This window comes from Diadema antillarum, unplaced genomic scaffold, assembly GCF_040938485.1.
Source record: "Diadema antillarum isolate AM-2024a unplaced genomic scaffold, OU_Dant_1.0 seq00002378_RagTag, whole genome shotgun sequence".
NCBI lineage: Eukaryota > Metazoa > Echinodermata > Echinoidea > Diadematoida > Diadematidae > Diadema > Diadema antillarum.
The window spans coordinates 142,681-194,047 of record NW_027272992.1 but is presented as its reverse complement, the minus strand read 5'-3'; the positions used below and the strand labels follow the sequence as shown (position 1 = coordinate 194,047).

At 38.3% G+C, this 51,367-nt stretch overlaps 1 protein-coding gene, 1 long non-coding RNA gene and 2 other non-coding genes across 4 annotated transcripts; 1 reads left to right on the top strand and 3 right to left on the bottom strand.

The window, feature by feature from the left end:
- Positions 1 to 16,539: 16,539 nt before the first annotated feature.
- LOC139714671 (uncharacterized) lies at positions 16,540 to 18,304 on the bottom strand. The gene is made up of 4 exons (XR_011709732.1): positions 18,253 to 18,304; positions 17,598 to 17,659; positions 17,139 to 17,188; positions 16,540 to 16,572 (listed from the first exon to the last, which is right to left on the bottom strand). It is a non-coding gene; the product is annotated as an uncharacterized lncRNA (long non-coding RNA).
- A 4,408-nt stretch (positions 18,305 to 22,712) lies between these two features.
- Positions 22,713 to 22,785, bottom strand: Trnav-aac (transfer RNA valine (anticodon AAC)). The gene has a single exon. It is a non-coding gene; the product is annotated as a tRNA-Val (tRNA).
- Positions 22,786 to 26,090: 3,305 nt separating this feature from the next.
- Positions 26,091 to 26,163, bottom strand: Trnav-aac (transfer RNA valine (anticodon AAC)). Its single transcript has one exon. It is a non-coding gene; the product is annotated as a tRNA-Val (tRNA).
- Positions 26,164 to 28,572: 2,409 nt separating this feature from the next.
- On the top strand, positions 28,573 to 44,338 carry LOC139714678 (sorbitol dehydrogenase-like). The gene is made up of 9 exons (XM_071626354.1): positions 28,573 to 28,825; positions 31,121 to 31,154; positions 31,925 to 32,089; positions 33,410 to 33,569; positions 34,782 to 34,900; positions 37,510 to 37,575; positions 38,315 to 38,490; positions 40,213 to 40,334; positions 40,992 to 44,338. The coding sequence occupies exons 1-9, from the start codon at positions 28,760 to 28,762 to the stop codon at positions 41,146 to 41,148; spliced, it is 1,065 nt and encodes a 354-aa protein (XP_071482455.1). The 5' UTR covers positions 28,573 to 28,759; the 3' UTR covers positions 41,149 to 44,338.
- Positions 44,339 to 51,367: the final 7,029 nt, after the last annotated feature.

Below are 51,367 nucleotides of genomic sequence, written 5' to 3'. Positions count from 1 at the left end.
CTTACAAATGAATGTAGAAACTTTTTCATTATTTGACTTACAGTACTGGACAATAATTTTTCGATTTAGAAAATAGAATAAATGATCAGTCATCAGTCAATTTACCAATAATTTCAATTGAGAATGAAAAATAGAAAGTTCATCAAAATCCTTTTTGTTGATCTGTTGACACATGAGGTTATGCAATGGAAGCTCTTCTAAAGATTCTCATTTGCAAACAGATTTGGTTCAGTTTTCTATTTACCTATTTGTGGACACAATGTGGCATGGATAAATATGTAGATTTTAAGTTTTCCATTTCCAGTACCAAATCAAAAATAACACAAATTGTCTACTTGTACCTTGACCAGCAAGACAGTTAGAACAACAGAAGACTTATATTATTAATGTCTAGCTTGGGGCGGCCAATATAACATCCTTTTGCTACCATATTAGAATGACAAAAACACAATATTTGAAATGTTTGAATGGTTTAGTGCCCATCTAGACAGCAGATTTTCAGTCACAGCATCCACATACATAGTGCACCGGTGCCACCGTACATTTTCAACCAGTGCATTCATGGACGCGTCACACACGCAACAAATACTTTTGTTTTTATTAAGTGTTTATGGTTACATGAACCTCTGACCAAAAATACCAGGAAGAACGCCCAACCTAGATGCAGAGTATTTATTTTCTTACATGTAGGTTCTTGGCTTATATTGATTTCAATGCATGAATAAAAATGAGATTTCAAGTAATCCATTCCGTGGAATGCAGTCCAATATGAATATTCAAGTTTGAAGTGTTTTTCATTTGGCCTTTTGTGTATTGTCGGCCCATTCAACAGATCAAATAAATTAATGTGAAAGTAGTGAACATCCAATAAAATAGCATATAATCAAAATAAGTTATCTTAATGTAAGTGCATTATTTGCTCACTTTCATTTTCAGCTCTATCCAAGAGGGCAAGCAGACTACTAGGTCTGGTACCCGAAGTTGCATTGCAGTACGACTGTGATATAGACAGCCTGATTGCAACATACAGTGATGATCTGCCGTCACCAGGATTGGTGCAGGAAGAGTATGAGCGCTGGAGAGCTGGATTCCGTAACCATCCTAATCCACCTGATTCCCCTGCTCGTGCCATCAAAGCCTGTGACCGGTTGAGATATCCGAACATATTTGTTTTGCTAAAGGTAGCATGCACCTTACCAGTCACAAGCGCAGAGTGTGAACGGTCAGCCAGTGTCCTTCGCCGACTCCATCACTACACCAGGGCAACAATGGGCATGGAGCGGCTGTCTGCATTAGCCTTAATACATATTCATTATGACTATCCTCATGATGTGGACAAGATCATAAGTCGGTTTGCAAAACTGCATCCAAGGAAAATGGCTTTGCCAAACCTTGTATATGGTGACGAGTAGGGAGTCAGAATACCAAAAAGAAAAAAAGACTCAAATTGACCACTTCATATTTTGAGATAATTTGTGATCATGCATCACAAAAATCACAAAACCAACAAAAAGTCGCAACCCTTGATTTTATGTGAGGACTCAACAAACATGAAATGGGTCAACCGTGTCAATTTTGAATTTTTCATATTTTCTGGAAGAGCTATCCTTCTTTATTATCATTCTCTAGTTTGAGATGATAACATGAATGGGAAAGTGTGTTTTCAGCAGTTTTTCTACTACCCACTTTTTTGAGAAAAGAAGAATGATCAGGTATGTCTTAGGGGGCCCCCTTTCATTCTTTGAAATCCTTTGCACACTCTTAACTTTCAAGTCTAATAACTTTTTGAAAGGATAAAGCTACCACTTTGAAAGTTAGCATTAATCATGGACAAATGTGTTGATAAAACATGCTCAATTTCAGCTTAATCTAATAATCCCTTCAATGTTGTTGCTCCAGTTGCTTATATACAGTCATCCTGTGTTTTGTCCCTTTCAATCGCACGGCTTGGTAAAGATTAAAGTAGAAATATAAAACGAAAGCTCAATTTTTGCAGTTAGACATCAATGAGAAGCTTGAATAGACCCTGTGCTTTAAAGCCTCTTTTCTCAGTTCGCACTTTTCCGGAGTGTGTGCTTTCTTTCCAGTATTTAGGTAGGTTAGGGGAGTTTATTTGAATGAGTTGTACATGGTTTTAAAGCTTAGAGTCTGCTCTTTTGGAATCTGTCCTCAAAGAACAAGTTCACCATCACAGACATGTGTGTTGAGTGAATGCAGAAATATTAGTAGAACACATCAATCAGAGTTTGAGGAAATTTGACAATCAGTCCAAAAGTTATGAACTTTTGAAGTTTTTGCACAGTCATGGCTACATGAAAAGACTACTGTAGCTTGTGATGCCACATTTGTCCAATGATATAAGTAAGAATAAAGAAAATTCAATATATTTCCATTTTTTCTCGCATAACAAAAGAACACTCGACTTCTATCTTTCAGAAGGCAGGTGGAATGATTATTGCCCTTAATATACATCAGTAACAAGTCGAAATGTGCACTTTGTTAAAAAAGTACCGTTTCGTGAAATTCTCTTTTTATTTTCCTTATATTGTTGTACACATGTGATATCATACAGTGTACACTGTAGTAGTCTTCTCATCCAGCAGTGACTGCACAGATACATAAAAAAGTTCATAACTTCTAAACAGATTGTCTGATTTTCCTCAAACTTTCACTGATGTGCTCTACTTAAATTGCTGCATTCAATCAATCCTTATATGTATATATATATATATATATATATATATATATATATATATGAAGGTGGACTTGTCCTTTAACTAAAAATCCATGTCTGGTGACTTTTTGTTGGTTTTGTGATGCAGGGTCACATTAAATCAGTTTTAAGTATGGCATGTCATATTAGTGGATGTTTGTTAGCATTTTAAGAGAAGGTGTAATTCCACATGTGACATCAGTTTGAATGAAAAGTGTGCGCTATATTTTTATGCAAATATCCGCGAAAAAAATTGCATAATGCCCTAGTGATATCTGTTCTCAAAATAGAAAGTGGCAAATAATCAAGGCTTGTTCCATTTGTTTTATATTTTCATTTTTGGGACCACTTGCATGACAATAAGCAATCCCTGCAGTTGTATTTTGATCAATCTGATCACTTGAGGTGTCAACTTGATGTGTCAAATGCTTAAAATTTTACTGTTATGTTTCTACATTGCTTTCTTTTCACCCATGCATACTGTTGTTTGTGGAAACTTCCCCTTTAAGTTTTGAATATGGGATTGAATCATGGTTAACCTATAATAATATATTACTATCAAAGCTCAGATTTGATGAATCCTATTTACAAACTTTTACTACAACCTAACCATAGCTAGGGCACAATGATTGGACCAGGTAGATCTCCAAATAGCTTTTAGTTTATAGGCTTATTGCCTTTTGCCCAACATTTTGACACCTTATTTGAGTAGTTGGACCAAAATGTAGATGCAGTGTCTCACTTGTTATGTAAATGGCTCCAAAATATTGAACAAATGCAGGAAGCCCTATGCCAATCTCCATTTTGAGAGCAAGTATCACTGGGGCCTTGTGCAATGTACACCCCTACCCACACATAGTGTGTATTGTGGGGGTAGGAATCACTCTAAAGTGGGGTGGCTTGTGGATCGAACTCCTCTCTCATTTTTTGAGCAATTGACCCAAAATTTGGTATGTGTGACTGCTATCAAAGGTACATGTGCAAGACACCTTTTTCGTTACTATCGCATAATGTGTTGCCATGGCAACAGCATATTTTCATGAAATGTGGATCAAACTACTCTCATTTTTTGAGCAATTGACCCAAAATGTGGCATGTGTGACCGCTGTCAAAGGCAGGTGTGCAAGACACCTTTTTTGTTAGTATTGCATAATGCGTTGCCATGGTAATGACAAATTTCTGAAAAAAAAATCTTATAAAATGCTGTGGATCTATATACTGTGTCAGTTTTAAAGCAGTTCAATTCAAATTTAGGATATAAGATCAATGTAATGTAGTTGTACAGGATTTTTTTGTGCATATGTGAAATCTGTTGCCATGGAAACAGCAGGTTTTTATACTACAGATCATACTAAAATATGTGGATTGATCAAACTCAATGAGTTTTTGAGTATTTGACTCAAATTTTGGCACATGTGACCACTACAGTATGTACATGTGCAGAACACATCTTCTGTCGATGTTGAACTATGCATTTCCATGCATGGCAACAGCATCTTTTCAATAAAAGGAATACAAAAATATTGTTGATTCAGCTAACCCCCTAAGTCTTTGAGCATTTAGCTTGAAATTTAGCACATGTGACCGCTATGGTACATAGATGTGTCAACTTAATCTTTTGTCATTGTTGAACAATGTGTTGCCATGGTAACAGTATATTTTGATTAAAAATGATACAAAAACGTTGAATTCAGCTAACTGCCTAAGTCTTTGAGCATTTGGCATGAAATTTAGCACATGTGATATGTGATACATGATATATAGATATATATATATGCATATATATATGTGCACATGATATATAGTTGTGCAAATAGTTGTACAAACTTCATTTTTCATTAATGGCAAACATTGTGTTGCCATGGTAACAGCATTTCTGAATGAAATTCATAGAAATTGCTGATTTACTTATCCTACTTCCTCAGGTTTTTAGCACTTGACTTTGGATATGGCACATGTGACTATCAGTGAGCAAAATATACATCTTTTCCATGTTGAGGCAATTATTCATACATGTCTGGTTTCGTCATATGAAGTTGTTCATGCTTGGGCAGAGCAGGCATGTGCTAAAAATATGTAAAAATGAAAGGTTCATCATTGATTATTGTGAGAATAAAAAAGAAAAACAACAATCAAAGAGGTATCGCCATTACTCCAAATCATGATACCTATAATTAGCAGCTACTTATATGTGTGACTGGGAATATGGCAACCAAAGTTCATTGAAATGAGATTTGCTTGAAATGACTCATTTCTCAATGACTTTTGCGCTTCTGATCGAATGCAATACTTAACGGGTAATCTCAGAGGACTACAAAGTTACATAATTTTTCTAAAGAAAATCATGTGATATCCTATTTAATTATTTCAAGATATGTATGATATATGTATATGGATTGCAATCTATTGATAACTAAAACAAATGCATATAAATCAATAAAGTACTTCAGAGGAAAAATGCAACAAAACAGAAAAAAATTGTTGGTATTATACACTGTTGTCCATTGAATTTGATTAAGAAATATACAATTTCTGAGGCAGTGATTATGTGACTTGTTTGGGATGAAAAGTAGTACAAGTTTTAATATGTGTGTGGGTGTATGTATTTGTGATTGTGGGGACACACTGATATATCATCAGTAATATATACATATATGTATATATTTATACATAATCAGGGGTGTATCCAGGATTTTTTCTGGGGGGGTCGTAACCCAAATTTTTGCCTGGACCTTTACCTTTGCGAGGGAGCGGAGCAACCGAGCGGGGGGAGGGTGTGGGAGGGGGGTGTCCCCCCTTCCACGGTAGGGAGTTTTTGAATTCTATATCTTAAAATGGGGCAATTTGGTGCATACAAAAGTGACTTTTTCGGCATGGCAGTGCAGCTTAGAAATAAGGTAAATTATGGCATACTAAAACTAAGTTACGAAATTTACGAGGTTTTTGACAATTTGCTGGAACACCACCTGGTCACTTTTTTTTTCCTGTTGTAGGCCTATATAGAGTAAAAAGCCCTCAAAAAAAAAATGTCTTTTACAAAAAGTGGACCTCTTGAAAATTTGGGGGGGTCGTATGACCCTCCCGACCCCCCCTTGCATACACCCATGATAATATATATATAAATATAATGGTATATATGTGTAATATATATATATATATATATATATATATATATATATATATGTATATATATACTAGTATAATATTCAGAGTATGAAATGTGATATAACAATAATTGCTTTTTTGAGTCAATCTATAAGGGCTGTACTGTATACTGTATATCTATATATGTATATATGTATATATATATATATATATATATATATATATATATACATACATATATATATATATATGTATGTATCTCTCTCTCTCTCTCTCTCTCTCTCTCTCTCTCTCTCTCTATCTATATATATATATATATATATATATATATATATATGCATGGCATAGGGTGCCCTCAACATTAATACTGTACTAGAGCATTCTATCTCATCCCCAGAACCTGGTAAAAATCATACTGCTGTGATTTGATTCTTCATTTTATATTGTATATGTTCGTTCATTACAAGGTAGTCCTTAGATGGAGATATAATCACAATCATGAATACACACCAGAGAGTGGGGTATAATGTGTGTGTGTGTGTATGTGTATGTGTGTGTGTGTATGTGTGTGTGTGTATTTGTGCGCCTCGCATGTGTATGTGTGTGTGCGCGCGCGCGCGTGTGTGTGTGTGTGTGTGTGTGTGTGTGTGTGTGTGCATACGTGTTAATGAAACCATGGCTACCCTTGCCGCTTATATGGGCTTGGTCGCTTCCTCGCAGGCCAGGTTACATTTAGAGTCAAATCGCACCCCCCCTTGAAAAAAGCTGGTGACGCCCCCTGCAGTGCCACATTTAAGAAGATTGTGGATGATTGTTAATGGTTGTAAATGGCTCCAACATAATTGTCAAGAATTAAAAGCTAATGTCTGATGAAAATGTCCTATAGCTGTACAAACTATGCATTTGGAGGGTATAGTTCTAAGGCACCAGAGTATGCTGGGCTAAGACGCATTGTGTCATTTCCTATAATAGACGTCGCTGGTAACTGTTCTTCAGTGATTCATCGAGATGTTGTGCAGGAAAACAAAAATAGCACTAGATTAAAGGTACCGGTACTGCTTGACAACGCTTTACTTCTGGTTTGAGATATATCTGAGCTGTGTGGCTCTACCATCTTCCAGTATCTTTGGTATTGTGTTCATAACAAAGTCATGGTAGATTATGGTTGACTACTGAGTGCTTTGAAAAAGTGAAAATCTGTGATTGATTGGACGTACCACGCTCATATTTCCAATTAACATCAGTATTGGGACATGTATCTTTACAGTAAATTTTCATTAGCACAGAGGTTGTGTTTATGAATAGATTAATGATGACAGCACAATTTTTCAACAATTTTGTATATGTTCAAGTTGTTTTTTTTTTTATCCATTTTAACAACCTGATACACTTCAGTCATTAAAGTTCAACATTTTTTTTTTTTCAATTCAGCCCCTAATATGATACATTGTCTTTAACAATGGCACTGGTTCTGAGCTGCTAACCAGTGGAATGGGATCAATTGCCTATTTTTTATTTTTTGTTCAACTTCAGTCTAAGTCTGATGAAACTTCTAAAAGCTTATTCTTGGAGTCTGATAACTCTCAAGGAAACAGGGAGGGGACGTTCACGAGCCAGGAGAGGAAATTATCAATTTCTTTGCTTTGATTACTTGGCATCGACAGGTTTGATGAAAATATGCGGGGAACGGCAACCACAAATGTGACCTACCATATGTGCAACATACACATTGAATGAAACCTAACATCAGGTTTGCTTTGTTTGTTTGTTCATTTGTTTGTTTGTTTGTTTTGGCTGTATGATATTTTTTTTCAAAGAACTGCAGAAACACTGATCAGTAGTGCAGTGAGATAATTACATTACACTATTTATCATTCTGCACTGAGAGGTTTGTAGCAATGTCAGCATCTATCCAATGAAGGAACCAATAATTAAAACACAAAGTTGGATGCTAATTCCAACAAAATTTAAACGTGGAGTGATGGCAGAAATGACATGAAGCAGATGAAGACAAATACTTGTGTGCACATTTTGATGATCATTCAAGTAATAGAAATTGCTTCAGCAAATCATTTCAAGAGATTGATAAAATGTTCTCACAGCTTCTCATGAGTTACCAGCTTCTTCTTGACTAACAGAAGCCAAAACTGGTACTGTATGTCAAAATGGCACAAGTGATGCGTGAGAATAATGGAAATAAAAGTGATGATGAAAAAGATGATAATAATCAAAGTAAAATAGCAATACTTCTAGTCATTATGATTATTATCATCACATTAAAAATAATGATTATGATTTAATAATCATCATTTCCTTAGCTCGCATATATTTTGCAACAGGAGGTGAAACTTAATATTTCATCGTTTTCTCATTTTACATGTAACTTTAATCATATTTTCATTAATCTCTATGTTAGATTTTCCTCTAAATAATAAAAGCAATGTAACCGTGGAGTTGCTTTGCACTTCAGGGTTTATCAGACCCGTGCCAAAATTAGGCAACCAGCACATGTCAGAGAGAATTAATGGCCGCTCATCACATCTGCATGACCACAATTGGACAGCTGTCCCTTCATCCCATTCAGATTCATCCTTTGAACGTCGGGAGCAGTGAACCCTTTCTCTCTCTCTCTCCCCCCCCCCACTACCTTCTCTCTTTTTCTCTACATCTGACTCATCCTATGCTGATGGATGCGTTGCCTCTTTTAAAGATGAGGAAGAGATACTGTGAGGTATGTTATCTGACCCCCCAACGCCAAGTCAGTGAAAGTGACGGATATTCATCCTCCGTCAAACACTGAGAGAGAGAGAGAGAGAGTGTGTTATCCGTATCATGTGATATCTTGACACATTACACTCGTCACCGTTCTCGCATTCTCAACTTACTTTTCACGAGGAAAGCTGAGAGAAAAGCATATAATTGTTGACAATGTGCTTTAAAAGATATTAGGATGCGTTATCTGCTTGTGTTATCTGAGAAGACATAGCTTAAGCACCATGCCTAAACTTTGAAAAGTTAACTGATAAAATAGTTGTGATAAAGATGGGTATGATTTCAAAAATATCTCAAATTGTTTGTCATGGATATTCACATTAAAGCTCTTAGACTACCAGTTGGTGCAGTCAAATGATTGGGGATGATTACAAGAACCCCAGACATATCATATAACAGTGTATGCACTTACAGGGGCTAGCCCTTATCTACTCCTACCCTTATCAGTTTGCATTTTAATTGAGTTTGCTAATTCAGAAGAAAAAAAAATGTTGTACATTGTGGGGAAACATTTCACCTACCTATAATGAATTTCATTGATTCTACATCATTGCGGAAATGTGCTTGGTGTTCAAATACCACTGAACAAATTGATGTTTGAACATGATTGTGGGAGAAGTTCACTGCCATAGAAATAGTATCTTTATATAGTAGTTGGTACTGATTATGTCTCAAGTATAGCAAACCTTGTAAAGGGTCTGCTATTAGTTCTTGATTTTCTTCAATCAGTCTTCTTCTTCTTCTTCTTCTTTATTTTTGGTCAAATTTGTTGATACTTCAGTTGATAGTTAGCTTTTACTCATCACAGAATTTATAAATATTCTTCTATCTTTAATCTGCAATAACTGCAACATTTCTAGTTTTTCTACATAGTTAGTAAACAAAATCACAATGAACAATTTATACATGTAAGTACTAGACAGTTTCCATGACAAATTGAAAAAGGTTATCAAACAATATCAGAGTCCTGTTTCATAAAGCTTGTTATCAGTAACAACTACCACGTTTCTATGCCAAATTTGCTCTCAGCCAATCAGATGCAAGGATTTCAGAAGCTTTGAACAACTATTGTAATTTGTTGTTGGTAACAGGTTTTATGAAACTGGACCAATGTCACAATTTTCTAATTCAAGAATTCAGTCAAATCATGAGCTCTTCAAAGAAAATGCATCATATCAAGTTTAAACTAAAAACAATATGATAGACTATCTCACAATCCAAGCATGATGGTTGGATACTGAGACATGTATATATACTTGGTAAACAAGGCTCAACTGCATTCATTGCAATCACTACTTGACATTCCCAGCCAAACTCTGGTCCTATTTAATATGTGTTAAAAATCACACTTTTTTTGCCCTGTTCAAATTTGCACTGAAAGCAATGGAATTTGTACAGTAGTAAACTCAAGGATTTATATTGGTCACAAGATGATCACTTGCCACCAGTGAGGCAACCATGTGTTTGCAGCTTCACAGACAAAGTTTTGGCAAAGTCTCACTTCAGTTGCACATTCCAGGAAGTTTGGGATTTTTTTGTTCATCCTCTTCCTCAGTGACTTCGTCATGTCTGTAAGTTGGTTCCATGACATTTGCTCTTGCGACAATTGCTCTGATGAAATACCTGCACGCTAAGCAGAGACTCCAACCCAAAGCACCTTCTGATCTGGAGATTCTCCCGCCTGAAACCCCTAGCAAACGGGAGATTCCAAGTTGATGTGTGAGAAGCGCGAAATTCCCAGGGTTCTAAATGCTCTCTGGTGCTATCTAAGGCTTATTTTTTCAACATACGATAGCAATAAGTAAGAAATCCTTTCTAACGGGAGACACAGAGCCAGGGCGGGAGAAATTAAATCATAAGCGGGAGAACGGGAGATTTTGCAAAAATGGGTTTTCGGCGGGAGATCTCCCGTCGAAAACGGGAGAGTTGGAGTCTCTGGCTAAGCCAAACACAGATTCTACCCCAAAACATAACCCTAACCCTAATCCTAATCCTTTCATCAAACTAAACCTAAAACCCTATCCTTTCATCAAACTATTAAAACCTAAAACCCTATCACAACCCTGACCCTAACCCTCCCCTCCCCCTCCCCCCACTCCTTGGAGAAAATAAGACTGGAACAATTGTCACAAGAGCAAATGTTGTGTCACCATCATATAAAGACTACTACAAGCAAATGTAAATGGCCCTAGAGTGGAGTATTTGCTTTCACCTGTTCTGATCCAGAAAAGACTCCCATCCCCATAATCCTCACCCCCACCCCTACTCCAACAAAATCCTGGTAATTCTAACACTGCACATGCTTTATTAATGACCTTCCCTGACACTGGCCATGTGTTGTTGTTGTTGTTTTTTTCTTTCCCCTTTGTTCGACGCATGTGTCTGTTGTGTCACACACATTTGTCTGTTGAGAGAGAAGAGAGTGTCATGTGTAAATGAGGTGTTGGTAATCTCCCACTGTGTCCTTACACCCTGGGATGACCATCTGTAACCCCACTCTCACGAGGTGCTTTGATAGTCTTCCTTCAAGACTGTGGCCTCCATCTGCAGGTCAAAACAATTTTCTGTGATATCTTTGAGTCATTTCAGACTGGTAAGTGGTAAAGATCTTGTTGGACGTGTCAGTGGATATATACAGTCAAACCTGTCTCAGCGACCACCTGTCTAGATAGCAGTCATCTGCCGTATACGACCATTAAAACCAATTCCCTCTAAGAGGAAAAAGTATGTTAAAGAGCCTGTCTATAGCGGCCACCTGTCTATAATGGTCACTTGTTCATCTCCCTTGGGTGGCTGCTATAGAAAAGTTTGACTGTATTTCTATGTCATTTTGTTTGTTTGCTTGTTCATTTTGTCTAATCCAGTAATTGCTTGTAAGTCTTAGAGCTAACCTGACTTGTGTTCCTCCTTAACACATTTCTCAAATCATGTTGGTCTGAAGAAGGTGTTTTCCCATTGAATTCAGATGAGCATTTGCAGTCTGAAGTTTGACCTCTTAAATACAATAAAGGAGGTAGAGTTTAACTTGACCTTGCATTCATGGTGCATGCATACATACATATCCTTGCATGTATGCATACAGAGCTTTGCCTGTTTGATTAAACAGGCTATTGAATTTGTGACACAGTTGTCATATGGAATGTTGTTTGCAGTAATAATGATAGGAGTCATTGGGACTCTGACTTAATGTCTGAATGTTAACTTTAATTACACATCTAGAAACATGATTATATACAGGTTCTTTTGCAAGTGTGAAACCCCTCTCTATTTTTCAATATATACTCTTTTGCATGCATAAGGCAGTTGCCTGGCAGTCCTGGCAGCCAGTTCTTGGCCACCTCATGAACTGTTCACACATCAACTTCAAAGCACCTTGAGTATTCACAGCCTATTCACACATGGGCTAAAGGGGTCAACTCAGAGGCTTCATGAAGTAAATGTCACTGTTCATCGTTGCTCTTGCTCAGCAAAGACAGATTCTCAGGACCAAATATCACTCTATCACCAATTAAGATTTCCCTTTAACCTGTTGAGGACGAGTCCCGAGTATACTTAGGCAGGCGTCTATGGGAAATGCGTGTTGTAGCAAAAAAATAGCTAAAGATATAACTGAGAACATGTCAGGGCAGGGCAATTACCCCCTGATGACAATTACCCCCCCCCCCACTAAATACTGTATACGCTATAATTTTCGCGTACATAAATTTTCGCGAATTGCCGCTGTCACACATTTTCGCGAGTGGTTAAATTCGCGATTGGGGGACCAGAGAAAATATGAAGTGGCAAAGAAAGTGTGAATTTTCAACTTACTAGCAAATAAGAATGATACTAGTTATACAATGCATGGAAAAAACTTACCAAACTCTGCGAACTAGTAAGTTAGAATTCAACATTTTTGAAGTGGTTAAAAGTCTATTGCGCTAGATTTCTGACGAGTGGTCCCCTTGCGATAATGGATTGGCTCTCTACACTGAGTATTCGTAAGTAGACGTGGACGTGCTAAATGTACGTAAACAAGCTTAGTCAGTATGGTTTGTTCGGTAAGCCATGACATGGTATACTAGTACTGAAATGTTCGTATCATCAAGGCAAGGGATTCATTTTGGAAGGTAAATATTTTCGCGTGTTGTTAATTTCGCGAATAGCTCCCAACTCGCGAAATTTGCGAAAATAAAACCCCCGCGAAATATATAGCGTATACAGTACTGGTTGGTGATAAGGTTAGAGTAAAGATTAGGGTAACGGTTGAGTTTAGGGTTAGAGTTTGGGTTACGGTTAGGATAAGGTTCAGGATTAGGATTAGGGTTTGGGTCAGGGGAAGTTGTAATTATCCAGAGGATAACTGCCCTAGAACCACTGAGAAAGATATTAAAAGTCATGTAGCAGACATATGAGTGGGAGCTACGCTCTATACTGACCTCTGTCGCTGAAGTCGTCCACAAGGATGATTTCGTGAATGAGGTGCTCCGGTGAGCGGTTGAACACGCTGTGGACAGTGCGCTTTAACGTGGACAGGGCCTCATTGTGGAACGGGATGACCACGCTGACGTTGGGTAGTTTTGCTAAATATTTGACCTCTTTGCACCTGCGTACACAGACAAAGATATATACAGAATGAGAGAGAGAGAGAGAGTGAGAGAGAGATAAGAATAGACAGACAGATAGATAGGTAGATAGACCAGAGAGACAGGAAAAACAGGGTAGAGAAGGCACAAACACATGGTCACCATCCACACATACTTCAAATGGGCAGGTCAATATCACATAAATACACACTATTGATGAATATATTCATAATATGTTTGTAGAAAGAGAGACGTCTTGCAGGTGAACTTTTAGTATTTGAGACATACAATAATTCTAAAAGGGAAGATACTGAACTGATCAGATTGGGGGAGCAGTTCAGTGAAATATTCCCTGTATCATGTGTTACATTTTCAATAGCTGTGAAGTACTACAATGTAGCTTTGCAGTCTGCCATGTGAACCACATATGTGGGATTTCTATTCCAACTAAATGTTGAATATGTTCTTTTGTAATATATGCAGCTCTTTCTCACTATAAAGTTGCTGATATACCAAAACTGGTGAAAGATTTTCTTACAGTGACAGGAAGTCATGAATGAAAGAAAGACATTTAACACTTGTACAAATCTGCAGTCATGTTATGAAACTCACTTTGAATAGGAAATTGGGGCCTTTGGCAATACTCCACAATGGTGGTTGAAAAGTCACTTACGATCTGAGTACGCTGGGAATAACTGACAATGGAGCTTCTGGTTGCTATAGCAATGACATTGCAGACAGCTGTTGACAGGATACAATGTATTATCCAGGGCTCTCTAGATAACATCACTAACTCAGTCACATCTAAGGTTTGGTGCACTATCAGCCATATGGCTACTCTGGCTCAATTTTGGCCTTGGATTAGAATAAATAAATAAATATTGCAAAATACATCCCCCAAAACAAAGAAACAAACTAAATTGTATCAAAGAGCAATTCTTGGTATTTTCAAAAAAAGTGCTACTTTTAGAAATGCTACAGAAATGTGAACTACATTTTCCCCGTATGTGAAACAAGAACCAGATTGTATCAAAATGCAGCAATGTGTGAGCGCTGTTGCTACTGTAACAATGCACATTTTGTATTTGCTAACACAAGGATCCCTTGCGAACACATTGATACTGGTCTATGTGAAAACACGCTACATCCAGTTGATGAAATTAAAAATTCCTGCATGTCAATGGACCTCTTCCTCTCTCAACCATCATTGATCAGTTTGGGTTAAAAATATGATCCTAATCTTCGGCTTGATGGGGGCAATTGCTCGGTGGGTGCTCTGCTGCCAATGATGGCTGCCCAGAGATTGCGCCCCGGGGAGCGCGGCGCTCCAGCCTAATCGCCACCGACGTCTATTTGATTAAATTCCATCCCAGCCTACTGCTGACATCACGTAAGAGACCCGCGGGTCTAGCGCTCACCTGAGTATCGCAAGTTCACCTTTCACGCAGTCACTAATCTAAATTATTCACACCTCTACCAAAATTTGACCAGGCATTCTGAAGTAGAAGATGAAAATGTACAATAAGGGCCCACATTTTTAAAGATTCCTTAATTTGGGGAATTGGGGGCCCCCTGGGGCCCTCTGGGTGGGGCATGGTGCCCATTTTGATAAATTGAGATCCTGACCCCCTAAGGATGCTACCTGCCAAGTTTGACGAAAATCTATCATGAGGTTTTCAGGAAGAAGATGACAATGTACGATTCAGGCCCCCATTTGGACCTTCCTAACCAACCCCCCCCCCCCCCCCCCCACCCCTGCCCCCAAGAGGGGCACCCCTGGATCTCCTATGAACAAACTCGAAACTACAGTCATTAATGTACTCACTCATAGTATTATCTTAGCTGTATAACTTCTGATTCTAGAGAAAATTTTTAACGATTCCTTCATTTGGGGGGTTTGGGCCCCCCTGGGGGCCCCCTGGGTGGGACATGGTGCCCATTTTAACAAATTGAGATCCTAACCCCTTAGGGATGCTACCTGCCAAGTTTGGTGAAAATGGGTCATGGGGTTCTAAAAAAGAAGATAAAAATGTACAATTTAGGCCCCATTAGGACCCCTCCTCACCTCCCTCCCCTGGGTCCCAAGGGGGGCACCCCTGATTCTGCCATGAACAAACTTGAAACTGCAGTCATCAATGTACTAACTCATAGTATTAACTTAGCTCCATCACTTCTGGTTCTAGAGAAGAAGATTTTTAAAGATTCCTTAATTTTGGGGGATTTGGGCCCCCTGGGGGTCCCCTGGGGGCCCCCTGGGTGGGGCATGGTGCCCATTTTAACAAATTGAGTTCCTAACCCCCTAGGGATGCTACCTGCCAAGTTTGGTGAAAATGGGTCATGGGGTTCTCAAGAAGAAGATGAAAATGTACAATTTAGGCCCCATTAGAACCCCTCCCCACCCCCCTCCCCTGGGTCCCAAGGGGGGCATCCCTGATTCTGCCATGAACAAACTTGAAACTACAGTCATCAATGAACTAACTCATAGTATTAACTTAGCTCTATCACTTCTGGTTCTAGAGAAGAAGATTTTTAAAGATTCCTTAATTTTGGGGGGTTTGGGCCCCCCTGGGGGCCCCCTGGGTGGGTCATGGTGCCCATTTTAACAAATTGAGTTCCTAACCCCCTAGGGATGCTACCTGCCAAGTTTGATGAAAATCGGTCTTGGGGTTTTCAAGAAGAAGATGAAAATGTAAAAAGTTTACGCACGACGCACGACGGACGACGGACGACGGACGACGCACGACGCACGACGCACGACGCACGACGCACGACGGACGCCGGACAAAGGGCGATCGCAATAGCTCACTTGAGCCTTTGGCTCAGGTGAGCTAAAAACTAGAAAAACACTCAGAGAGCACAGACCTCTGCCAAACAGCTTTATTTTCCCCCATACACACATGCTGAAAATTGCCGTTATTTCCCAATGATTAAAGAAGCCTGCTCGTTGTGTCTCAGAGTTTACCTCATCGCCTTGAGTTTGCGCCCTATGTGAGTATGCACACCTCAAACATGCACTATCTGAACTCCGGCATTTGATGACCCTATTTCCAATCAATAATCTTTCAAACAAAAGGAAAAAAAAATTAAGTATCCTCGATCCAGACAGTTATCCAGATCATAACCGAAATTTAACAATCTGATCCCCGTGCAATAATCTTTTTTTTTTTTTTTGGTTGGTTGGTTGGTTGGTTTTATCAAAATCCATTCACAAATTTTCGAGTTGTTTGGCAAACAGACAGACAGAAAAACAAACAAGTAAAACAAACAAACAAACAAACCTCAACAAAAACCTAACCTCCTTGGCGGAGGGTTAAGAAGGTACAATCTATGAATATCATTCTCCTCTCACCTTTCTTGGAACAAAGATTATAGAGTACCGTCGTTGCCTCTCATTCTGTTTGTCACTTCGAATCTGACCTGGAGACAAAAGTTATACAACACAAGATGCTTCTTAGAGCAAATAATGTTCGGGCACTCCGGATATTTTGTTACTCTCTGGTATGCACTCCACATAAAAGTTTAAAGTGTATGCTCTCTATTTCCACCTGAAAAGATATGTAGCAACAGAGTAGACCAAATCAGGCAGTTTCCCTCATTTATATTTACTCACTACTGTAATATTATTGCATACATGTATAGCACTAACAAGTCAAATGAAACAACTTCATGCACTTACAATACATTTGATGTAATCTTCGAAACTTTATTTTTTGTACACACTGAAGCAATAAAGGGCGACCCTTATGTGCATTTTTGATGCATTGTCTGATCTTGTTAAGGTAAGATAATACGACGTTGGAACATCACCAATTTAAGTACCTTTAACAGATTGTTTTACTATTACTTCTTAGGGTAAACCTAGAGTTTCATTCAAACTGGTGATACATTCAGACAATTGAGCCGTTGGTCTCTTCCAAATGGGGGGGGGGGGGGAAATCGGGTTGACAAATCCACAAATCCAGAGGGACGACACCAAAACTTACTTGCAATGCGCTGGATCACATGAGCTGATGGTCTGACCAGATACATGCGCCTAACAGGGAAAAGAGAAGAAGAGAGGAACATTACACACTGCTGTAGATAGATACTGGTATGCATACACACACTCAATTTTGATTTTGACTTGCAGCGAGATTTCTTGTGAAATATAGATCATGTCATCTAAATATGAAAGATAGCAATACAAAAGTTTTGTTGTTAAGTCATCTGGTGGGGAAAAAAAGAACCAACAAACAAATTCTTACTGCATTAAAAATTGAAAGTTTTCCTTCACAGCATTTCAAACTTTTATCAAATTGAAGGCGGTTAAACAAAAATTTGGAGTACACATACCTCTCCATAGAACATGATGCCATTATTGTCATGATAATAAGATGTCATAATTCATTTCTGTATCATGTTTTTATAGGATATGAATATAGTAGAAAAAAAAAATATGTTACCCGTAGCCACCTCCCGCCAAAGAATCTGTGTCAAGTTTGAAGATTTTGTCAACTCCATGACTCTGGGGAAGAAAAAATACACATGAAGATTCTAAGAATGGATAGCAGCTTCATGTAAGTGTAAAATATGACATATGTCCAAGTTCACCAGGGAATTTGACGGCTGTAGGAGTAATATGAAAAATCAGTCAGTACCGGCTCGGTTACCATGTATTCAGTTCATGGATCTCTACATAAATTCCAAACGAGGAGGACTTGTATCTGAAGTTGGTATTCTTTCAGAGGGTTCGTGAGGTTGATACAAGTAGTCATGTACAAATCATACTCCAGGATGTCAAACTTTGTAATTACATGAACTTAAGCAGTGCAGATGTATGGTGAATTGATCATATTTAGTTAAATTAATAAACTAAAATTAAATTCTGTCATTTAATTTGAGTCTCACTGGACTAAAATATGTCAGAGACTTGAAAATATTAATTGATGGGGACAAAATGTTTAAACTCTACACTGAAACTTACCCTTTAATTACACAAATACTACAGCTAAAATTGTAACCGTATAACCTTTCAACCTTACCACCATGAACATATTTTTTGCAAATCATTAAATATGTCATATGTCTATACAGAGAAATAATGAGAGAACACATTACCCTTAGCAGTTGCGCCCCTGCTACACGATCCAGAGGTCTCATTAAGTCTGGCTCTATTACTAAATCTTTGCTTCCCGGCATCTGGAATGAAAACAAATACACAAATTCATAAATACCATCAATACATACATTGAAGAAACAATCAAAAGGCAAATGAGCTCACTTTTCTACAAGAACCAACCAATTGCAATTCACTGCAGTTTTGTCAAGATGTCAAAACAAGGTTTACTTATGATATTGATTTTACACCATTTGTAATTACCTGAGCCTAACTTGAACTGTTTACTTCAGGAACAATGAAATATCAAATTAAACTTGTTGACATCTTGCTAGAAGAAGCAGGCTCGAGCACATAGGCAGTGAGTGTCAAACCACTTTTTAAAGTGGGTCTACATCCTGCTTAAAAACAGGTACTCCCACAAAGACTAGATAAGATAGTCTATACTTAATATCCTCAAGTCAGACTGCTTGTGGACCCCAAGTGCCACCGAGTCATTCAAGAAATATCAAGTGATATCTACAAGGCTAATCTGACTGAGTTGCCTCTTTGAATTGACATTTGGCATCTCACTGTGATAGTTGGAGGTTTTAGTTTCAGTATGAAGTGGAGCTACATACATAAGCATGTTAATGAACGTGACCAATTCCAATAGCGTTACAAGACAGCAAGTCATCAGCTTGAAATTTCTTTAATATTACTATCAGCGTTGTTAGATTTCTAAATGTACTCTCCCTCCAACTGACAACTGAGATGGGACTTTTTCATTTTATATTTTTGAATGTTAACTAAAAAACAAGAAAGCTAAATTATCATGTCTAGGATAAACATGGCCTACTGTATTTTACCTCTAGAACAGTTTGAGAAAATTTTAATGCTATTACACTTTTATCCCATATATCATGTTTGACTAATGGGATTACTCGCATTTGGAACACCCGACTGAGAGATGTTTTTTCTCTCAACATCCATGCCGTGGTACTAGCATATATATACACACATGTCTGTGATATACTTTTTAACATACTCGCGATTGCAATCGGTAAAGGTATCGCTTGCATCTATTGGCAATGGCCAAGGTCGGTAGATCCGCTGATGCACACTGCACAATTATCGGTACATCAGTAGGCCTATTGCTTGTTCGTCATAAATAGATATTAACATTTATTAATCTTGTTCATTCAACTGCTCTGAACTGCAGTTGTATCACCTGTGTTCTAATATTCAGCACAATTACATGGCCGTTGCCACATTTTCAAAAGTGGGGGCCCACTTCATACTTGTTGAGCCACTTCCGACTTTAATCAGCTAAAGAGTAAAAAAAAAAATGTAAAAAAATAAAAAAAGGGCCTCTAGCCCAACTTCTGGTGCCACTTCCTGGTTGATTCAGCTGACAAGCAAAAAACAAAAACAAAAACAAAAAAAAGGCCTTACCACCCTCATGGTTTCTAGTTTTGTTTTGTTTTTCTAGTACCACTTTCACACTTCTGGGGTGAAAAAAGTAGGGAGGGGGGGAGGCCCAAACTGATGACACCTTATGTATTCCTATGCTTGGTGCCAAAAAGTGGGGGCCCTCCCCCCCCCCCCCATTCCACCTGCTCTGAATTAAAAAAACAAAAATCTGCATGGTTCAAATACATTTTTATCAAATCTCGAGTTTGTTTAAGCGATGTGGGATATAATCATCTCCTAACAATACCTCAGGCAATGGATACAATATAACATTGCCTTGGTGATCCTTGAGGTGTCTATCAGCCCTCACTTTTGGCTCAGCCTGATAGACACCTTGCAGATCACCTCGCACCTCAACGATTGTACCATCGTCCTCGCAGTCAATAATTATTGCATATTCAATACTAGTCAAGTATGTAGTATATTAATACAGTTGACTGCAAAACACATACCCACATAGGCCACAAATACACACAAATCCCTTCTTTTTTTTTTTCAATGATTTTCTATAGACGTTTAGTCCAGGTCAATACTGTCTAGATCTAGACTCTACTTAAATATGATTCTAGTTTAGTGATTTGGTGCTAGCTGTTACTACTCGGCCTCAGATTAAGTGCCTGTCATCAATCCTGAAACTTGAGAGGCTAGATCAAATTATACACTACTAACTCCGGCGTGGGGCGCTGTGACCAGTTACGAATGTGTCGGGGTCACAGGGGGGGGGGGGGGGGGGGGGGGGTTCACAAAGAATTTAAGTCAAACTTAAAATTTAAGATTGACTAAAAATTATGGTATGCTGGGTGTATCTTCAATGTTGCTCAACTTTCTAATGAAAATGAAGATTTTGGAGACTTTTTTCCTGTAGCCATTGATAATACAAGATAAAATAAATAACAATGCCGGAATTATAGTTCTATTCTGTAAACATTAAAGGTATTATAATTTGAATTGAAGTGAATGAATAGGCTAATGAAATTGAACAGGGAAACCAGTGGTGGTGCTGGTGGCATACCGGTACCATAATTTTTAGTCAATCTTAAATTAAGTTCGACTTCGTGAAACAACCCATGGTGCGGTTAACGATACACCATCTCGCCACTGACTGCATTCTCCCTGTTTATTTTACCAGCCACTAACGCTCGTTACACGTACAATTTTACTAGGCCTACGCTTTTTAATACGCATTCATTGCATTCACCGTCAAAAGCTACAAAAATTACATTCTAACGGTCCCATTCGTTAAAATTCGTGTAATGCTAATTCTGTTTTCTTCGTAACTGGTTTGGATTTCCTGCTACATTTTCAATTAAATTTACTGCTTAATATCACATCATACTAACAGATTCCAGTAGATGGACCAGATGTTCCCTTGCGAGCTGCTTTAAAATTGAGAAATCAGGCATTCTGCTGGCAGAAGGCGTAGCCCCGTTACTTGCGCTCGATGATGCCATTTTCTTCGATTCCAAGAGTGCAATGCATCAGTGGGCGGCGGCGGCGCTGTGGCCTGGCGCTACATGATGCCCATACCACTCGACCTCCTTCCCCCTTGTTTTGGGGCTTAGGGGGATTCCCCCCCCCCCCCTATGTTTCTTTGTTTTTTGTTTTGTTTTGCTTTGTTTGTTTGTTTGGTTTTGGTTGGTTGGTTGTTTTTTTTTTTTTTTTTTTTTGCTTGTCAGAGGATCTGTGGAGAAAAATGTCTGCAAAAAATGTGAGGACTTTTTTTTCTTTTTTTTGGCCTGTCATTCGACCCATACATTACGAGGTAAATATTGAGTTACATGTTTGTAACTTTGAATTCGTTTCAAAATTTACTGTTCTAAACACAATTTAGAAGGTGCCTATTTCATGCGAAAATTGTGTTGAAATTCAACTTGTAACAGGGCCGGTGGAGCGTTTTCAAAAGTGGGGGGGGGGGGGCACTTCCGGGTTTCATGAGAAAAAAAAAAAAAGATGTCCTTAGCTCATCTCTCCCCTTCCACTTCCGGGTTTCTTCAGCTGACAAGCAAAAAAAAAAAAGGGTCTTCAGCTCATTTTTCTCCTTCCACTTTCGAGTTTCTTCACCTGACAAGCAAAAAAGAACAAAAAAGAACAAAATGAGGTTATCATTTTGTGATATCTCACACCCTGGGTTTTCAAATGTGTATGATATCATTATCTGATGTGACGATTATTCATGTAATCCCAGGCTATCTGAAACGGTGCTTGCTAGCAAAACCTCTGAGAGAAACAAAGTGTTCATTTACAGCCTTCATTCAGGTAGGCATATTTGGCAATTACAGAGACAAAGTTTGATACTTCATCCACATGCAAACCAATGAAATGGATGCTCCCAAGTGTTAATTGACGGTTCTTTCTGGCCCGCTGGCCTGAGCAAGTTATTTTCTTTTGGTATGAACATGAACATAAATTCAATTACTGTATAAGATTTGTGCTGGACAAGCTTAGGCCCTATATTCGTTATGTAGTTTTGAAAACGAGTGAAGCATTCAGCCAACTAAAAAAGGGGGCAATGGGAAGTATTCACATTATGAATTAATTACAGACTGACTTTTTGCACGCCAGCATCACCACATGCACTGACACGTCTTTTTCTTGAATAATAGCGACCCCGTCTGGGTGATACCTGCTTCATTTAGTGAAATGATAAACCACACCGACAAGGTGGTTGATGGACAAGGTGTAATTATTGTACAGCAGATTTAACAGCATGCAGGTGTGATGTAGGAATATAAGATACTTGACTTATCTCATACAAATGTAGTTTGATAGTCTCAAAAAATGTATTTGTTTTATTTCATGTATAATGACAATTCAATTCAGTTCTATTCAAATCAATTCAAATAAAATTTTCTTTCCAGTATCAAATTCTTAAAAATAAAATTACCAAAAAACAACAACCAAAGAAATAAAGAGTTGTAATCGTCTGAATGTGAATGGAGAGCAGTTATTACGTTTCTAGTCAATTCCACATGCTGGGATTCTGTTGGTTTGCACCATCAGTAAAAAGGCATGTTTCCGCCCGGGATCGAACCGGGGACCTTGAGTGTGTTAGACTCACGTGATAACCACTACACTACGGAAACGAAGATGCTACATTATGAGCTGTATAGGCTGTTAACAGGTGAACATTTAAATTGGTGCCCTCTACGAGTGCAAATGACTGGCACAGAGGCATCATAAAAAACATATAAAAACAAAAACAAAATCTTTTAGTTAAATAAAGAAAATTGAAAAAAATGAACATCACGCACCAGCCATACAAAATATAGGCCTAATACAGCTGCAATGAGTACGGGACGAACATAAATCAGTAGGCCCCGCCTACTTTTACATGTAAGCGAAAAAGAGGGAAGGGTTTTAAACACGCAAAAAAAAATAAAATAAAAAATAATGACATGTAGGCCCTTTGCGTATAATTTCACGAAATTTGCGTAAATTGAATATATTGAATATACACCATTTACACATTGATCACTGAAGACATGACATGTATACCAAAATTATGAAATGGCACTCGAACATTCATGAAACATTTCGATTCTATGGTCATTGGTGTGAGTCTACAATCTACCATCCGGAAAGACGCTTCATTTGCTGCTTTGTCAGTTTGATATTTTAGTAATCACCCCCTTTAATATTTGACTGCAGAGTACACATGAGTCTTCGAACTTTGAACACGGATTAATCAAGGGAATAATCACAAATGTAGATAATGCATACATTGGGCACTATAGTCTCTTTCCAGCCCTCTCCCGGGCGTAATTTTACTTCTCATGGAAGACGTTTGGATCATCAAATTCTGGACGTAAATCTGAAAGTTTCAGGTATATTTTACATGGGAAATAGAGGCTAAAACTATTACCTACCAATGAAATGATTTTAAACATGGCGATCAATATGAACTGTTACCAGCATGTCACCATTATTGATTTGATTTGATTTGATTTATTCTCTGTATGCTATTTTTTTGTCAAATACATCAATTTTCTGCAATTTCATTAACATTAGTACAAAATAACAGTAGTATGAATACTTTCAACAATTATCATCATTTTCATCAATTATACAATACATCTGTAATATAATTACATGAATTAGGCTACATCTTAATTTGCATACAGAACGATTGCCAAGAATAAGCACAGAGCTTGACCTTTTGGCAACCGATAACCAATAACGAATAACATTAGGCCTATACAATGAAGAAAAACAAAAGGGTCCAACATGATGCTCGTGAAATAAGGGTGAGAGAGAGAGAGAGAGAGAGAGAGAAGAGAAAGAAAACAAAAACAATCATCTACGAAGCATAACATTCTACGTGCCCTTTCAGGGCATGACGTTATATGATTTTGCCAGATTTAACATGAACAATGAACAACAGAGAATCATTATCATCATGACAAAAATACGAGGATCAGATTTCCACTCAAAAACATTTTGCTACGTTGAAGGATTTATTTCATGATTTCATTACTTTAAACCTTTTCTGGTAAAATGTACTTTGTATATTATTGATACACTTAACTTTTGTTTAAAACGTCCCATCTTTATATGAATTGTGACCACTGTGCTTCCTTTAGGCACCCTATGCATTTTGGGGATAAACTTTTTTTTTCGAATATTAAAAAAAAATTGTGGATCAGATGGTTTCACTTCAATTCTAAAAATGAAAAAGCTCCATGGTGAGGGAGGGGTATCCCCTCCCATCCCCACCCCTTCCACCCCAATAGACTAGCATTGGTTAGTATAGGCCTACACGGTATTGGCGTACGCGCATGTTATAGGTGAGAGATGCCGCGATTTAGCGATTCACATTTCCCTTAATTTTTTTCTTACTTTTTAGACAGAAACAAATCCTAATAACTCACCAAAAGTGTGCACCAGATTGCTGAATTTCAGTTCTGAAAATGTAGAATTCCCCGTGCTTCGTGTGAGAGGGGAAATAACCCACTCCCACACTTTCCCCTTGCTCTGTCCCCCTCCATAGACTTACAATTGCACTTACACTTACAATTTTCAAAATAGCACCCTATATCCCACGAACAAACAAACAAACAAACGAAGAATTGCATCAGATCGTCTTATTTCGAATATAAAAGAGCAAAAGCTCCGTCTTGTGGGATGGGGTATATCCCAATTATGACACACTCCGCACCACTCACCCGTCCACCCCCATCTCAGAATACACAACTGTGACGCACAGTTTGCGTGGAGCAAGAAGAGATAAATCGAGACTATTATAGCCATTTGCATTTCCTTGACTATTTATTTTTCTTACTTTTTAGATGGAAGAAATTCCAAATATTTCACAAAATGTGTGCACCAGATCGCTGAATTTCAGGAGTGAAAATGCAAAATGTCCCGGGGGGGGGGGGGGGGGAATAATCCCCCCTTCCCCCGCTCGGTCGCTCCGCTTTCTTGCACGTATCCTCCAAGTTTTGCGCCCCCCCCCCCCCCAAATGAAAACCGATTGACGCCCATCCATAGATTCATTTTAGTACAGTGATGCAAGCGTGCTGGGGCAGGAGCGTCCATGTTCCTCCTCCATGTGAAAGCGGGTTAATAGGAGCGGGTTAAGAATGAAAAGTCTCCCTCGTGTGGGAGGGGATATACCCCTGGAGATACCCCTTCTTCCCACACCCTCCCCCTTCCCAGCTCGGTTGCTGCACTCAGTCGCTTAAGTGTTTTTTGTCTTTTTTTTTCTCTCCAAATTTGATAAAACATCTTGTTGTAAAATGCGACGACCAGGGTTGAGATGAAATTTACTTTGCGATGATGCTGACTCGGCGGCGATGTACCGCGATTAGTCTGAAAGCCGACACATGCTAGCCGGTGTCTTAAAATTTCACCACATATTTGTAATGGATGACATATAGCCAAAATTAAGGCAAGTAAGACACACCCGTCTCCTCTGAAGGCTAGAACGGTGACTGACTGGAAAAAACAAACAAACAAACAAACAAACAAACAAACAAACAAACAAACAAACAAACAAACAATTTCAAACTTCGCATTTGCTCCACCAAAACAGAAAAACTTATTGGCCAATCAAATTTTCTCTTTATACGACCCAATCAAAGTTCGGGTCCAACTGACCAGATAAGATTGAAAATGTCAGGGCAAGACATAATGTATTTTACCAAAAGTTTCATATTACCAGAATTCAACGAACCAATTTATCTTACTTCAATTCAAAAGTCAAGGCATTTCAAATCAAATTTTATTTCCAATCTCATCTTTTTTTTTCTCGATACAATTAGAAAAAAACCCCAAACAAACCAAACAAGCAATGTACTGCAATCGTCGGAATGTAAAGGGATTACGATAATACATTTCACTCCACATCCTGGGACGATGTTGGCCTGCATCTTCAAAAAAAAAAAAATCTTGTTTCCGCCCGGGATCGAACCGGGGACCTTGAGTGTGTTAGACTCACGTGATAACCACTACACTACGGAAACGAAGATGACATAACTGTGAGGTGCATCTCCATCAATCGTAGGCTTTGACGTATACAGGTAAAGTATCTGAAGTGGAGCCCTCTACGAGTGTAAATGACTGGTTGGTATCATACGGGGTAAAAAATCACCAAGCAGAACAAAACAGCAGCAGCAACAACAACAACAACAACAACAAAAACAACAGCAATACATGTTTTGTATAAAGAAAATTGAAAAAAAATGAATAACATGCATGCACGAGCCTTTACAGCTGAGGGGTCTGGTACACACAAAATAATTAAAAAGAAACAATGCTATATACATTTATTTCATGAAATTATGCAAATTGAATACCTACAATTCACACAAATTTGATAATCATATACATGTACCAAAATTGCGAAATGTCACTGGAACACTCATGAATCATACTAAGTAATTTTTGTGTGTATATATTTGACATAGTTACGTGATCATCATGTTTCAGTCGCACACTCTCGAATCTTCATTAAATCTTCATTAATGTCATTAAAGGGAATAATCACAAAGTAGATAATGCATATACATTGGGCACTAGTCTCTTTTCAGCCCTTTACTTTACTTTTACTTCTCATGAAGAAGTTCGGATCATCGAATTCTCCACCTCAATCTGAAAGGATTAGGTATACATTACACACGGGAGACAGAGGCTAGAACAGTTACCTGCCATTGACATATAGTTATTGATGGCTCTAAACATGAACTGTTATGTCTCTCTTACACAAAAGTGAGGGTCAGATTTCCACTCCAAGCATTTTGCTCCTTGGAGCGATCGACTTCTTGATTTGATTACTCTGAGCATTATTGGGTGAGATGCACTTGATGTATTATCAGTATCCGCTTCATTTAATTTCAACACAAATTACAACAATTACGATCTTGTATTGTCTCTTTTAATTCAATAGTTAACATCTAAAGAGTTTGATCGCAAAATGAGATAACTACTTTCTTGTTTATTTTAGACACTTGCCAATAAAACTGCTGATAATCAAAGAAAATAATAAGAAAATATGGAATATTTTTAAACAACTTCATTCTCGCTATGAACATATAGGGGCTGTGAGAGATCGGATTAGAATCTGATTTCAGACTTTTTTTTGCTATTCCCCAACCCCCCCCCCCCTTTCAGATTCAGTTCAGATGCACTAAGATATTTATATAGTTTAAGGCATTTCAGACTTTGTTCCCATAAGCTTCAGATTTTTTTCAGACTTTTTTAAAGGTACTCTCACACCCCTGATAACAAGTGAGGTATTACCGCAAAGGTTTTATTTTGTTCTTTCTTATAATGGACTGTTTGAAAATAGCACTGAATGCGGTCAAACTTTTAATGCTCAAATTAGAACTAGTGACCTATTCACAGAGAAGTTGGTGTACGGTTTTGTTTGTTTGTTTGTTTGTTTTTTTCTTCTTTTTTTATAACCAGTCTGCGCATTACTACTGACTGTGCAGGAGTCAGTAGCAGGGCCGACAGAGAGTTTTCAAAAGTGGGGGGGGGGGGGCACTTCCGGGTTTCATGAGCTAACAAGCAAAGGTCTCACGTGGCAGCTCATCTTTCTCTGTCCACTTCCGGGTTTCTTCAGCTGACAAGAAAAAAAAAGGGGGGGGGGGGGGACTTCAGGGCAAAAACATAACCTTGCCGCCCTCCTCACGCTTCAAGATCTCTATTTCTTTTTAGTGCCACTTACGTACTTCCGGGTTAAAAAAAAGTAGGGGGCCCAAAGTGATGACACACCTTATGTATTCCTTTGTATGGTGCACAGAAAGTGGGGGGGGGGGGGGGGGGGCGCCCCCGGTTCCGCGCCGCCGGCCATGAGAAGCGAAATGCCACCCTATGATGTTTATGATTATAACATTTATTAACTTAATCGGCTCTCCGCAGAGGATTCCATGAAACCAGGGCCCTGTTTCATAAAGCTGTTCGTAAAGTTACGAACAACTTACGAGCGACTGGTGATCAGTTTTGATGTGCTATACTTATCAGAGTTTCAATAATGCAGCACAAGAACTGATCACCAGTCGTTCGTAAGTCGTTCGTAACTTTACGAACAGCTTTATGAAACACCCCCCAGGGCCCCGTCTTATAAAGCCTTCAAATTAATCACAAGTCCCCAAATCAATCGCAACTTGCGTTGCAGCTCTCAAGAAACTTGTGATTGATTTCTATCACAAGTCTTTATAAGACAGGCCCCAGACGCAGTCTCCGCGGAACAATCCCGACGACCAATACTTCCGCTGAAGAGAGGAGGCGCCACATGCAGGGCCAGCAGACAGCCAGAGGTGGGCGTTCCACCTCCCTAGATGAACGTTACGTAATCCACGAGTCGCAAGGCAGGAGTGACCTCCATTCATGTAACGACGCACTCGCGGCGCGAGTCGCGGGCCTCTCGCCAGACGGCGGCCACGGTAACTACACCAGTCCCGTATACTACCTACACTGCACACTTATCTCTGGAGTTTGTCGAGTCAAATGGCTTCTATCTTGCTTCGCGAAGGCTAGTGTTTTGTACGCGGAGTCTCTGTCTAACTGTTGTCGAAATCCTGCGAAATAATCTGAAACTTGTCGATAAAAATCAGTATGGCTCCAACGCCTGGAAGTGGAAATTTGTCAGCTGTTTTGCAATCGCAGGGAAATCTTGTCTTGGTAAGAAGTTTTGACTGTCATTTTGTTTGCATCGGCCGGGATCACAGACACAGCGTCCGCGCGTCACAGGATTTCCGTAGCTCCCGAGTTCAATGGCAGTGCTTGTTTGACATTACGAATGTTATGTCGAATGCATTATAAATCTATTTCTGACGTTGGACTGCAGAAAGTTACGATGCCAGTTTATAATACTCAGTCTCAGTACTACTCATAGTAGCATGTCACTGATTGTCAGTGTGACAGTGAGTCGCTTACTCTTTGTTACATGGTGGTCACTGCCCTGGTAGTTGGTACACATGTGTAAACGGGTTAGTATTATTTAGTGGCATTACCCATTAAAATTTACGTGCACTTGGACTCTTTGGACTTGAAATTCGTGAATTAGCAGCCATTCAAATTTAGGCAAATTAGGCCCTACTCTACAGTTGTTAGGAAGTGATGTTAAAGGTGAATAGTCCCGGTAGTGTAGAGGGCGCTGTTGATGATACTGTTGGTCACCGTTAGCATTGATACGAAGATTACCGAAGTTGAGCTGTCAGCAAGAGTAAAGTGCGTAGGTGTTGCTAAGTAACGTTGCCTTCGTTGTCTTCTCTGCACATCGCGCAGTCTGTAATAATGCCAGGGTGCGTACATATATGCTTGTTTAATATGACATCACAAAAGAAGTTTGCTAGAGCTGTCATCCCCCTCAGCCGAATCATGAGCCGAACTGTGATCAGACCACTGACTACAGTGAATCGGACTTCTTCGGACTCAGGGGAAGTGGGCCAAAGCGTAAGTGCTTAAGAGGAGTCGATAGCGTAGGTCTCTATAGAAAACTTGCGCCATGCGCCCACGTATGCATTTGACTAAAACACGGGGACCATGCATTGCTTCTTTGCTTTGTAGGATGGGGGGTTGGGTGTCCGGACACTTAAGACTCTCGCGTACTGACTTGCTTATTCTACTTTGAATACGCATTTACGCGCAGCTCCTCACTGACAAACGACTGTTTATGTAGGCGTGTCATTGTCAAACCAGACACACGTTACAGTACGCGTCCGGTCCCACAACCTGTCCGGACACCCAATGACTAGGTATACTACTCTATAGCATAGTAATGGAGCTACAGTATTCTCTAGCTATTAATGTTTCCATAGAAGTGTGAAAGAGGACCAAAGTAAAAATGAGATTCACCTTAAATTCTTTGGGAGAAATTTGATTCCTAAACTGGTCTCAGAGCCTAGGATGCATGATTATGATACAGACAGTGTAGGTTTACTGATAGACTGATATAGTCTTAATAAGTCTGTAGCCTCATAGCCAGTAGGTCGTTAAATTGTATTGTCATACAGTGATGAAGTTAAATTGCTAAGTAATGTTGAGTCTAATCGTTAGTTTGTACTGTTCTGGACCATAAAATTTTACTCTTGGTTGAGTTGGTGCAATGATGAAGATGTGTCTTTCGAGTTACAAAATGAAAAATTGATGATGCTTAGAACTCACTGAAATGATCTAATCTTTAAATTCAATGTGTTTGAGGTGTTTTGTGAATGGACATCGCAATCATATTAATCGACATACAATGACAGATAGACTCATAAGTAACACAAAATTAGGTCTACATGGAGGATGCATCATGGCAATAAAAGTAAACATAGATTTAAAAAATGGACTGAAATCGACTAGGTGCTCATGATAATCATGGACTGGTTCGTCTAGCAGTCATGGAAATTGACTGGAATCATTTGGTGATACCAAGTGCTTTGTAGATGTCCCTTTGAATGTCTAATAATGATAATTACAATACTGTAAAAGTGGAAATTTTCGCGGTGTTCAAATTTTCGCGCATTGCGCGCAACCAGAAACTAACGCGAAAATAAAAGCACGCGAATATTTTTGCTTGCCATATGTGCCTGTGCGTGATGTCTTGATTCCGCGGAATTAAAAACACGTGAAACTCTTCCAGCCCGGCCAAGCGCGAAAAATTAGTCGCACAAAAATATCCACTTTTACAGTACATTTATTGAGAGTGATAGCTTATTTTCCATGTAAAGATAGTTCAAGTGTGCTTTACAATGGTGTCATTAATGAAACAAGTGAGTTATTAGATATTTTTTTTTTAAGATGAGGAATTGCTGCTTGTAGAGAGATTGGGGTAGTTGATTCAACAGTTATCTAAATAACTACAGTTCCACGTGGGAATATCTAAATAGCTATCCACAGAGTATCGTTCAACGTTGCGGTAAAGATGTAAAAGCTTTCTTCATACAGTCTGTCAGTGTAATATAGTTCTATATTCATTTTTTTTTTCAGGAAGATACCCCAACACCACAACCACAAGAAAATGGTAAGTGGAAACACCACCAAGTAATGACAAGGACTTTCTTACTTTTGAAGCAAAGTTTTTAATGCCCTCTCACCCCCCCCCCCCCCCCCCCCCACATCCAGGTTGGCATAGCTGAAAGAAAAGCAGTGCAGTAAAACCCAAGAGATTGGAAGACATTATTCCAACTGGTTCCTCAGATAGTGCCTGGGGGGGGGGGGGGGGGGGGGGGGGAAAGATTGGTTACTGTATACGCCAAATATTTCGCGAGGTCTTTATTTTCGCGAATTTCGCGAGAGAGGTGCTATTCGCGAAATTAAAGACATGCGAAAATATTGACTCTGATCCCGATGTGGATGTGACGTACGTGTGTACATTTCTCTGTTCAGTACCAGACTCCACAATCGCGAATTTAACCTCTCGCGAAATCTCATTGGGAATTCGCGATTCGCGAAAATTTAGACTCGCGAAATGTATGGCGTATGCAGTATGATCTACGTATTTATTGCTCTTTTAAAAGTGATATGACCCGAGTATCACCATTGGAAGGACAAATATTAACAGCCTCTAGTCTGAGGATGTCCTCGATGTGGTAGATGTGATTGTGGTATTTTTTTGTGCATGTACAAATTGTAATTATGTCTGTGTAGCGGCAACACCTGATTAGTAAGCTTGTGAAAAGAAATGTCAAATTCATCCTTTCTGTTTTGTTATCATGTTTGTAGATACAACAAAATAATTTATGAAAACTGTTTACAGGTAATTAGGTGTATTCATCTCTTGACCCTTCTCAGAGGTCCAGCTGCAGATGGCTGCAGTGGGAATCTGTGGTTCTGATGTCCACTACTGGACTAATGGCCGCATCGGCGACTTCATTGTCAAGGCTCCAATGATCCTTGGTCACGAAGCAAGTGGTGTTGTCTCAGCAGTGGGGTCAAAGGTGACATCCCTGAAAGTTGGTGAGTGTCTGCTCTTGGATTTGTTTGAGCTTGGACCAACTACACATTTAATATGGACTATGACCAAAGGTCTTTCTTTGATCCCATCATCGCTGCCGCCACTTGAGTATGTGCATCTTGCTGAGTACATTGAAATGTTTGCGCAGTAACAATTGTGTAATCGTGTATCATTACTGACAGAACTGCTTCCCTCATTTCAGTCTCATTTGGCGGAGGTGCCTTTTCGACTGCCTTTGAATGAATACCAATGAGGGGAGCAGCAAACCTCAAAACATGACATAATTTTGTATTACAAAATTGGTCATTTCTGAAGTGTATAGTTGTGGACACACATGTAATTTTGCTCAGTGGTTATACAAGACATACCATGTACACTCCATCCAGGGAGGTGGAAGCTCCCTGCTCCATCTGCTTATACTGTCAATGTTAACTCTGAAACAGTGTGCAAAAAATGGGAAAATTAGATTACAAAACACAATCAACCTGCCAAAGTATTTGCTTTCTTACGTATGTGCAAATGAAATTGCTTGAGTGATGATTTTCCAATACATGCTGCAACTGCACATGCATTTTTCTTGACTTTAAGAGAGTTATTATCTTCTTCACACACAATTTTCAGATTTCTCAAAGCATCATCTTGTTTTTATCTAGGCTGGTGTTGGTGATGATGAGATCAAAGCAGGAAAGTGTGTTTAAAATTTTATTGTGACGCTTTTGACAGAAACAGGTGCACAAATTAATTGAGTAGCAATGAATCGCCATGTGTATTACGGCCATGGTTTGAGCAACCTGGTGAATGTATGATTGCTTGTCCTCAAAGAAAAATTGTGAGTTGGGAGGATGAACATAAATGGGAATTCTGTATTAAGTCAATAATGCAAAGGTCAATATAATGGAGTACGTTCAAAGGTTATAAGAAGCTTAAATTGTGTTTGCCCTTTTCTCCATTATGTACATCTTGGCAGCAGGCTGCCCTGACATGACAGAGTGCTCTTGTTGAGTGAATATACCCCTCTTTAACGATCAGGGTCTTGTTTGTCATGGGACTTTTTGTATGCGGAGGATTTTTCCAAAGGAGAATAACCATATATGTTTGCCTTTTTACAAAAAGCTGAAGGAGCTATTCTGATTGGGAATATAGCTGTGTGTGTGCATACTATTACTGCATGGCTTGATTTTAGAGATAATAATGAATTAACTACACAAGTTCTTGTTCTCACTTTCTGTAGAACAGCTAAGGCTTTTTGTTTTTGTCTTCTTCTTTTTTTGCATGTCTATTAAAAAAAAAAAAATTATTGTACATTTGCATATTCGTCACAGGTGACAGGGTTGCTGTTGAACCAGGTGTGCCTTGCCGCATGTGTGAGTTCTGCAAGGGTGGTCGCTACAACCTGTGCCCTGAAATGTCCTTCTGCGCCACGCCCCCCATAGATGGCTCCCTGAGACGCTATTACTGCCACGCTGCAGACTTTTGCTACAAGTATGCCAGTCAATGATATATTATTTTCAGTCAGTGAAGATGATACTCACTTTCTACAGGCATTGACTGAGGTGACATGACATTTGCTCCTGCGACAATTACTCCAGTCTTATTTTCTCCAGGGACTTAGGGTTAGGGTTGTGAAAAGTTTTGTTTACTTTGATGTGAGGATTAGGATTAGGGTCAGGATTATGTTTGTGGGTAGAATTCATGTTTGGCTTTGTGTTAAGATATATCATGGGAGAAATTGTCGCAGGAGCAAATGTCATGAGACCATTGACTTAATTTACGAAATCCAGTCGTGATCAGTTATGGACATTTTAAAGAAAATCTTTACTGCTTTGTTTGGGTTCCAGAAGGATTTGTGAGTGAAGGTAATCACTGAGGTACAGGTCCATTTTAATTTAGAAAACTCTTCGTGGCAGTTCTTGCAATTTTTAAGAAAACTGACAGTTCTCCACAACATACGATTTATGATGAAAAGATATTTTTTAGTGCGTTGTATGATTCAAAGTCAAACACAACATCTCCTTCCCTGCAATGGCAATTCTTCCTTTTAATTACATCATCTCAGTATGAAACCATTCCCACATTGTAAAGATGAGAATAGCTCATCCACAATCCAAACTGTTAGGAAGAGAATGACTTCGAGGTAGGATTGGTCTAGCAGTTTAGTTGTATACGACAATAATTTGTTGTGTCAGGATGATGTGGGCAAATGCTGCAAGATTTTAGTACACTTTGACCGTCTATGTAATGCTTTCATGAGTAGTTTAGAGAAACGCATGTTCCTTTAATACAGTCTTCAATCATTTCCATTAATCTACAGTAAAAATGGACCATTAAAAAATGTATTGTACCTCTGCCAAGGAGGTCTGATGTATTTGCTGGTGTTATTTTGTTTAAAAAATAACTCAAAAAGTTGTGAACTGATTGGATGAAATTTGAAGAAAAAGTTGATAATGGCATAAGGATTAGATGATTGAATCTTTGTTGTGATCCAGACCTCTGACTAATCCCCCAGATCCAGGAGTTGTTGTTGTTGTTTTGAAATTACAATATGGGTGGAAATGAGCTTCTTGGCACAGGTCTGTGCTCTCAGAGAGTTATCTGTCATGATATGTAACGAAAGCATGTATAATGTAATTGATGAATCCGTCATAAGAAGCGACATTATTAATCATAATTGTAACTTGTGTCAAATATCTGCAGATTACCTGAGCATGTGAGTCTAGAAGAGGGGGCCCTTCTGGAACCACTCTCTGTGGGCGTTCATGCGTGCAAAAGGGCTGGAGTCACTGCCGGTAGCCGAGTCCTCATTTGCGGAGCAGGTAATTTGACACACATCTAGATATGATTAATTTCCTACTTTCTTTCCTGTCTGTATAGGTTTCTCTTACTGTCCTGTGTTTGAGGATTTATGTTTTACTTGGATCATTTGAGTAAATGCTTTATTCAAACACAAAGATCAGCTTAAACTGGAACTTCAGTGATTTTTATCTTTGTCAAATTTGATATGTTCATACAGGAAATTTCATACTGTATACAGATAATATCCCCATTTTTGGCTGCTTATTGTGATCTTGAGTGAAAAAATATGAATAAGATTCAAAACGTGAACCATCAAATGACCCACTGTCTCCAAGAATGTTGACATGATATTAATGATGTCACAATGGGCCTATGCTCTCTGACAACCATCCATGTGGTCCAAATGCCAGTAGGTGCACACCTCACTCCCTACACATACTGTATTTGTGCAATGTAGCTCGATCGAAAGCAATTGCTTGAAGGAAAAAAGGAGAGGAAAGGAAAAAAAGAGGGGGAACACCTGCATGATAGTTATGATACATGATAAGGGTGGTGATTTGGCTTAGTCAGTAGAGCACCTGCCTCCAGATCCAAAGGACCCGGGTTTGATTCTTGAGTCTAACTGATCCATGAGCAGTGTTGTGTGTAAAAATACTGTGCCCTCTAGTAAGAGACAAAACACTTTCCTTGGATAGGACATGCAGTAAAATGGAGGTCACGTGTATGAAAGAGTCACAACTCGTGCATGCTAAAGGTCCCGCTTCATTCATTCATCACAAAGAGTAGGGTGCTTAAACCAGTGAAGTGGTCCCGCCTCACTTCCTTCTGGACCCCATGGAAGACCAGCTAATACAGCTGACTGTGGGCTATCCAGCCATCTCTTCAGATGAAAGAATTAAAGGACAAGTTCACCTTCATATACATGTGGATTGAGTGAAGGCAACAATATTAGTAGAACACATCAGTGAAAGTTTGGGGAAAATCCGACAATCCGTTCAAAAGTTATTAATTTTCAAAATATCTGTGCAATCACTGCTGGAGGAGAAGACTACTACAGTGTATGATGTCACATGCGTACAACGATATAAGGAAAATAAAAACAGAATTTCACAAAACTTGACTTTTTGAATAAAGTGCACATTTCTTCGACTTGTTAATGACTTATGTTAGGGGTAATATTATTCCCCCTGACTTCTGAAAGAGAGAAGTCGAGTGTTCTTTTATTATGAGAGAAAAGTGAGAATATTTTGAATTTTCTTTATACTTTCTTTATATAGTTGTACTCATATGACATCACAATCTATAGTAGTCTTCTCATCCAGCCGTGACTGAGCAGAAACTTAAAAGATTCATAACTTTTGAACAGATTGTCCGATTTTCCTCTAACACTCATTGATGTGTTCTACTAATATTGCTGCATTCACTCAACCCACATGTCTATGAAGGTGAACTTGTCCTTTAAAGAAACTTTTCATGTTATGAAGAGAAATGAAGACATACTTGACCCTACACATACTAACATCGGGAATTGATTTGCATGGCATTGATATTGTTGTTAGTTGTTAGAGTTGTATTTTTCCATGCTTTTGTCACACCCATTGCGCTGACTGCATGCCCTGTACTACACCTAGACTGTACATTGCATGCTACATGATGTACAGTACTCGCATCAATGTAACTTGCTAGTGCGCTCCCTTCGTTAGCTGCCTGATTAGCTGCTGCCAGGAGGTTGACCTGCCGGACAATGCATGCACCATTGTACACATGTACATGTACTGACTTCTGTCACATGTAATTAAAACAGGAACTTTACTTGCTATCATCATCTCCCGCCATTACTTTTAGAATGGATTTTGAAGCCATTTCACAAAAAGTGAATAGTTCAAGTACATTAAGGACAGCAGGTATCAATTTCTGATTCCGATTTTTTTTTATTTCAGATTATGCAAGCAGCGTATGCCGCAAAGCTGGCGGAGAGCGAGAGTGAGTTGTTTTGAGCAACAACAACATGCAATTTATCCTTAATGTCACCAGTTTCTGAAAACTGATTTGGTTGAAATTTACCTGAGAGTGTTTGGAAATAAGGTGTGAAGTATCTCCTGGAATTTGATGTAATTCGGTGACATGGAACATGAGTTATCACCATGGATATGAAAGTACATAATGCTTATTCATGTGTATATGCCTAGGCTGCTGTGAAAATACACGTATGTAGGCCACTTGTGACATCATCAAGTCATTGGGCAACATCCCGCCCCGCAGGCACTTACCATTAGACGACTGCGCAGAATGAGCATAAACATTATCTTTCATGTGTTTTCTATATACTGAAATAGGCCAACAAACAGGCAATATTTGTGTCGATCTCGGCTGTCAGTAGAGATATCATTTGACAATTTTCATATTCTCATTGAAGTTCCAGTTTATGCAAGTGTTATGACTATAGACGAATAAAAGAAACTCTACCATCTGTGTCAACTACAATGTAAGTGAAACATTTCCTTACATCATGCTGTGTGTTTTAATAGTTCATTTTGACTTTCTTTGCAATATCTTTTATTTATATATCTTTGGTGTGTGCCAAGCCGTGACATTGTCTTTCTTCACACGATTGCTTCTTTATCTGCAGGGCCAATTGGACTTGTAAATCTTCTCACCGCTAAAGCTATGGGAGCGGCATCTGTTGCCATTACAGGTCAGTGCCTACATTGTTTTGTATATCACGCATCACTAATTTCTATTTTTTCAGGCAGTTTCATGATTTAATGGATTGCAGCAAAAATTGGTGGTTTATCACTTGGTCTACTCCCACTTCATTTAGTAGCCATATAGTCCCCACCCATATGGTCTAATCCTGTTTTGTCTACAACCAGTTCGTCTAATGACCATTAGTCCAGTTGCCACTTAGGCTCATTACCAGTTAGTCTACTTCCAGATGGACTATGCCCACTTCGTGTAATACCCACTGTTTATTAGACAAAATGGGGAAAAGTCCAAGAAGGCAAAACAGCTATTAGACCATCTGGTCATTAAACAAAATGATGAGTAGCCAAACTTGGCATTAGATGAAATTGATAGTAGACCAAGTGAGTTTAGCATAGTGGTGTTAGACGAACTGGGAAGTAGACCATCTGATAATAGACCAAGTGGCAATAAACCCAAAGATCAATCTGTTAATGCCACTGTTTCAGTCAGTGTCTGATCGCCACCAGTGATAAGTGGACATTAATGGTTTCCTTGTAGTAAATTTGCCTGAAACAAACCTAAATTATAGTTTTTGCATATTGAAGGAATAAAAGAAATATTGTCAACATGAAGCAGCTTTTGTGTCCATATCCTTGGCTAACTTAACCAGAATGAATCATTTTACTGCATCAGGTCCATATGTATTTCAGTCAGCTATTTGAAGATAGATTTTTCGAAATGATGCGCAGATTTGGAACAGAATCGTCTGGACGTGGCGACAGAGCTGGGTGCTGACCACGCCATTCGTGTGGACACAAGAGACATCCATGAGATGGTCAAGCGCATTCATGCTGCCCTGGGGGATGAGCCCAGCATCACCATCGAGTGCACCGGAGCACCCCCTGCGGTTCAGACAGGAATTCATGTGAGTGTGAAGAAATTTGGAATTGAGAAATTGCCCTGAAGTTGCATGGGATGCTGATCAGCCCAAGCCGAAGACTTTGCAGCAGTCCCAGAGCAGTACCCATGGAGTCATTGTCCAGCATTCAGTACACAGACTACTGTAATGCTCACACTACTGTAGTGCCCAGTCCTTTGGTGTATTCTGAATCCCTCTGGTTTCACATGCAGCAACATTCAATTACAATAATGTGGGATTTAATGGGCTAATGTAAAACAAGGAATGTTCGCATGCACAGTCCGACCTCTCTTATCCGGACATGCCGGGACCGGCGCTCATCCGGATAAGGAATTTGGCCGGATATTGGAGACTCAATGTTTAACACACGCACCTGTCTCACCAGTTGCGATAGGCCTACAAGTAGCATATTGCAGGTAGCGTACACTGCACAGCAGTGATTTAGGGGTAGTGAATGTGTGGATGCATGATATTATTTAGATGAGAATTAGATGTAAATGTAATATGTTGATTATGTTGGGAATAATTATGTCATTCATATGAGTTCGTGTAGGAATTTTGTTGAGTTTGAAATCCCCTTCCCCCATAGATTGAAAAGAAAAAATCACGCCAAGATCGCATCCGGATAATAGAGAGATCCGGATAAAGGGAGGCCGGATAGGAGAGGTCAGACTGTATTTTAATTTCGGGAATTTTGCGAGAGCCAAGATTCGCGAAATCAAAATGCACATGAAAGTTCTTGACTACACTAAGCGCATTGAATGTTAGAGGCAACTTCCGAAAATTTCATGCCGCGAAAAAGGCCGTCGGCTCCGATTTGCAAAAATTTCGGCCGCAAAAATATCGTGTTTTACAGTATTTACTTTTTTGAAGAAATTACTAGGGCCAAAATTCCACCGTCAATACAGCAACTTTAACGCCAATGTCAAAGACTTTTGAATGATACCTCTACTAAGATGTTCATATCAGCAACTTTTCTCGGTGCTGCTTGTACATCATAGCTTCAGTGACGCAATTGAAAAAGTAAAGTAACAGTATGATTACTGGCACCACTGGAAAAATGTGTATTCTCAGCAGATGTTTGCATGTAAAGTATTATGTGTGTGGTGTATTTTAGAGTGCTTTTTATATTGTGAATTCCATGAGTCATCTGGTATTCGTAAAATTATCAACTAAAAAAAGAAAGGGAAAAGAAAAATCACCTCCTGTAACACAAAAATGCTGTATAATGTGTCAAAGGTAAGAAATCAATAGCTTTTCTTTTGTAGATTGAAAATCTATCACTGCGGTGTTAACTGCGCATTCAACCAATTGTATTATATATAAATATTAATATAAGGGGTATACATACATTATCTAAACGTGTTTGATATTGTGTCATTGTTATCTGGCTCAAACATTGAAGCAAATATAAGTGTATGTGATATGTAAAAATCTTGAACAAAAAGATTTTGACAATTTGAAGTTGATGCAAAGCTGTCTTTTGATTGATTTGGATTGGTGGATTTATAACTGTAATAATCTTTTCTTTTTTTTAGGGGGGGGGGGGGATTGGTGAAATTCATAATACATACAATATGCACTAAAGTGAGTTTGAAAACATCTACAGGTTTGTTTAATTTGTTGACAAACACCATGACAGTATCCTGTGGAGCTGTTATACTGTATGAGGTAGATATTTGTATTAAAATGTTTTAGCCATAAATTAAACCTCTTTGTGTTGTTTAGGCAACCAAGCCGGGTGGCGTGCTGGTCTTGGTTGGAATGGGCCCTGCTGAACTCACTCTGCCCATCATCACTGCAGCGGTCAAGGAGGTGGACATCAGGGGAATATTCAGATATGTCAATTGGTAAGTAGAATCTCTCTGTCTTAAATGTATTTTGATTTCATTCGGTCATTAATGGAATGAAAAACTGCAAATCAGTCTCCACACTTGCAATGACATTTTGAATTTCTGTTACAAGTTTTGCATGTCTATACTTCTTGTTTGTACTTGCAGCATAACATCCTATCTACTTTTTCGTATATCCAATCTTTTACAAAGTTTGTTGTAAACAAATAGAATTAACAGGAATGTTTCATGGTAATTGCATTACAACTATCCTTGAAAGTACATACAGTTCTTGTAACGCACCATGAAGGGAGTGAAACACTGATAAGTTAAATGGAGTATTATGATGTAGAATTGATTGATAATAGCTCCAAATGCATCCATTTGTAGTCTGTTTTGTTTGTTTTTCTTGTAGCAAGGCAAAAAACATATCAGACACAGACACAATGTCAAATCTTGATACCTTCATTGTCCAGCATATCTGTAGACACTGAATTAGACAGGTATTCATGCATTTCATTGCGTAAATGTTTGTGTCTGTCTTTCATGCAAGCAGTTGCACCCTGAACAAGACTGTGATTGACGCTCATTATAAGTATAATGGAAGTTAGTAAGCATTGCATCGCTCCACTGTAATGAAACAGATAACATTCTCGTGACCCTAACCTCCCACAGTTATCCAACTGCCTTGGACATGGTAGCTACTGGGAAGGTGAATGTCAAGCCGCTGATTACCCACCACTTCAAGCTCACCGAGACGTTAAAAGCCTTCGAGACTGCCAAGACAGGGGAAGGTGGCGCCATCAAGGTCATGATCCACTGTGACCAGTAGTCAGTAAGATCATCGGAATGCTTGACTGGGTGTGGCAATCTTGTTATCTTGTTGATTAGCTTTGATTTTGAACCAGAGCAGCCATCCTTTTTAGCTTTAAAAAAAAGGGGAAATAAAAAAAAGAATTTACTAGATAACTGACAAATAAGGATTATATGTACTTTACAGTAGACTCTCATTTTATAACAAACACCTCTGTTGAAAAAGATATGCTTCTGTTAAAAAATATGTTCTAAGAACATTACAGTAGAAACATGATACAAGAGAAATTTTGAATTGTAAAATTTTGAAATTTTAGAATTGGAAAAAATATTTAGGACAAAAGATGATTATCAGGTTCTTGCAACGTAGTTTGGAAATCAATGTTTTATACAATGAGAGTCTACTCTACCATGCAATAAGTATACTCAGGAAAGCATAAAATGTATGTGTATTGGTGCAAATAGAAGACTACAGCCCCATTTTGACAGAGTCTTGTTACAGCGACAACATCTGGGTGGCATGCAGGTAATTTGTTTTTTACCTTGCGGGAAGAAATTGTCCCTACAAAATGTTGCTCGGACATTGCTTAAGGTAATGTTTTCTAAATTCTACCTTAGCCATGTAAGGTAATTACTACGACATCACCCTGACATCACCCTGACATTACCAAGAAAGCACTTCTGTTAGAAGGCAACTGCGGTAACATTCTTTTGATACACTCAACAAGCATGTGCAACATTGCAGACAGAATATATTTAACACACTGCGTGCTGATCACATGCATGGATTGTAACAACTGATCTCTATGTAGTTGAGATCAGTGATGAAAATATGTTTTGTTTACAGACATGCGGCGCTGGCCAGTGGGCGGGGTAGTTGCATCAGTAAACACATCCCCTTTGTAGAAACCTACCCGGAAAAGGTTTTTGGTGTGTGTCTGTTAAAATGGTACATTGTACCTCTAGATCTCTCCTTTGGGGTTATTGCCCATAGTGAGAAATCATTGTTCCTCCGATGTTGGCGTAGTAAAGTCTGTTAAAACGGGGCTTTAGAGTGGACACCACATTGGCACAGACTGCCATGTTGGATACAGCCTCTTGATTTCATCTTCATCTTCTAGTTAGATTATAAAGATTGAAGTTGCTGGAAAAAAAAAAAAACCTGGGGACTTGTGTTCCAGATTTGAAGCCACAGTGTCTCCAGGAGACATCTTTGCATGGTTCTGTGTAAGACAAAACATGATGTGTGTCTACCCGTTTTGAATGCATGCATAAGCGGTGCATTTCTGAAATTACAGAAAAAACAAAACCCACCCCAAGTAGCAGTTTTAATCTTCAAGCAATAAAAATGCAAATGTGTGAGGTGCTAGGTACTAGTCCACATATTGTGAACAGATTTGTTTTAGTTTAGGGAACTTGGAAAATAATTTAGCTACTGATTGTATTCACAGGCAGCAGAGACACACCAGTAAATGTCATGTTGCTGGCCAGATAATAGATAAAGGAATAAAATTCCTTAGGCAGTTGCATTCAAGGAAACTATCAGTCATGTAATTGAAAACAGCTCCTGATAAAGAAACAGGTGAAAGTTTCGTGTAGCGGCTTATGTTGTCTCTGTAAATTTGATAAATGATAAGGAAGATTCTATTTTTATACTTATTGCAGTCAGGAAGGGCATCTTGGTCTTAGTCTCGTTTGTATATTTGTATATACAATTGCTTCTAAAGTTGTAAAGAAAATCTTACAAATCTGAAAGAGATTGAATTAATGTAATGTCATATATTCAGATCAAAGCAAATACAATGCCATTTGTCTAACCAAAAAGACTAATTTGTGCTCTCTGGTTATCTTTGACTAAAAAAAAAATATGTCATGATTATGAGTTCCATGTTCCTTATCAGTATTGAAAATGTCAGTTTGTCATGTCTATTATGGTACAATGTACACTGAAAAAATAAAATCAGTTAAATTGTATTTGCATCAATGTACAATCAATATCCAATGTGTTAAAAAAAAAAGTGAAAAGTTTGTACAGATGCATATTCAATGTCAGACGTCACTATTGCCTTCAGTGAAACTGATGAAGGGGCATTCCTGACGATTTTCATAATTTCACATCATGTAGTACATAAATCGACAGCTCCATGTATAGATTTGTGGAATTTTATTGTGATTCTTGAGCAGAGAAACAATACTGTGAGAAATCGTAAGCAAATTACACTGAACAGTGTTGATGACATAGGAGCCTCACATATTTCAGAAATGCAGCAGTGTAATTCCATTACAATACCGCTTGCTCAGCAAGTTCACCTGTGTAGAATGTATGCATGCCATCTACTTGTGTTCTGCTTCCTTGAGCCCCATCTCATGCATTCTTGTTGTGAGGCTGCCATGTCATCATCCTTGTTCACTGTAATTTGTTGTAAATTTTGAAAACATTCTTATTCCACAACCAATCACCATAAATTCTGAAACTCTGTACTCGGTATAACTAATTTATAGTTGTTCAAATGTAAAAGTCTGAAAATCATCCAGAGGTCTCCTTTAATTTATAGAAGCAATCAACTCGGGACAATGAAGTGAGTGATGTAATGCTGTTTGCGCTTTTTTGTGTGTGTGCGTGTGTGTTACTTTGACCTTTGTAATGACTTACAAAGAGTGGTTGGTGAATGGTTGTGGAGTGAATCAGGATTATAAGAGTATGTTTGAAAGGAGTACATGTATATGGATGCACTGGAATCAGAATTGACTCTGTGTGACAACCAAGCAATTTCTTACAAGGTGATGTACCTGGTATCACACCTTCAGCTGACAATCTGTGTATAATGTCTTTTCTAGTCAAATGTTTGAAGGCTCAGAACTCGGATATTAAAAGTGTCAGAGGTTTGATTTTCTAACTATGGATGCGTTTTTTTTTTTTTTTTCAATGTATGCTAGTATCTGCACTTTATTAACAAAAGGGGGCCTTCTCTTAACCCGTTGAGGACGGACTGATTTTGCTACAACACGCATTTCCCATAGACCCCTGCCCGAGTATACTCGGGACTCGTCCTCAACGGGTTAATTTTCAACAATATTTAATCTTGAATTCATGCACTCTATATACATATATGTACATGTGTACATAATCATACAGAGATCAAATGTTGTGATAGAAAACGTGCGACAATCTTGTACTCAAAGCTTTTTATTTGTCAGCTTTGTGCTTTTCATTTGGTCAAACTGATAATTTTAAAGGGGAAGGCTAGTAACTGATCAGTGGGAATCAGTGCGGAAATGCTGGGAGATGATTGTTCCAATCCTTATGGGATTCATTCAAGAGTTTATTGTATATCTATTGTTGTGTGAAAATGATTTGCTTCAGAATGGTCTCATATTCAAGTAATGTGCAGTTTAATGCTTCCAGGTTAGCGTCCCTGGTCAGTGACGGAACATTAATCTGCACATTACTTGAATATGAGACCGTTCTGAAGCAAATCACTTTCACACAACAATAGATATACAATGAACTCTTCAATGAATCCCATAAGGATTGGAGCAATCATCTCCCAGCATTTCCACTGATTCCCACTGATCAGTTACTAGCCTTCCCCTTTAATCATTTTTATTTTTTTCTTTTGGTCATCAGTATAGTTGTTTGTAATAGTGTGATCAAATTTTAATTTCATTTCGGCCATCCAAAGGATACGAATGCACCGATTTGATGCTATTGAGAAAAGGGGTGCTCCAAACCCACTTGCATGCTTGCCAGAACAAGGAACTCATTTTTTAGCAAGTAAAATGTGTAGGTGGTTACCCAATGCCATGGGAGAGTAGTTTTATGCAAGGCCATCCAAGAAACAACATACAATGTATTTTTATGCCTCCGCCATGAAGTGTTGCCAGAGGCATATGTTTTAGGGTTGTCCATCCATCCTTCCATCTGTCTTTATTGGACAGCATAACTTAAGAACTGTTTGCGATATCCAAATGAAACTTGGCATATGTATTTATGAGTGGACAAAGTTTTGCCTATCAACTCTTGGGTGCACTCCCTCAAGGTCAAAGGTCAATGCCATATCCTGAAAATGTCATTGTTTTCCCCACATCTCTGCAATGAGGTATTTTCATGAAACTTGGCATATACATATATTACCAGGCAAAGATTCTCTAAGAAAAGTTTTTGGCCACGGGGGTCAAAGTTGAAAGGTCAAAGGTCAAGTAAAACACTAAACTTTCACCTTTCTTTTTTATTTTTTTGAAATGACTCAAATTATCTTCATAAAACGTAGTGTATATGCATGTACTGCCTGACAATAGTTCTCGTGAAAATTTTAGGGTCATGGGGTCAAAGGTCTGGTAAAAATAAGTAAAAAATCTGGTATTTCATTTCAAATGCATCATTAAATGCTGAAATTGCACAATTTTGAAAACACCAACACAACCTTGAAAATTACTCAGTGCTTACACTTAATGTAACTAGAAATATATAGTAGGCAATACATTATTACTGCATAATGATTCTGTGAGGATAGATTTGGGCCATGGGGTCGAAGGTTAAATGATATCATTGAAATGTCACTCTTTTTACAATAAAGTATTTTGAACATGGCTAAATGTATTCTCATGAAAACTGGATATTACCAGTTACAATGTAATCATTTGAAGAAATATTTTGGCCATGCGGTCAAAGGGCAAGGGTTAAGGTCAAGTGAAAATCCTCAAATTCCTGAATACTTGCTGTCTTAAACAATTTAGCCATCCAAATGAAATGGTTCCACGAATGTTTGATACTAATTTGGGGTTGTGCCATCAAATTTTCATATAATTTATTTTTTTTTTTTGTGGGTAGAAATGTATTTGTTTTTTTTTTAACAAAAATCATGTGAAACTATCATCTTTTACTTACTGTCAATATGTACAACAGACCTTTTCAAGATAGTGCGATATGGTGGAGACATACCAGTGGCCATAGATTTCTATTTTTGTTTATTTTGTTTTGTTTTGTTTGTTTGTTGGTGGTGGTGGTGTTTTGAATTGTGAGATGTTATAAACCATTTACATGTATCTTGATGGTATCTGTGTACTCAATATCTTTGTTCATTTATGTCTAATGTACCCCAATATCCCTATTCATGAATGATTATTTGGTAAAGATTACTAGTATATAATGCTCACAATAAAAACAAAAATACAAATTTGTGTCTTGCAGTTATTAGTGAATCAAGTAGTCATGTTATTACTGGTTTCTTGTTTGTTTAGCAACATGATTAGCATGTCCTCGGGACTGGAGATAGCCTTTTGTCAAGGCCCTCTAGCTGTATGGTGAAGAGAGCCCAGCTGAGTGGGGTTGCGCTCGGCTGGGCTCGCTTCGCTCGCCCATTACAGCGAGAGGGCCTTGACAAAAGGCTAGACTGGAGAAGGTGCTAACTCTTTCTTTTTTTATGCCTCTGCCACGAAGTGGTGCCAGAGGCATTATGTTTTCGGGTTGTCAGTCCGTCCGTACGTCCGTATGCATTCGTTTACGCGATAACTTGAGTAATATTGACTGGAATTTTACCAAACTTGATCCAAGTATAAAGTATGATGGGGCAATTACTTGAATAGATTTTGGGTGAAATCGGCTAAAGGCCAAAGGTCAAGGTCAAATCATAAGATTGTATCCGTTTATGCGATAACTCAAGACTGGATCAAGCAAATTTCACCAAACTTTGTCCGAGGATGATGCATGATGAGGCAATTACTTGATGAGTTTTTGAGTGCAATCAGACAAAGGTCAAAGATCAAGGTCAAATCCTAAAATTTATCTGTTTACATGATAATTCAAAACTGGATGAAGCAACTTTCACCAAACTTGGTCCAAGGATGATGTATGATGGGGAAATTAGTAGTTTTTTAGTGAAATTGGCAAGAGGTCAAAGGTCAAGGTCAAATGCTAAAAATGTTGCTATTTCCCCCATATCTATGCAATGCCCAAAGGTATTTTTCTTGAAACTTAGTGTAGACATGTACTACTGTGTAAAGATTCTCCAAAGAGAGTTTCATCGTAAAGATTCTCCAGAGAGAGTTTCATGTCATAAGGTCAAAGGTCAAAGGTCAGGTGAAAATGTTACAATTTCACTTCTTTCGCAAATGGTTCAAAGTATCTTCATGGAACTTGGTACATACGGATGTACTGACTGGCAGGGATTATCTAGGGAATTTAGGGGTCATGGGTCAGTAGTCATGGGTCAAAGGGCAAGGTCAATTCCTCAAAATTTCAGTATTTCTCTCATATACTAGAACACGTATATGCAATACTTGTAGGATTATTTTTAAAACTTAATATATACATGTATTACCTAATGGAGATTCTCTGGAAAATTTCCTGCCAGAAGGTCGAAGGTCGAAGGTTAAGGGTCAAAGGCCAGGCTAAAATGCAAACAAAAAAATCTATTTTATACTGTAATTACACTTTTTCTTCGTACCTTGAAAATTACTTAATGCGTAAACTTGTAAAAGGGTCGGTCAAAAGTCAAGTAAAAATCTTCAATTCCCCAAATACATGTACCTGCACTCTTAGACAATAAATAGCAAACCTAGTTCAAGGAAAAATGTACATTCAGGACATTTCTGACAAACCTGTCATTTCAATATTTTGCCAGTTATGTGAAACTGTCATTACACATTGTGAAAACATTGTACTATACACCGATTGGGAGAATCATGCATTATGGCGGAGGCATACCAGTCGTCATAGCGACATTTCTAGTTTTTTTCTTTGTTCATGCAAGTAGGCCTGCATGTACATATAACTTCAGAGATATAACTTCACCAAGGAACGTGTGTGGGTATGTGTGGAGGGGGGGGGGGGTCTGATAGGGACTGCTACATACCTTACTACGAACACAATCTTTGACACCCCCCCCCCCCCACACACACACACCAAAATAATGATAACAACAATACATGGATGTAATGATAATTCTATATTCTCCGGCCCCTGTATGTATGAATATAAAGGAGTGTTAAGGTATGATTCTGCTAATCTAAACATGGACTTAGTCCTTGAACTACAAACACTTCCAAATGAGTTACGTTGATGTACATGACAAATTAGAATAAACACTGCGCTAGATATGCTGAGTATGGCCTGCTACTTACATACCTCCCAACTGTTCAGTTTTAATCTGAACGTTCAGATTTTTCACTGAAAGAAAACGCATTAATTTCAGTGTGTTCTGGTTTTGTTTGCTTTTTTTGAAATATCTGTGATAGTAAAGTATATGAAATATATGAAGGTTCAGATTTTTGAATAATTTTTCTTTGTTCAGATTTATTAAGTCTCGGAGTTGGCAGGTATGTACTTACGGCAAAGCATGCAGGAGCTAACTAGTGTTGAATGGATGATAATATACATTTATCTACATGTGTGTGTGACATCCCCTTTTAATCACGGATCATGCCGTTTTGTTATACCAGGGAGGCGTTATGGAGTGGCAACTCTTCGTAATCTATGCAAACAAGTTTGGGTTCTAAAAGTATTACATTGTACGATACGATCTCTAACATTTATCTCCGTTGTGAAACCGTGCTCGGCGCTGCATTATCTGAAAGATGTGAAACACTAGAATTTGGGGGGAATGATTCAAAGTTATATAGGCCTACACAATGTGTTTCTGTTTTTGTAATATATCAATTGAAATGAAATAAAAATGATTAGGTCTTAAAAGCTTCATAAGTATTTTCAATGAATCACACATTTGAGCATGTAATTGTCCTATTTTTTGATGCTGGCATATGTGATATTTCAAATAAAGTACTCTGCTGACGCATGTCCGAACGTGCTTTTCTATTACTACTTGCACGTGAAAGTGTATCTGACATTGCATTCTGATTCGCAGCTCTAATTCAAAGCATCATTGTTGTGTGAACTGGTTTCTGCTGCGAATGTGGGAATAGAGCGCTGCCTGTTTGTCAAATCTTATGATTTATTATAAGACAAAAGTAATCGTTCTTTCATCTTGTATATGATTTATTACAAGACAAAAGTAATCATTCTTTCATCTTATATATAAGCTATTTATTACAGGACGAAAGTAGTAAAAATTCGGTGTTTTTTCATCCCTGTAACAGTACGAGATGTATATGAGATTTTAAATATTTTCATAATTTACCTTCTTATATTGATGATCTACTCTTAACCCTAATCCCATCGGGTTTTTTTGAGGGACTTGAAACCGGGGGGGGGGGGGGGGGGGGGGCTTTTTGGCCTCCCTTCAGATCTCAGTCGTGTATCACGCGATCCTCGCGAAAATTTGCACTAAGGTAGAGGCCAATGTAATCTACAAGACTGTATAGTTAGATTTTTCAAATTTTGATTTATGTATTTTATATTAATTTATGCTAATTTATGCAAAATTATTTTTTGCCTATAAATTAAAAAAAATAAAGCTCCAAGACTTCTACTTTTTGGTGAACATATTTAATATCCTCAACAATAACATTGGAGCAAATATTCGGCTTCATGATTATTTCTTATGTATTTTATTGTTTATTGAATTTCTTCTGTATTTTTTGTTTTTTACTTTGTTTTTGTCGGGTTTTTTCGTCAAAATATGTCGCAGAAACTTATCAAAGCATAATCAGGCTAAAATAAATCATTATCAGCCATTGAAAATAGAAATATTTATTTTTGTATGAATTAATTGCAAAAACACAATTTACATTGGATTTGTACACAAAATCATGTTTTTGAGCAATTTTGGGGTCGACGAATTTTTTCCAAAGGGGCGTGGCTTCAAAACAGTATGCCCGGGAGCGACAAATTTGGTCTGAAAAGTTGCGCGATACTTGAAGAAAAAAGTCAAAATGTCGCGGCGAGAGCATCACGCGTTGCGGAATAATCACGCGAAATGTCGGGGGGAGGGGGGGAAATGCCCCCCCCCCCCCCCGTGGGAATGGGGTTTACAAATATGATATAATTGTTGTATTGTTGAATCTCCCTTTTATGTTTTCAAACTATATCAGTGCCAGAAGGGGAGGTACCAGATGCTATGAAAATCTAAACAATAGTTCAAATTTTTTAGAAGGTAATAAGGATGATTTGAATAATTATGGAACTATTTCACATTTGCTTATTACATCTAAAGTATTATAATAGAAAAGATAATATACTCCCGAGTTGTAGACTATTTCTTTGATAAGAATTAAAACAACATTTTGTCAAAACATAAATTTGGATGTCGCCCAAAAAAAAAAAAAAAATAGCACAACACATGCAATGCTATCTTTTACTGAAAAAGTATCTTGAGCCATTGATAAGTTTCATAATACTGTACGTCCGAATCTTCCCGGACCTCTCCAAGGCCTTCGACACGATTGAACATGACGTTCTTCCATATAAACTTAACCATTATTGTATACGTGGGATGGTCTTGAAGTGGTTCAAACGTTATTTGAAAGACAGAAAAACAATTGTGTGTGTCTTTTTTTAAGACAATGAAAATTATTCTTTGAGTCCAGTTAGGTTCCACAGGGAAGTATACAGAGGACCGTTACTTTTTATTATTCATATAAATTTTCCAAATTCTTCAGATGTTCTCTTTATACTGTATTATTTGCAGATGATTCTAATCTTTTTTCTCTCATTCAAAATAAAAATTCCAATACATTAGTTGATATTACGACCGCAGAACTGAATAAAATAATGCAATGGTTAAGAGCAACTATACAAAGATTAACGCTTAATCTATACAGATAACAAATGTGATGTTGTTCAGTAGTACGCTTGACAAATTACCATATGATATAACATTTGAAAATGGAGTTATTAAACTCGTCAGATGATGGAGTTCTATTTGCCCCTTACGCGAACTCTTTTTACTAAATCAACGTTTATTTACAGTAACCCAAAATTGTGGAATTCAATTTAAAAAAAGAATACAAAAGACACTCTCAGTTTTAAATCAGTTTCTATTTAATTTTAAGAAATTACTTATTAGTTTATAATCTATATACCCCGTGATTATATACTGACTTACCCTCGTCCAGCGCCAGAGTGAGTGAGTGTGTGTGTGTGTGTGTGTGTGTGTGTGTGTGCGTGTGTGTAGTGCATGACGTGATACGTCATGTTACCATCGATATGAAATGATGAGTGTATTTTTGCACTGGTTAACTTGTTTGATTACTACAGTTTTTTAAGCTTTATATAAATGTATTGTAGTAAGGGTAACATAAGAGAGGGGACTGCATTTTACAAGTGTGCTTTTTAGCAGCCC

Bases quoted from the DNA above. Each gene is read 5' to 3' on its own strand.
- LOC139714678 (XM_071626354.1), top strand. From the start codon at position 28,760: ATGGCTCCAACGCCTGGAAGTGGAAATTTGTCAGCTGTTTTGCAATCG. The intron at 32,090-33,409 runs GTGAGTGTCTGC...TATTCGTCACAG, and splicing joins GGTGACATCCCTGAAAGTTG to GTGACAGGGTTGCTGTTGAA. The intron at 33,570-34,781 runs GTATGCCAGTCA...AAATATCTGCAG, and splicing joins GCTGCAGACTTTTGCTACAA to ATTACCTGAGCATGTGAGTC.